Consider the following 60,948-nt stretch of genomic DNA (forward strand, 5'->3'; position numbering starts at 1 on the left):
AAATATACCACCTGGCCCTGGCCCTATTCAGGCTTTGCTTTTAGGCCACCCAAAATTAAGATTCCTCCTAGCCACCTCCACCACCAGTTCCTTCCTACAGAATGTCTTAACCATAATGTTGGCTGGTATTGTTTCCATCTCCAGCTCCTACCAAGTTTCCAAGATCCTGGTCACACACTGATCCAGGGCAGGCATGGTTCGTTCATTCAGAATGAATCTCAGTGCTCTTGCAGGAGATTCTGGGAGGTAGACTTAGTCTTGGCCACAAGGTCTGTTACTAAGTGGCTTAAAGACAAGACGCACATTTTTTGCTACTCCTTCATTTGATCACTGAGCTCTAGTTCCCTTCCCAGTAGAACTGGCCTGGCCTGTGATTGCTTTAGCAATGGACAATGCAGGAGGAGATGCCAAGTTCCAGATTGGCCATTAGGAGGACTGGTGGCTCCACATTGGTCTCTAGGCACACTGAGACACTGTGTAAGCTACCCTGTTGCAGAGGTCCCTACAGGGAAGTCCTGAGACTACATGGAGATGAAAGGGCCTTGCTGAGGCCACCCTGACAGATGTCTCAGCCATGACAGTGAAACCCTCCTGGACCCTCCAGACTAGAGCAGCCTCGAGCTAGGTGCCACCAGGTAACATCAACCGGTGCCATGTGAAGCAGAGGAATTGCCTAGGTCAGAATTCCTGACCCACAAAACTGTGAGCTATAATAATAAAGCAATTGTTGTTTTAAGCCACTTAGCTTGGGGTAGCTTATTACATAGAAAACTGGAACGGTACAGTGGGAGGCTGTGAGGTCTGGAATTGTTGCAGCCACATGGACAGAATCTTAATCCTTCTGAAAAGTGATCAGGACAGAGTTCTCCTAAGTTTGACTTCCAACAGGAGCTTTCAGGTGTCTAAATTAAGTTCTGTAACTTTTTTTTGACTTTTATTCTATGTACAGAAGAAACCTGTTGTTATCATTTCAGTTGAAGTTCAAAAATGTATTCTGTGTTTATTAAGAGTTAGCTACTATCTCTCGAAAGTGCAAGATCCTGAGTTTGATCCCCGGTACAGAAAAAAAAAAAAAAAAAAAAAGAGTTAGCTACTAAATTAGGGATTAAGGAAAAATAGATGAGTAATTTGCCTAAAGTCTAGAGGAGGAAGGACTGGGGATTTAGCTCAGTGGTGCCGCCGCCTGCCTCGAAAGCGCAAGGTCCTGAGTTCTAGCCCCGGTACCGAAAAAAAAAAAGTCTAGAGGAGGAAGCATGTATGTGATAATTGTATATAAAGTGGTTTGTGTGATGATGGAGTTACATACACAGTGCTCCGGACACAGGGAGCTGAGGAAGACTCTACAGAGAGACCGTGTCTCTCTACAGAGAACTGGGTCCTGCTTAATGGTAAGAACAAGTTGATGAAAGGTGGGAAGGACACTCTGAGCAGAGGGCACAGTGAGGCATAAGCAGAGACAAGAAAAAGAGTATTGTATTGGGAACAGCATGGAGCTTGGTGTTCAGAGATAGTGCAATGAGCGGTGGGAGGCAAGTCTAGAAAGGGAAGGGCTGGTGAGAGAGGCGCATGTAGGCTGTAGTCAGGCTGAGCCAGGGAGCTGAGTCATTGCTCTGAATGTGATGGGGATTAGGGAGGGTGTTTCAGCATGGAAGCCCTTAGAGGGACCATGTGGATTCCAGCATAGACTGAAACGTTCAAGCGGGCAAATCTGAGGTTCAAGGTGGGGACTCAAAGCTGGAGAAACACCTAGGAGTTATCAGAACATAGGTGGATGATTATTGCACAAAGATGTATTAGAAGGGTTACTGTAGGCCAGACATGTCCTCATGGCAATGCATCTCTGTCTTCCCAGAAACCAGAAAGTACATATTCAACTCTGTCTGAATTTGTGCTGACACAAAATGCTGTGGTGATGATATTTTGCAATTTTCTGGTTCATGAGTGACTCATCAAGTTCTTTGAGCCAATGGTTCAGAAAATACACAAGACAAGGACCTAGAAGTATCCTTGGTATATACTAGATGTTCAATAAATATTTATTGTTTTTTAATCTGGAAAGTAATCTTAGAAACTAGAATTCATTCTGGTGAAAGCATTATAATCTACATGGCTAATAGTAAATATGTCATCCAGAAACTTCACTTAGAAGTCTTTGAAGTCAGCAGCAGCACAACACTCAGCCCTCCCGGGTACTGGCCAGATGCTGTTCCTTCTGTGCTTACTGAACGGACTAAGAAGGAGAGGATTAGAACCAAAGGGTTGGAGGATTTTATCTTAAGCACTTGCCTTATGGGAAAGCCTTGAGGAAATCCAGAGGCCCCCTGACACTATCATATAATGGCTTTTGCACTGACAGAAAGCAAGTGGAATTAACAGGCTGTCGCTGTTTTTGTAAGCAAGACTATCAACCAACTTCCTATGTCGTATTCTCTCATATGATATACAAAACAGAAAGAAAATTATCATAAAGCCATGTGAAGCCCCTTTCATTTTTAGAAGCCAGGATTACTTCCTTATGTTCCTTCTGGAAAGCAAATAGAAATCTATCTCTCGCAGTCAGGAGGAAAGGGTTATTGGTTGCCATGCTATAATTTTCCCCTTTCCTTTCCTTTTTTTCCCCCTCCCCTCCCCTCCCCCCCCATTCTTCTCCTCTTCTCTTCTTCCTCTCCCTCCCCCAATCTCTCTCAATCTCTCTTTCTTTCTGCTTTTTTCCTCTCTCTGTTAGTTTGAAGACCCTCCTAGCTGCCTAACTTCTATTTTAGATTTACAGCCAGCTGACTTCCTCATTCTATCCCTCTTTCCATTCCCCAGCCCAGTTCCAGGCTTGAAAGCTGCTGCCCTGCCTCTCAGGCAGCTGAAGTCCTTCCAAGACAGTAAATCTTTCTGCCTCGGTCAGTCCTCTCTGAGTCTTAATATCTACTATCTACCTAACTTCTTCCCCCCTGCCCCCACCCCCCGGTACTGAGGATTCAACCCAGGGTTTTCACAACAAGCTACATCTCTAGCCGTTTTTTTTATTTCACATTTTGAGACAGGGTCTCAGTAATTTGCCAAGTTAATCTCTCAGGCTGGGATTGAACATGTCACACCACAATTTTTGCTGAAAAAAGTGTAAGTTCTGAGGCAATTGAAGATTCCTGACTTGGTCAGAAGGCAGGAACTAAGTGGATAATATTCAGGAAGTGTGAGTACAGAGTTTTATAGGTCTCTCTCTGAGTCTTGCAGTTCATATCTCATAGTAATAAAAACAGAAGCAGGACCCAGTCTTGCCCAAGAGAGGAGATGTTCCCAAAATGCAGAACCCATCAGCCTCTCTCCTGTTTTCTCAGCTCTCAGAACCCTAGGTAGACTCTGAGTGTTACTGTGCCTGGCCCTTTCTCCTTTGCTATGGTACTTTCTGGGTTTCTCAGCCCTCTTTGTGGCTAGAAGTGACCATGTGACACAGCTCTGGGCAATGAGACAGAAGGAAAAGTCTGCCAGAGTGCTTCTGGGGCAATCTTGCTTTCTCAATAGAGAGATGGATGTTGCAGAAGAAGTTGGTTTTGCTGCCCCTTTCCTTCCTATTTGGGTTACTGGAAGTAGGATGCATTGTTTGATGCTGTGGTGTCCATCTTGTGCTAAAAGAAAGAGATACCAGGAACAAAAGCCAAAAGGGGTCGGTTAATGAAAAGTTAAAAATAACCCAGATTGTCTGTGAGCCATTGCACCAAGTATGGGATTATCTATCTGCAGACTGGGCACCTGAGATGGCTCAAGAGCTGAATTTCTTCATCTCCTAGGAGTTGGTTATTCTGTTACTTGCATCTGAACTCATCCAAATGGATATACCTAATTTTGGCAAATCCTGAAACAACGTGTCCCCTATTTTTCACCCATTCCTAGTTAGATGGTCACTGTTTTGCTTAATTTTCTTTACTCACAAACACTGAGAGGCAGTCAAACAGGGGGGTTAAAAGTGAAGGCTGTGGCACCAGATAAACCTGGGTTTGTGACCCAGCCCCAGTACTGTAAGATTGTATGGCCTTGAAAAACTTACTTATGAAGGGCTTACTCTTCAACTATAAAGTAAGGTAATATGAAATGGGGATAATAAAGATGTCTATTTCATGGGTCTATTGTGATTATAAGAAGAAATAACATGGGCAAGGGACTTAGCATAGACTTGGCACTTAGAGTTTTATTATTACTGTTACTTCTGGGATGGATGCACATGTTTGGTCACAGACGTCTCACTGTCAATTGCCAATCGATGCTCATGATTTTTTTTCTACTTGACTTTTCTCCCAACTCTTGACAAGTTATTCTTCTGTTTTCCACTTTCTCCTCCATGGTAGAATCCATGAAGTCAACCACACCCAGCCCTGAGCTAAGTGCTAAGGGGGAGCAAATGAAGTGTGATTCATAGCTCTTTGCTAGAAGGCTACTGCTTAGGCTGGAAGGTAATTTCACCATAAGCCACAGTGAGTAACAGAGTAGGGCAAGAACCATCTTAAAACAATGTGTGCCACATTTCCATCTGGATCTCACCTGCAAGTTTAGAGCCATCTGGATAAGGAGGCTACATGAGGAAGTGGCTGGTTGATTGGAGGAGGGTATTACAGACCTGGTCAGTTGGGAGGCTGTTGCCTGAACAACTTTGGGAGGGGATGTCATTGTCAAGGGCACAGGGCTAGAACCTCAAGGAGATGGTGGTGGCAAACCAACAAGCAAACCAACCTACCACCTGGAGCTGTGTGCCAGGGCCGCCCATGGAGAGGGGTCAATAGTCTTAAAGAGCTGACTGAATTGGTAAATCACCTCCCAGTGAGCAGGAAGAATAGGTGTTTCTGGTCCTTCTGCTGTACCAAGCATCTGACCAATATGGGAGATAAAAACAAGATTTCTCTCAGATAAAAGTCAATAGGCCTAACCTGCCCCCTAGACCTTTAAATCTCTCTGCCCTTGTACATGACAAAGGCTTACTAGACAATACCAACTGGGGTCATCTGAATGGGGAGTGCAGCTACAGCGATAGTAAGTAAAATGAAGATGGGGTTTGGACTGCTTTGGAGCTGTCCATGAGTTGGGGGAGAGGGAGGTGCCTGAGGCTGTACATTTTCTCCAGACTCAGCCTCAGATATGCCAACACCTGCACTTGAAAGGGGCATGATATCGGGCAGTCCCAAACATGGAGTGTAAGGAAGGAGGCGTCCTTGGCTTTGGCCATTAAACATGCTTTATGGGCCAGTGTTGGCTTCAGGGCACAAAGAGTGAGGTTTTTTGGCCTTGTGTAGCCCTGGCCTCAAGCCCTGCTGTTGGAAGTCCCTTTCTTTGGTTAGGCGCCTACTGTTTGTGTCTCGAAGTCTGGCTAAACTGAATGCCAGGGGCCAGGGTTAATATAAATACACAGAAGTTATTGCTCTTGCCCCACACGAGAGCTTGTATCTGATTGTCCTCACATCCCAAATGCAAGAGAATTATGTGTGTGGTAGGAGTGTGTGCATTACTCTTTGTGTCTTTACCATGATAAAAACTAAAGTGTCAATTTTACCTGTTGGTACAATTTAATCCCTTTGGCTTGGCTAAAATGCTGAGTTACTCTTTGCTTCTTGGCAACTCTCCCTTCTTATTGATATTAGTTGATGCTCTTATTATTAAGAAAGTTTCTTCTGCTTAACCTCTGTTAAAAGAATCTGGAATCCGTATGTCCCCCAAAGAGGACCAGGGGCTAACATTTTTGTTTGTTTGCTTATTCCCACTTCTTCACAAAATGAATTGGAGTCTACTTATAATACGAATATATGCTATACCTTGTTTCCCTGCTTTTTGTTTTTGATTTTGCTTTTCTGTTACTCATAAGAATGCTTTAGTTTTATATTTTTCAATCTCATTCATAATTTCTTTTTAAAACAGCTTGATAGAGATATAATTCACATATCATACAATCTACCCATTTGAAGTATACAATCCAGTGATTTTTCATTTATGATTTCTTTGGTAATATTTCTGTTTATTTTCAAAGAATTTGTACTTCATCTCCCTCTGCAGCTGAGTCATACTCTACTCCAGGTGGTAGCAAACTACAGCTGTCAGCCAAATTCGACCAGGGCCAGGGATTTAGCTCAGTGGTTCCGCCACCTGCCTCACAAGTGCAAGGTCCCAAGTTTGATCCCCAGTACCAAAAAAACCACAACAACCCAGGTTTGGCCAGCTACCTGTTTTTGTAAATAACACACAGCCATGCTCATTTATTTATTATTGTCCATGGCCCTTTTTGCCCAACAATGGCAGAGTTGAGTAGTTATGACAGAGACCATACAGACTGCAAAGTCAAACATTTACTATCCAACCTTTTATAGAAAATTTGCCGGCCCTTGTTGCCCACAGTCTAACACAACTTTAAAAGGTGATCTTATCTAAGGGAATCTATCCTGAATGGCACTGTTCGGTGGTGTGTGTGGCAAGAACCGTGTTAGTTCTTTCCTCTACCACTGCCACTCTGGCCTTTGTGTTCCTGATTCCACGAAATGCTCAGTCACACTGGTGTTCATTCAACCCTCCAACCTGCACAGCTGCTCTTGTCCCTACCTGTCCTGGACACAGAGCTCAGCCCTGTTCCTTGATTACCATCCCTCAATATGCTGCACAAGTCTGGAAGTCGTGGTTAAAAGTCCAAGTCAGTGGAAATAAGGGCAACAGCTTCATGTTGAAGATTAGACATCTAACTCTGAAAATTCCTCTGGCAACCCAGTCCTGCTCTCACTAGGAAACCTCACTGGTCATCTTGCTCTTTAGAACTTCAGAGAATTGTTTGACCCCATCACTTTCTTACTACCTACCTCATATCTGAATCTTCTCACTTTGTCATAAAGAGCAATCATGTATTCCATTCCTAGCTTCTGTGGTATACTTGTATATTCTCTAATAGTAGTGCATTCAAGGTATTGTGAAATAACGGGAATGTGAGAAGGAACACTTTGTTATGCACGAGGAACCTGCTTTTCTAGGCTTCAGGTGTCTTCAAGAAGGGACATCAATTTTATGGCTTCTCTCGTTCCCTCATTCACTTGCCCCCAAAGGAGCAAGGATATCTTATGTTATTGATAAACTTGGGTTAAGAACTAAGCAAATTACACCTTCCTCAGTCTCTTTCTCCTTGACATAGCTGCCTGAAACCCATTCTCTGGCCTTGCAGTTTGGTGGACACAACACATGACTCACTTTCAGCCCGTACAGGTATTTTCAAGCCGGATTTTTCAGTTTGACTTATCAAGCAAAGTTATGAACACTGAGCAGATTTTTTTTGAGCTTTGCTCTTTGAATAGTGGAAAGTTTGAGCTTGGAGCTGTTCAGCAACCAAGGTATCACTGTAGATGCTTTGCGCTTTGGCTAAAAATGTTAGACAGCAAATTGTACTTTTAGAAGAGCTTTTAAAGATCAAGCAGAAGTAGTGTATGTGAGGCAACTCATGTCCATGTTTTGTACAATGTTTGTACAAATCTGCATACTATATTACATAAATTATTTATGCTTATTCCTTCAGAGCTCTTTAAAGGATGTAAGTTGTTAGATTTTTTTCTCTCCAGATTTGGTAACTGGTCACAGATCTCATGGTATTCAACTGGCTTTTTCATGGCTTGTCAGTAGAAAATGGAACCACTCAAGGTGGGCATGGTAACAAGGTCAAGTTCTGGTGCAGTGCCAAAATCATCCTCATGGGCTTGTAGAACTTTTGATGTCTATGGGATTGGAATTTTGAATTTGTCAGTGGAATCTATGGCGCTGAGACAAACAAACAAACAAACAAAACCTCCCAAATACATGAGGGCCCCTCTAGAGATGACATCTGCTTTTACTCTTGTGAAAAAGCATAAGGAGCATGAGACTGTAGACTGCTGGCTGAATACCTCCCTCAAGCCACCCAGCAGGATACTTAATATTAATGATGAACTTGGGGAGACCAGTGACAAAATTCAATCTTAACAAACAAGTCTAATCATTAAACTCAGGTAGACAAGTGAAATCGAACTCAAGAATCAGATCTCTCAACTGCCAAGTTTCTCTGCTTTTAAACCGATCCCTGACTCGCTCCGCAGTCGCAGCTGGGCTCTTTGCCGGCCGGCGGGACAGAGACGCCCTCGCCTGGCTTTGCGGCCTTGGCCACTCAGTGCCCGCGCCTCCGTCAGGCTCCGCGGTCCGCCCAGTGCGGGCGGGATGGAGCCGGGGCCCGCGGCGCCTTCCTCCGGTGGACCTGCCCGGCGCTGCGGGGCCCTCGGGGCTGGAGGATGCTGCGGCTGCAGGAAGGGGTGGCGGCGGGGAAGGCGCCGCGGCGACCGGGGACGGGCTGGGCAGACCCCTGGGGCCCACCCCAAGTCAGAGCTGCTTCCAGGTGGACCTGGTCTCCGAGAGCGCGGGCCGGGCGGCGGCTGCTGGCGCGGAGGCGGCGGGTAGGGAGACCCCAGCGGCCGAGAAAGCCGGCTGCGAGAGCGGGCCGGCCAAGGCCAGCGAGGAAGCCAAGGGCCGCTTCCGCGTGAACTGCATGGACCCGGCCGCCTCGTCTGCAGACGACAGCCTGTCGGACGCGGCTGGGGTCGGGGGCGATGGGTCCAACGTGAGCTTCCAGAACGGCGGGGACACGGTGCTGAGCGAGGGTAGCAGCCTGCATTCGGGCGGCGGCGGCAGCGGCACCACCAGCAGTGCTACTATGACACCCACACGAGCACCTACTACCTGCGAACCTTTGGCCACAACACCATGGACACCGTGCCCAGGATGGACCACTACCGGCACACGGCCGCGCAGCTAGGGGAAAAGCTACTCCGGCCCAGCCTGGCGGAACTCCACGACGAGCTGGAAAAGGAACCTTTTGAGGATGGCTTTGCAAATGGGGAAGAAAGTACTCCAACCAGAGATGCTGTGGTCACATACACTGCAGAAAGGAAAGGAGCTGTGAAATTTGGCTGGATCAAGGGTGTTCTAGTACGTTGTATGTTAAATATCTGGGGTGTGATGCTCTTTATTCGATTGTCATGGATTGTGGGTCAAGCTGGAATTGGTCTGTCAGTTGTTGTAATAGCGATGACCACTGTTGTGACAACTATCACAGGATTGTCTACTTCAGCAATAGCTACTACTGGATTTGTAAGAGGAGGAGGAGCATATTATTTAATATCTAGAAGTCTAGGACCAGGGTTTGGTGGTGCAATTGGCCTCATCTTCGTTTTGCCAATGCTGTTGCAATTGCTATGTATGTGGTTGGATTTGCAGAAACTGTGGTGGAGTTGCTTAAGGAACATTCCTTACTTAGGATAGAGGAAATCAATGACATCCGAATTATTGGAGCCATCACAGTGCTCATTCTTTTAGGTATCTCAGTAGCTGGAATGGAGTGGGAAGCAAAAGCTCAGATTGTTCTTTTGGTGATTCTACTTCTTGCCATTGCTGATTTCATCATAGGAACATTTATTCCATTGGAGAGCAAGAAGCCCAAAGGTTTCTTTAGTTATAAATCTGAAATTTTTAACGAGAACTTTGGACCAGATTTTCAGGATGAAGAGACTTTCTTTTCAGTATTTGGCATCTTTTTTTCCTGCTCCAGCTGATATTCTAGCTGGAGCAAATATCTCAGGTGATCTTGCAGATCCTCAGTCCACCATACCCAAAGGAACACTCTTAGCCATTTTAATTACAACGCTGGTTTACAGAGGAATCGCAGTATCTGTAGGTTCTTGTGTTGTTCGAGATGCCACTGGGAACATTAATGACACCGTTGTAACAGAGTTCACAAACTGTACATCTGCAGCCTGCAAATTAAACTTTGACTTTTCATATTGTGAAAGCAGTCCTTGTTCCTATGGCCTAATGAACAACTTTCAGGTAATGAGCATGGTGTCAGGATTTGCACCATTAATTTCTGCAGGTATCTTTTCAGCCACTCTTTCCTCAGCATTAGCATTTCTTGTGAGTGCTCCCAAAATATTTCAGGCTCTTTGTAAGGACAACATCTACCCAGCTTTCCATATGTTTGCTAAAGGTTATGGAAAAAATAATGAAACTCTTCGCGGTTACATCTTAACATTCTTAATTGCACTTGGATGCATCTTAATTGCTGAACTGAATGCTATTGCTCCAATCATCTCTAACTTCTTCCTTGCTTCATATGCATTGATCAATTTTTCAGTATTCCATGCATCACTTGCAAAATCTCCAGGATGGCGTCCTGCATTCAAATACTACAACATGTGGATATCACTTCTGGGTGCAATTCTTTGTTGCATAGTGATGTTTGTCATTAACTGGTGGGCTGCATTGCTAACATGCGTCATTGTCCTTGGGCTGTATATTTATGTTACCTACAAGAAACCAAATGTGAACTGGGGCTCCTCCACACAAGCCCTGACTTACCTGAATGCACTGCAACATTCAATTAGTCTTTCTGGAGTGGAAGACCATGTGAAAAACTTTAGGTCACAGTGTCTTGTTATGACAGGTTCTCCAAACTCACGCCCAGCTTTACTCCATCTTGTTCATGATTTCACGAAAAATGTAGGTTAGATGATCTGTGGCCATGTGCATATGGGCCCTAGAAGACAAGCGATGAAAGAGCTGTCCATGGATCAAGCCAAATATCAGCGCTGGCTTATTAAAAACAAAATGAAGGCTTTTTATGCTTCTGTCTATGCAGATGACTTGAGGGAAGGTGCACAATACTTGATGCAGGCTGCTGGTCTTGGTCGTATGAAACCAAACACACTTGTCCTTGGATTTAAGAAAAATTGGTTGCAAGCAGATATGAGGGATATGGATATGTATACAAACTTATTTCATGATGCCTTTGACATACAGTATGGAGTAGTGGTTATCCGCTTAAAAGAAGGTCTGGATATATCTCATCTTCAAGAACAAGAAGAACTGTTATCATCACAAGAGAAATCTCCTGGAACCAAGGATGTGGTATTAAATGTGGTATATAGTAAAAAATCAGACTTAGATACTTCCAAGCCATCTGGTGAAGAATCTGTTACACATAAAGATGAGGAAGAGGATGGCAAGACTCCAACTCAACCACTGTTGAAAAAAGAATCCAAAGGCCCTATTGTACCTTTAAATGTAGCCAACCAAAAGCTTCTTGAAGCTAGTACACAGTTTAAGAAAAAACAAGGAAAGAATACTATTGATGTCTGGTGGCTTTTTGATGATGGAGGTTTGACATTATTGATACCCTATCTTCTGACTACCAAGAAAAAATGGAAAGAATGTAAGATCAGAGTATTCATTGGCGGAAAAATAAACAGAATAGACCATGATCGGAGAGCGATGGCTACTTTGCTTAGCAAGTTCTGAATAGACTTCTCCGATATAATGATCCTAGGAGATATCAATACCAAACCAAAGAAAGAAAACATTGTAGCTTTTGATGAAATGATTGAGCCATACAGACTTCATGAAGATGATAAAGAACAAGACATTGCAGATAAAATGAAAGAAGATGAGCCATGGCAGATAACAGATAATGAGCTTGAACTTTATAAAACTAAGACATACTGGCAGATAAGGTTAAATGAGTTATTAAAGGAACATTCAAGCTCAGCAAATATTATTGTCATGAGTCTCCCAGTTGCACGAAAGGGTGCTGTGTCTAGTGCTCTCTACATGGCATGGTTAGAAGCTCTGTCTAAGGACCTGCCACCAATCCTTCTGATTCATGGGAACCATCAGAGTGTCCTTACCTTCTATTCTTAAATGTTCTGTACAGTAGACTGCCCTCCAGAATGGTACTTCAGTGCCTAATGAAGTGACTGAAATCTTCAATGACACGTTAACATTACGTGGCAAACTGTGACTTTTCTCACTATTTCATTAATTTGAAAGCACACAGGAAAGTTGTTTCATTGATATTTGTATGGAGACTTCAGTTTTAGTCAATTCCATATCTCAATTTTTATGAATGATTATTCTCTCTTGTTGGATTGAAGTTCATACGAGTAAAGTTTTCCTTTGCTACTTGAATAGCAATAAAAGTGTGTGATTTTTTTTTTGATTGATGAAAGGAGTACAAAAAGCCTTTAGCCTTGAGTGCCTTCTGAAACTAACCAAATTTCATCCATATATCCTCTTTTTATAAATTTGTAGAATGTCAAACTTTGCCTTCAGATATTTTATTTCTAGTCTCTTTCACCTTAAAATGAACCCTGCTTTTCATCTTTGGTTGACCAATTAGTGTTGAGTACTGTATGTTTCCTATGTTTTGTAAAAACACGTTAGATATAAAAGGTGAGAATTAGGGCAGGCTAATGAAAAATGGGAAAAAGGAGGGGAGGGGTAGCCAAAAAGTGAACCCCAAGGATAGGTTTGTATGAGTATATGTAAATATACAACTAGGAAAGGAAAGGTCCAAGATACCTTTTTAAACTTTCATTTGGCTATTCTGGGTTTATTTTTCTGAAACAGTAGAGAAGGTTGAAGATTTACCCAGTATTTCTATTTACTGTGCTGAAAAATCACATGTCATTTTTAAAATTAAAATTCTCAAGATCATTTGTATTTATTTTAAGAGACATTTATCCTAATTTGGAATTTCCCTCAAATTTGAGGGACTTTTAAGAAACGCTAACAGATTTTTCTGAAGGAAGTTTAGACAAAGCAATGTTATTTAATAGACTATTTCAATGAACACTATGTGGAATTTCACTATACTATACCATTCTTTAGAAATCATTAAAGTAATGTTTAATCAAATGGTTAAATGGACCACTGGTTTCTTAGTGAAATGTTTTTAGGCTTCATTCAATTGTCAAGTACACTTAGTCTTAATACACTCAGGTTTGAACAGATTATTCTGAACATTGAAATTTAATCCATTCTTAATACTTTAAAACTTTTGTGTTAAGAAAAACTGCCAGTTTGTGTGTTTGAAATGTCTGTTTTGACATCATAGTCTACTAGTACAATTTTGACAGTGCATATGTACTGTTACTAAAAGCTTTATATACAATTATTAATGTGAAGTTGTTCATTTTTTAAGGAAGGATTTCCTAAAACCATTTCAAGGGATTTGTGTCTACATATCTGTATGTGTGTGTATATGTAAACACAGATACAGATAGGTACATGTAATGAAGTTTGTGTTGCTGGTATTTTGCTTACAGTGATCATGGTTCATTAATGTTTTTTGGTAAACATGTTCAAAATCAGATCAATAGATTATAAGTTTCATGGAGAGCAAAGGCAATCCTTTGAAGGCCATAGTATAACTTCCACAACTATCATCCAGTTACAAAATGAAGAGCATTTTATCTAAAGTCCTTGTCAGTTGGGTTCATTGATAAGTTTCAGTCATGGAGGATTACACAGGTTCTCATGATTCTTGATAAAAAAATCTATAAAAATTATTTTCAGTGTTGCAGTAATTTTGCTGCATGAGTATAAATTGGAGATATGCCCATTTCAAGTCAAAATATTAAGAAAGTGAAGTAATCGATTTTTCTCAATTTTTCCTGCATTATAGCTCACAGCATTGTTTCATTTTGTCATTACAAGTTTTGCAGTGCTTAGGGGGAAAGAATAGAAATGTCATTCACTAAACAATATCATGTGTGAACTTTTTAAATGGTTAATAGGGCATGGACTGAGTGCTGCTATCTTGAAATGTGCACAGGTACACTTCCTTTTTTTTTTATTTAAGGGTTTTTTTTTCCATTCAGGAAGACATCATTGTGATCTGTACTATAGGAACCAAATGTTGTGCATCATACAAGTGTGTATAAAGTACATAAAATATATCTAAATATGCATAGTGCAGGGAGGGTAATACTGTCTGTGAATACTGTAAGAAACTTTTCACTTTTTTTTTTTTTAAAAAAGCTTATTTTCACTTTAGACACCAGGTCAAAAATTTTCAAGGTTGTTGTAGTGCTCTCAAAATTTGAACAATTCTTAAAGATGCTAGCTAATGTTGAAGCTATTCATTCAACTTTATTTATGCTGAATGTTGATTATTTTAATGCCAAGTTTTTAATTATAATCATTGGTGATAACTTGAAAATAAATGATTACAATGGCATTTGAGTTCATTATTCCTATAGGTGAGAATTCAGTGGGTTTAGCGAGAATGTTAGCGTTAAGCTGATCAACAGTTAATTAAATCAAATATTTATTTGTTACATTTGTATTTTAGGTTCCTATTTTTATATTGCTTTCTGACATTACTTTTTTTTAAGTCTATGGAAATAATTTAAAGATTTGAGCGCTGATGGATGATTATCTACTAAGTTTGAAAATGTAATATTTTGATAATACTGTACTATAACTGTCACACAGATGCTTTTTTAATGTTTTAACCTTGAGTATTGCAGTTGCTGTTTTGTACAGAGGTTACTGCAATAAAGCAAGTGCATTCATTAAAACTAAACTGATCCCTGTGGATAAAATGAATGGTGAATCCATAGAGAAGAAAGGAATTTGAACACTGATTTCACTGTAAGGAGAAAATTCTTTTAGAACTAAATGGAGGCATCTGTTGTGTTTAAATTAAGAGTCTGTAAGTACCAGCCAGGGACTAGGTTGACAGCCATTTCTGTAATAAAATAATAAATCATGGGGATGGTTAGGGAAGCAAGAAACACCACATTCTTGCTTTGTTCAACCAATTAAGCAATAAGACATCTGGGTCCTTTTGTTAATTACCATCAAATACAACTTACACAATTGAATTCAGCCTTTATTTAATTATATTAATTTATCCCAGCAACTTCAAATACCCACAATGCCAATGATAAAGTTCATTTAAAAAATACAGGTCTTATTTAATTTTTATTCTTCAACCACCAAAACTCTTTACAAGTTTGTCATCTGAGAAAGTTTAGCTCCATCTCAGGCCTGGGATGTTAAGAAAATGTTTTAAATATAGATAGATCTGAAGTGAGAAGATGGTGGCTGAAATCTCTTCTCTAGATAAGATGATTAATCTAATACTGTGCAATAGGAGTGTTTGTGATGGTGAAATGTTCTATATTGGCTCTACCACACAGTAACTATTACCTACATATAACTATTGAGCTCTTGAGATGGAGCCAGCACCATTGAGGACCTGCTTTAAATTTTCTCTAATTTTATTGGATTTCCATTAAATGTGTCACAGTTGGTTAGTACTGCCATATTAGACAGTACAGGTCTATAGTATATTCCAAGGACAGAGAAATGCAGTGGGCCATTGACATGGTGGGTGGAGAATGAATAAATACATCATTATGATAGTTATTATTTGGAAACCCACACTTTCTACCCAGTTTTTTTAAAAAAGATACTGTTTTCTGAAACAGCACAAAGGAGATCAACATCTTTAAGGGGAGGTTTGTAAGCTTACCATGGAGAGAACTAACTCCATCTTGGAGAGAAATGGCCATGACTGGTATCTTCTCAATAGCAGAACCAATCTCACTTAGCAACTCTGATGGCCAACTAGGCGGACCAGATCTCAAAAAGGAGAGCCATTCAGCTATTGCTAGCCTTGCGTCTGCTCTAGTTAAGGTATATTCTTCCTGAACTTGTGAGCACTGAACCTGGAGGTACATTTAGACAGTTAGTATGGACCCACAGATGGCCCTCTCTGATCTCACAGACATTGAGACCCAACCTAGTTTTCTTTCATTAAAATGACTCAGACTCTGTCATCTTCCTTGCAAAGGTTGTTATTTCTGTCTTTTTTTTTTTTTCTTGGAACCTGGGATTGAACTTGGGTCCTTGCACTTGCACAGCAGGTGGCGAAACCACTGAGCTAAATCCCCAGCCCAAAGGTTGTTCTTTCTTTTGATTCAGTCCAAACCCTGTAACAGAGCATCGTGAAAGTCTATCAACTATAAATGCCATTGTTAATGAGATTGCTCAGTCTGGTGGATCCTTCTAATACCAGTGACTAAAGAGAAATCTATCCGCCAAGGAATCTGATTATGGTTAACCAAGCTAGAGAGGGGTGAGGTCAGGTGAATGGAGGTAGAAAGTTTTATGAAATTCTCATTAAGTGAAAATGTCTTATCCCAAGTCTACTGACTCTTCAGCTGGCTAGGTTGAGCTGGAGATTTGGGCTAATGCTCCCTTCATCTTGTCTCCAACCATGCTCTGCTGCTCTTCCCTTCCTTCTGAGCTGTGGTTCATCTAGTGAACATGAAATTTGTCCTAATAAACATAACCCAAACTTTTTGGGTTGTCAGACCATTCCATTCTCTTCACGGTTGGCCTACAGACAATCCAAGTTAAGGCTCCTTGAAGACAACGATATCCATCCAGTGATTGAAGCATCCTGGAAGTGTTGCCAGATCCAGGCCTCCTTCCCTAGTCAGAGATAAAAGCAATCGTGAATTGCTCAGTGAAAAAAATTAAAGATCTTCTCGTTATAGATGATCATCTCTGATGATGAAGATGCAAGACAATGAATCAATTTTTTTCTTTTTTAAAACAGCCAGCAGTCAGTGAAATAAGTTGTGAGAAGCAGAGACATCCTACATTCTTTCAGAGAGCTTTCTTCCCTCCTACACCAGGAGCAGAAATGCAGAAGGGTCTGCTTCAAGAAATACAAATGCTCTTTAACTCCCTTGGGCCAGAACTGTGGTGACCAAAATTCTCTTTTTCTTCTGACATTGGCATTCATCGTTCATCCACAGGGTGGACTTCGTCAAATCGCCACAGCTGGCTGGCTTTTCCATCACACTTACTCAAGAACAGATCTTTATTGTTCTGCTGAACCACAGCTTCCATGCATTTCCCAGAAAGAATGTGGACAATCATTCCATTCTGAAAAAAGATGAGGGGGAAAATAAATAATGAAAGAAAAAAAAAGAAAGAAAAGTCAGACCATTTCCAAACGTCAGCAAAGATGGATGTTTTCAAGATTTGTGCTGATTGTTAAGACCATTAAAGAGGTGGTGTGAAATGGCTTGGAAAGGAGTAGTAGTATTTTGGATTAATATAAATATAATTTAAGTAACCCTAAAATTTGGATGTCACTCAAAGCCTTGAGGATCATTAATGCAGTTATTTTTATTGCAGTTGTATAACTGCCATTTCTTAAGAAGTTTTGGTTAGGACAATTCCAGGGCAAAGAGAATATTCAGTCCTTTTGCTTTCTTTGTGACATTCATTGTTATCACTGTACTCATAAATTTCTACTTTCAAAGAGATTTAGTGGGCTCTCTGTTAATCCTGCAATTTAGTGCTGAAGCCACCAGGTTGCAGTGGAGAGTAAGACCGACAAGGATATACAAGAATGGAACCCTAAACCAGCCATGTTCAGGAGACTACAACTGTTGCCTGCTCTAAATCCACCAGATTTAATATTGAACTTAACATTCCCTTTTCAAGAAAAATTTGATTTCTTTATGAAATTAACCTTAGTCAGCAAAGCTGAACATATCTATTTATTTATTTTTGAGATATACTGTAATATAGCTCTTTTAAAATATACAAACTCATGGTTTTTAGTACATTCACAAAGTTGTGTAACTATTGTTGATCTAATTCCAGGCTATTTTCATTATTGCCAAAAGAAATCCACTCCCATTAGCAATCAGTCCCCATTTCTCTCGCTTCCCAGCCACTAAAGATCACTAATCTATTTTCTGTGTCACGGATCTGCTTATTCCGGACACTTCATATAAATAGTTGTAGAATATGTGGCTTTTGATAACCAGCTTCTTTCATTTTGCATAATATTTTCAAGATTTATCCATGTCATCGCATAAATTAGTACCTTAGACCTATCTTCTTTCCTTTCATTATGGCAAAAACACAAGAAAACTTATTGCCTTAACCATTTTTAAGTGTAAAGTGTAATAGTGTTAAATATATTGACAATTATTGTAAAACAGACTTCTGGAACTTTTTCATTGTACAAAACTGAAACTCTATACCCATTAAACAACAATTTTACCTTTTCTTCCTTCAACTGGCCCCTGGTAGCCACCAGCCTGTTTCCTGTTTCTATGAATATGACTACTTTAGATATGCTTATAAGTTTTTGTCTTTTTGTAACTGGCATATTTCCACCTAGTGTAATATCCTCTAGATTCAACCACATTGTAGCATGTGACAAAATTTCCTTTCTTTTAAAGGCTGAATAATATTCCATTATATGGAATTACTTCCAGGATGTAAGTTATCCCTGCCCAAATAATACACATTACACTTAGAATAAATGTGTATCTACATTTTATCTATGCATGCATGGACATTTGGGTTTCTTACAGCTCCAGGCTGTTATAAATAGTGGCACTATGAACCGTACCTCATTCCTTTATCTGTCTGAACGATAATACCTTTTTTTTTCAGCCAGTGTTTTGCTATATAGTTCACTATGTAGCCCACCCAGGCTGGCCTTGAACTCTTAGTGATCCTCTTGGCCCAGTCTCCTGAGTGCTGGGATCACAGGTGTGCGCCACCACACCCAGCGCGATAATACCTTTTTGGTCTTATTTATTAATACCTCAGATTTTCTAGGTGCATCTTACCAATCTTTTTTAAAATATTTTATTTTTATTAGTAGATGTTTGCAGTATATAATGGTCACATTTCTCATGGGGAGTTGGTCCATGTACATAACACATCTTAATTCCTTTTTATCGCTTTCCCTTCCCTTTATCTCTTGGTCCCCTTCCCTTTTCTTTTACCTATTTTAAACTACTATTTCTAAAATGTATCTTAACCACAGGGCTTTCTTAGAATGATCTTTTATGATCACCCAAAAAGCACCTCGATTTTTGAAGACTTCTTGGCACATGTGTGGGTCCCCGAGTCCTGGGTTTGCATGTCACTGAAGCCCTAAGAACTTTATTGTGAGCTCAGCTTGTTTTCTATTATGTGATTCTCTTTTTTTATGGTCTGCTTTAAGAGTACCAGAGTTTTACTTAGTTATTTTATCCTCTTTACTCCCAAGCAAAAGTTGAAGGAAGAATTTTTAAAAATCTGTGTATTTGTTTAGATAGTAATGCCTGAACTCAATCCAGAAAGGATTTGAAGTGGAGAAAAGCTACACATGGACACTCATTGTGAATCCTGTCCCATCCCTTCCCTACTCCTGTGTGTGGGACTTGCCCACTCTCCCTAAGTACTTACGACTCTCCTAATTCCTCTCTGTTGATGCATAACTGCTGGAAAGGATCTAGAATTTTTCTCCCCCAGGAATACAGAAGTCAAAATTTTGCTAAAATACTGAAATGCTCACAGTGAATTTGCATTAAAAAGAACATATCTATATATCTATATCTACACATCTACATCTAAATGTTTTTTAAATTTTGGTGGACACAGGGACTTTGCATTGTCCCTAAAACCACACCACCAGGGTAATGGACCATTTCTGTGACATGCTCCACTATCCTGTGTGTAACCCAAGCTAATTAACTTTAAAAATGGGTCAATCCCTCTCTGTAATAATCAAAATCAGAGCTATACAGAGATGGGGCAAATTAGTACACGTCATGATGCTCATGGCTTAACTTCCCTGCTGAGTTGTCTCTACATCCTCCTGAGGCCTTAATGCTGTGCCACTAAGTTTGACAATAGGGGCACAGGCAGATAAAAATATCTGATCTCTTGGAAGAACCTGGATGCGGAGCCAGCAGAAGTTCTTCCTGACCAGTAGCACTGCTGAGTCTTCCTGAGTGATCACTTACCTCCTGGAAATCCCAGTGCTGCTGATGGGTGGCAGCGCCTTCCTCGGTGCAGTTCTGAAGAACCACCTGCTCTTGCCTGACGTCCAAGCACAGGTGCTGTGGGCTGCCGAAGTGGATCTCCTTCCTGCCGGTGTGCTCCAGGTGCTGGGGCAGAGGTAGTGGTGGTTAGCACAGCTAGAAAGAGGCCTTCTCCAGAGCTGGAGGTGAGGCAAAAGGAATTCACAGTAGAACTGAGGTCTAGGGGCCATCTGTAGGTTCTAGGGTAGTCAGTGAGACTGTACCTGATGGTCAAGACCACAAACATGCTGCAAGATGAGTCCTGGTTCTGAAGTCCCACATTCCAGCTGCCCTGTGTTCACATTCATACATTCTGGCAAGTCCCTCCATTGTGTTACTTACTGGATCATAGGTGAAGGTGTATAGGTTGCTGTGTGTTTTGCAAGCATACTGTTGGAAGGGCAGAGGAACCTTTCTGAGGCCCAAGTTGATCTTTTCTGGAAAGATCTTAAAGATCCCAAACTTATTTTCCTGCTGCCACTGGTTATCTACTGACTCTCGCTCCTAGTTATTATTGTCTTCACGGTTTTGCAGTATTGGGTTTGCAGAGGGGTTTTAACTGTGAGAAGCCCGTGCAGACTAATTGGAAGCCATGTCCTGCAGAACCCTTTGGTGTTCGTTCCTGTCAGATGGAGCCTGAACTGATTTTTATTTTAATGTTGTGGCTTAGAGGCAAGATTGATTTCATGGATATACAACCTGTCCACTCACATGGGGCTTCCTGCTAAGAAGGGTTTAATGCTTTTGCTTCAATAAAACTGATTTAATGCTCTGCTGTCACTGTCTTGAAATTATTAATAATTGTCCAATTAGAGATGCCACATTTTTGTTTTGCACTATGGTCTGCAAATTAAGCAGCCTGCCCTACTCAAAGATTCCCAAACTACACAATTAGTATACATTTTGACCCCAACACATATTGAAGGCAAGCTTGTGGACAGTTTTCAGGGGACAGTAATTTTTTTCGTACTTAACCCCTGTGTAGACAGGGCTCTTTGCCATTTCCCTGTGGCAGTACATAGATATTTCTAGTTAAAAATTTCAAGGACAGGTTACTCTTTGAAGGGCAAACCTGGATTTATAAGGGAGTCTCATTTCTGGCTTCTCACATCCTTGGGCTGAAGGTGAGCTCTCACTGCCTATCCCTGCATGGATTCCAGAGGCCAATGGCGACAATCCCCTCCACCTGGCAGGCCAGGCCAGCTCACGCCCTGGGCTCTGTTTTTGCCTCTTGGCTTTTGATCCCTGGAGATTTTACTTTCTTTTGTGGAAACTCAATTACTTAAGCATGAAAAAGGTTATTTCATATTCTTTTCCCAGCATATCGTATCTAGGTGTTTTGAGGGAAAGGCTTTCAGTTTCTCGAGTTCACATTATGGCTGGATCACTGATCTCCCCTTCCCCAAAAGAAAGAAGGTAATATTGTGTTTTCATGATGGAGGCCATACCATCCCCACTTACAGATGAGGAAACTGAGGTTCAGAACAGTTAAGAACCCTGCTGAGATCTCACAGCTAGCAAGTGGGGGAACTTGTATTGAAACGTAGCCACTGGTGACAGTACCTCATGCTCAATTTTCACACCTAATCTTAGCTTCATCACTTAGTACTCCCTTGAGCCCCTTGAGTCTGAATGCCTATAGGAATATTCAGGGAGATTGGTAAAGGGCAGAGTCAGAAGAGCCCGTCCTTCCCTGCACTGCAAAGCCCAGCCTTGACCTGGCCCCCTCTGAAGGGCCTGACCCACACCTTCCATGAAATGGTCCCTCCCTTAGCCCAGGCTCTCCAGACCTCACCTGCCCCCTCCAATAAACACCTCCAGAAATGTTTTCATTAGGAGCTTTTGGGATGGAAAGTTTAACTCAGAGGTCCCTACCACAGCCTGAAGGCATAGAGATTTGGGGACAGTTTGCACTTGGTAGGTTTTCTACTGAGTTGTCAAAAAAAGTGGACCCACTAATGCTCAGCTAGCATCAAAGGAGGCTTTCTACTACCTCAGGCAGTTATAACCATGATGAAAATTTTGAAGAGTGCAAGAAATACCCCAAGATAATAGGGAGATCTTTCTAATGAACAAAGGGATACTACTTGGATGCTAGAATGACCCTGCTGCATCTAGATCCTTCCCCATGACTCAGCTACCTGCCTCTTCCTCCTCTCAGACCCTTGGACCCTGCCTCAGCTCTAGAGACATCGATCAGATCAGCAATGCCTGAATTAGTGATTCTGTGCCTCAGTTACTTCATCTGCCAAATGGAAGTGTTGGCAAAAGGGCTTTCCCATTTCTCTCTAAATGCTTCATTCTTTTATCCTGGTCCTTGTCTGTGCTTTAACAGGGGGTGAGGTGTGCAGAGCTGTGACAAATAATCATGCTGGGGAACTATGGACAGTTAGGAGACATGGAATCACAGACAGGAAATATAGCAAAGAGAAGTGGAGTAGAGCCCGGAAAAATGGCACCCATTCGAAAAGCTTCCTTGGGCTGTTATCCATGCTGAGAAATATGATCACCCACCTGTTGCTTCCTACTGTCATTGCAAGGAGCCAGAGTCATGGGACAACCCAGGATGTCCCTGTCTGCTTGGCAGTCTGCACAGAAGCCAAGCCCAGAGTTGTGGAGCTGAAAGTGGACAAGCACACAGAAGTGAATCCCAGTGTTCACGACCTCCATTGTAAAAACATCCTGAGTCAGGAACCATTGATCTCTCCTGCCTGGAATGTAGCCCAAGGTGCACTGTTCAGGTCATAATGGATGGGGTCAACCTGAAGCCACTGATTTTTAAGGGACAAGCCTCCTGAAGGAGACAGGCCACATTTGTCCTGTTGAGGAACTCTGGGATAGGGCAACCTAACCACCTTCTTCAGGCTGGCATGGAGTTAGGGCATGAGCTGAAGGCCTCCAAGGCCCTTCTGAGCTCATGATTGGTTGGCCAGGGTAATGGAAGAACATCTGAATGTACAGTTCTTGTTTTAGGTGGCTTCCCTCTCCCATCCTTCCTTCCAGTCTTCCCTGGGTCATGCCTTGCCTTTCCAGAGAACCTGGGTCTGTGTTCAGATGGGTATAGCTTGGGATAGATGTTGGCCAGAAACCAGTGGAAGGTCCGACAACCAAGTCTCCTTTGCAGCTGCAAGCGTTCCATGCAGTCTGGCTTTTCAACCTGGGGGAGGAGAAGGATATCAGCAGTGAAATAATGAAAGCTTGTTTCACTGCAAAATCCACGTAGTAGGGGAACGGCAGGGATGGCTAGGAGGAACCAAGGATTGGGACAGAGTGAGGAGCCCAAGATCACAGTTCTCAGGGCCTACAGACATGGGGGAGGCTCATGAGTTGGGAGAAGAGGTTTTGAAAGGACAGAGTAGGACAGGTCTTCCTAAAGAGAACTGCGGCACTAGCACTGCTGTGATATCACCTCCTCCCAAAGCCTCCTAGAGCTTCATCTCCAGTGACTGTGATGTGCATGCTTTCAAGACTTCGATGAAAGCTGGAAAAAGTGATGGAGCTTTGCACCTAGGTTTGTGTAATGCAGAACTTTATTTTTAAATTTTTTACTTTTTTGCAGTTCTGGGACTGAACCCAAGGCCTTCATACCGAGCTATATCCACCCTTCATTATTTTTGTATTTTTGAGACAGGGTCTTGCTAAATTGCTCAGGCTCAAACTTAGGATCTTGTTGCCTTAGCCTCCCAGAGGGCTTGATTTATAAGAGTGCATCATCACCCGCTGCATGGTGCCGAACCTAGATGGCCCCATGGAGACAAGAACTGGCCAGAAGCAACTGAGATAAAGTGACTTGCGAAATTGTGGGGTAGGGACCAAGAGAGCCAAGTTTCTTTTTCTTTTGCTCTGGGTGCCCAATTTCCTCCATGAATTAATCATTTGTTTGCTACAATATCCCCTCATCTTGAAATTCTTCTTTATAATACAACTGTATTCTTATGGACATCGAGGCAATTCCCTAACACTAGTAAAAATTAATGCTTTGCCTATATTGGCAAGATACAAAAAAACACTGCTCAAAAGTTTAGTTTGAAGTCCTGGATATTTTTCGGAAAGAGAGAGGTTCTAAGGAAGCTTTGGAATAACCAAAGGCCCTCCTCCCCAATTATTTTTTCCTGACAGGAAGAGAAGAAGAGAGATGTCCATGTCAGAGTCCATCTTGATGGCCTCTTACCTGGCAATAAGACATTGGCTCACTGGGCTATGCCTTTACCCTGTCTGAGTCCTCAGACGGAAATGTTGGGAAGAGGAAGGTCTGAGTGTGGTGTTATGCTGACTCCCTGGCCATGTTCCTCAGAGTGTGTTTTCCTGGGCTCTTGCCTAGGCCCTGCCCCAGAGATGGTGACTCAGATGGTTGGGCTGATGACCCTGCAATCTGCATTTTAACCATTTCTAGTCTTCCCCGTGGATACTTTGAGAACAACCTCTTTAAGTCCAGAATTTCTTGTTTATTTAGCATATTTACCCGCCGTTAAGCCAAAGAGATCAAGTATTGCTTTTTCCTCTGAGGAAATTGCCATGAAGTTTTTGTTTTGTTTTGTTATTTGAGGATTTCTTGGCATTGTTAGTGTTTATTTGCAAACTTGCCAGTATCTCCTGGTGCTAGACTTTGTTGCCAAAGCAGGAACATTCCCTTGTGTGAACTCTATCACCTTCGTCTTCTTTTTTTTTTTTTCACCTCCACTTTTCTTAATGATGAGACAAATAACAAATCTATCCTACTCTCTGTGACCAGTAAGAACACTGAACTTTGCCCTATCTGGGAAACTATGCCTGGGAGAGATGTGAAGTCCCCCAGCAGTGGGTTCCCAGGATTTGTGTATCTTAAAATCTATGTGAGGGCTTGGAAAGGTTAGAAATCTTTAGAACAAAACCAATTTTTGATAGTTAAATGTAAGGTAAATGCTCTCTAACACCTTCAGGAAGGCAAAGATGTCCCTGAAATGTTGAAATCAAACTAGGTGATAAGACATTTCCAAAATATGAATCGTGTGTGTTTGTGTGTGTGTGTGTGTGTGTGTGTGTGTGTGAGAGAGAGAGAGAGAGAGAGAGAGAGAGAGAGGAGATAAATATCTTCCTAGTGACTAGTAAATGTGCCATCCTCTTAAGTCCTCTTAAACCTAGTATCTAGTTGGTACTTTATATTCTCCAAAGCACCCTTTCACATTTTATTTAATTGTACCTAAACTACTTTCCCAGAATTTCTAGCTTCTAATGCTAAGAACCAACGCTTAGGTCCAGTTTAATCATTTTTTTTTATCATCCACTTGTTTCATCAATGGATATTTATGGAGCCCTTCCTACATACCTGAGATTGAATCAAACATTGGAGATTTTAACAGTAAGCAGAATAATTACTCTCCCTGCCTTTGCTGAGCTTGTAAATCTCTAAAACATTTATTGAGAACCATCTATATGCCAAAAACACATCGCTGCCTCCCCACAAAGTCAGAACCACAGAGAAGAGAAGTTTTACCTGCTATTCCCAGAAAGGAGAGGTGTGAAACTTGAGGATTCGTGTTTCCAGGTGTTAGGGAGCTGGGAGGCAGAATATAAACTAGCTGAGCTAGTTCTACTCCTGGGTCTATTTCTGGATCTCTCCCTACTTTTCTTTGGCCCCATCTTATAGGGCCTCAGTTTTTTATTTTGTAGAATGAAAGGCTTGGGTGAACACAAACAAGTACCTTTTAAATCTCCTAATCATCAACCAGATAAGCAAATAGAGTTTTCTCAAAAGCAGGCTGGTCAGGCTCTTAATCGGGTAGCATTATGGGAGTTCCCAATTTCTGAAATTGCCTGGAACCAAGTGCATATTCACTGGCACTTTTAATTGCACCAACTTAGTGAGGAGAAGGTTGAAAGTCTGCAAATAATTTACATGCTGTTGAACCATGCTGGCTAGAGCCACATACTGTGTTCTAGTGAGCCTGACTGCCAGGTTAGCTCAGTTCATCAGAAGCTATGCTATATTTGACACTTCTTTAAAAGTTCTTTAGAAATGAAGTCTGAATCAACATTAAGCAGGTGTCCTCTAAAAGCAACGAGCAGATACTGAACTGACATTCCAAGAGAGAAAAAAAAAATGCTTTGGTCAAAAGAAAGGAAAGAAATGAAAAGCCAGGGCAGCTCTGTGGACATTTGTAGAAGTTGGTAGAATGTTACAGCTCCCTGTTGCCAAACGGGGACTGACGTTAGGAGCTGACCTTGCTAAGTGGGAGCAAACTCTTGTTGTATCTTTAGTGAACAGACTCTTCCCTTAACTACTCCTGGGATGTTAGAGTTGAACCTGTGCAGCCATAGTTCAAGTATTACCTCCTCCAAGAAAGTGTCCCTCCACGGTCCTGTCTAGGATACATCACTCTCATCTTTGTGGCCATTGTTCCCCCTCAGGGAGCTCCTGCCTCACAGACACCTGCTGACATTCGCCATGGTTCAGCATCCCCTGTAGGACCCACACAAGGCCTGACCAGAACAGATGCTTAGGTGACCTTTGCTGACTTTTAGTAGCCAGACAGGGTCTAACTAGTGCCCTGCACTCTTCTAAGTGTTTTTGATATATTAATTTATTAAATCATCCTAACAACATTGGGAATGCTCAGTAAGTGAGGAAGTAGAAGTACTGAGTGATTAAGTAACTTCAGGATCATATATCTAAAAAGCCAATATCAAACCCAGATAATTTTGTCCTCTGGGAATGAAGAATGGTCTCTTGCCTGTCTAGCCCTTAGGCATGAACCGAGACTTTGTGTATAATGAACATTTTTCTCCAGTTAAAGAAACAACCTTGAAGTTCAAGGAACCCAAACACTTCAGGTTGTGGAGATTGTTCTGCTGAAGGGAAGGAAGTGGATCTAGGTGGGAGGGAGCAAACTCTGAGGACCAAGGAGGAAAGTGAGTCCCCTGTCAGACTTCCCTGCACCCGGGAAAAGGCCTGGTATGGCATGTTACTCCTTTGATAGGCCCAGCCCTCATCCATGACATGCGACCTCACATCCAGCTCATACCCAGTAGCACTGGCTGGCAAGAGGCTTATAGGAGCTGCTCCAGGACTGCCATGCATCCTGGGAATCTTACCTTTGGAGCCTCCACTTCCAACACAGCTAACATTGCACTTATGTGTCTTTCTGTAAGAACTGATGATGCATTTTGTGGATATTTAATTACAGATTTAGAAGTTTAATTTTTCTGTGGCTATTTTAGCCTCTCTATTTAGTTTATATTTATGTTTGTTTCCTGTCTTAGGTAATCCCATAGCCTTGAGCACTTTGATCAAGAAGAAAGGGCCCTTGGGGACCCGTCCCACTGTTTATCTGTGTTCTGTCTCTCCTCTGGACCCATGGTAAAGGTTGCATCCCATGGATTCCATTCTATATTCACTAGGAGTTCTAGGCCAAGCTCAGCTGTGATGTTTTGATGCTCAGCAGCCACTTGAGAGGGGACAACTCAAGGATGCCCAAGCTGGAAGCTTCTACTTTTCTTCCAGGCAGGAGGGATGTCCTCCCTGACCCAGTTTCCAGCTGGTGACCCTACAATGGTTACAGAAACCCCCACCTAGCTCTCTCCTTACCTTGCTCAAGGTGAAGGCCTCTGGGCTATGTCTGTAGAAAATTTCTTTGAATGGCCCCAGCCAGGTCTCAGCAATGCGGACCTTGTTCCGAAGAGTGGCCTCCTGGTCAAGGGGAAAGTGCGCATCCTGATTTCGGTAGACATGCCCCACCCGAGAGCAGGGAAGGATTTCAATGGAGCCACCACAGAGCCAGGCCTGCCATGAAGAGAGAAGGTAAACAATTCTACCTCTACTTCCTAGAACAATTGGAAGAAAAGGAGTCTGTCCATGAGGGCTGGCACAGGAAATCATAAACACAAAATGGTCATGGTCATCAGAAGCTTTAGAGTGGAGCTTTCAGATCTGGGAGTTTGGGCAGGGGAATGGCAAGGTGGGAAGAATAGGGTATTTATACCAGGATGGATCTGAGGGGCAATGAGCCCGTCCATGGATCTACCTAAATGTGCCACGTTTGAAATGCATGTGCAGATCCACCACTTACAGAGATGAACCACCCATTGGAGATTAGTATCCCTACTCCCCAGAGAGTGCTTCCCTGGGGACAGAGGTGCCTGTGGTGGTCAGGGACTTTCTAAAAGCCTGTGAAGCCTCATGCTATGTACTCAGAGCTGCATGTGGTGAAGATGAAAGTGAGCCTTCCTTAGGAGCCCTCATGACATCAAGAAGGTCCTCCCTGTTCCCTAATATTTCTTTCCATTCAACAAATGCCTGACCTTCATTGGGCAGGAAGTTTTTTGGTCCAAGTTTGGGACAGAGGCTAAAATGGAAATAGCTCTAAGAAAAGCAGCCCATGAACTGAAAGACAAAAAGGCTAGGCTTTTCAAACCCTTGCCAAGGTGCCCAGGGCACCTCAAAGAACTCAAAGGATATTTTTGAGTTTTTTGAGCGAAACAGTGACATCTGTTGGACATTGTGCAAACCACAAGCCTGATGTAATTCGTACTTCAACATTAGCTAGATCTCTGCACTTTTGAGGATGGATGTCTTTGCTGGGTTAAGCTTTTGGAGAATGCTGTGATGAAAAGAAAGTATTATGCTAAAATCAATGTGGAACAGAAGATGGGATTGGTGGGTGTCCAATCTAATACCAAGGTTTAGAAGTACAGCAATGGCCTGCATGTGGTAAGTTGTTAGGATAAATACTTATTAGGTAGTTTGGGCTAAATTATTGAATACACAGGATAGCTTTATATTTGGCCTATGGATGTTAAAAAAACTACTGAGATGCCAACTAAGGGTGCTAGGAACAGAGAATGCTTGAGAAGCTGTGGAATTTCTGCTCTGAGGTGTAAATATGCCCTTTTCTGATGGTAGGTTCATCCTTCTTTCCCTTTCTTCCTTCCGTCCCTTCCTTTCCCCTCCCTTCCTTTCTTTGAGACAGGGTCTTAGTCTGTAGTTGAGGCTGGCCTTGAACTCACTATGTAGCCCAGGCTGGCCTTGAACTTACAATCCTCCCTCAGCCTCCCAAGTGCTGAGACTATAGGCATGCACTACTGCACCCTGCCTAAAAGCACATTTTGAAAATAAAGTTCATGAGGTACAATGAGAGTAAAATCAAGGTAGAACACAAGAGAGTTGGAAAGGGGGGAGTAATGGAATGTGTGACCCACCTCTCTGCAATGACTATGATTTACCCCCAGCCTCAGCCCCTACCCATGGTATTTCTGACCATGGTATTTATTGGTTGCTTCCAAGCTGTGTCCACACACTCTGTCCCAGAGATCCCACTTGGGTCCTTCCTTGGCTCAGGACATACCTTAAAGGATAGTTCGAGGTTTTCTCCACCCTTCAGTGACATGAGAGGGTCATACGCTCCAGTGTTTTGGAAGTAACGTCTGTCCATGGCCACCACCTCTCCGGGTACCACTGGGCTCCTGGACAGAGAAGACAGGCAAGAGACTGAAGTTCAGAATGCGGAGCATAGCAGGTGCAGTGGCGAGCTGGAGGTTTCCTAGGTGGGAGCTCCAGTGGTTGAGAGGGTGGGCTCTGGGCTCAGATAGATCTCAACATCTTTAATTGCAAGACTGGAGCAAAGCAACGATGTCAGAAATGCAAGTGTTTCATGAAAAGAGAACTAAGGTTACCTGGGCCTTTTTTCCCTCTGCTCAGGCATTGCTCCTGTAGAGAGGGCATAGGTCTATACCCAGCACTCCCAGACGCTCCAGCTCCAGGCTTTCTGGAGAGATGTTTGGAAGAAGGGCCTTGGCTAAAATTAGACACTCTAAGGAGGTAGTGCCAGGCCAGGCAAAAGGACACCGTCAAGATGTTTCCTCCTCTCTCTTCCCTCACCCTCTTCTGCTTTCTACATGACTGATCATCCTCCCCTCCCCAATTCTAAGATTAATCCACCAGGGACTCTGGAAGTAGAAAGGTCTCCACCTACCCTGGTGGAAATACACGTGACTTATAAGCAAAACAAACTATACACGTGACTTATAAGCAAAACAAACTAGAAACTCTGAATAAGAAAATTAGGGTTAGCAATTAAATAGTGTTACATTAACAAGGCCTTTAGGTTGTTAAAAATATCAAGTTATACTAGAATACTGAAAATCCATATGACAATATTAACTGACAAAATCTCTACCTGTGCCACTCACCGTTTGTAAGATCTTGGGTGAGACATGTACCTCTGATTCTCTGAGCTCTGTTTCCTCATCTCATTTGGAATAAAATGTTCCATAATTGGTTTGTGGGGATTAAAAATAATTCATAAAAAGTGCACAGCATTCTGCATGTCACATTTTAAATGCTCACTACATTTTGGGGGCTGGAGGTTTACTATTCCTTCTCTAAAACTCATGGGGCCAATATGTTTTTTAATTCTGAAGTTTCCTAATTTTAAAAAGGTGCACATGTCATCCGCTACATATCAGCCCTGGAAGGGTCTGGGCAGCACTCTAGTCAAACTAGATTCAGTGAAATATGAATTTTCACAGTAAGTGAGATAAATGAAGCCTGTGTGGATGCCTGTGTCCGTTCAGGGTAGCATCTTCTGCTAAGGGGTTATGAAAAAACTGCTTGCTTTTCAGAGCTCTTTAGATTTTGTGACTATGGATAACAGACTATGGACTTGTATTTAAAATACAATATAGCATAGCAGCAAAGGACCTGGTAGATTCAGTTTTAACTCTGGACCTACCTCTCATTAGCTTTATGATGTTGGGGAATGTATTTCATCTGCATGTGCCCCAGATACTGTGGAGACAGAGGCAACCAATCCTACTGGGTCCTTTCAGAATCCATGACCCATAGAATCTGAGAACTTAATCAAATGACTGTTTAATTTTTCTTCACTAAGTGTGAGGTGTTTGTTATTTGACAGAAGGTATCTAGAACAGTTACTTAAATAGCTGTCCAAAAACCAAGTATGTGAGAAGTGACCAGTAAAATTGGATATATTTTGAGACTTATAGTGCCCTAGCATTCACCCAGCTAAATTCTTTATTTCTGCTGAGCAAACTTGTGGCCAAAGAATTGCCAGTGTTACCTGGTGAGAGAGGTGGGTCAGGGTCTGGCTCAGCTTCTTCCTCTTTCCTGCAATGGGGCATCCACTGAAACTAGAAAAACTTCACTGATTTCACTGACCTAACAAAGATAATAACGCCTAGCCCTGAGAGCCTGGAGTCCTCTAAATGCTATTCATATATTAATGCTTTAAGTTTTCACAACAGTCCTATGAAGTAAATACTGTAATTACTGTCAATTCACTGATGAGGAAAGTGAGACACAGACTCAGGAAACATGTGGAGAAAGTGTGGTGCCAAAGGCAAGCCAGGCTGGCTCACCAGGCTCACCTGATGGGGCTGATGGGGGACTGGAGGGCCTTCCTTTCATGCTCTGGCAAAGGTTCCCAGAAGAAATCCAGATTCCAGTCCAATACCCCACGCTGCAGCTCCTTGGAGGGATAATATTGGAAAGTCTTCCAGTCAATCACATCTATGACCGGAGATACCACACGGCTTCTGGGAAGAATTGAGAAATCAAAGGATACAAGCCATTCAATTGCTGGTGTATGAAAATAAAATTTATACGTGTGATGTCCAACATGGCAGTCACCAGCTACTCATGCCTATTGGGCACCTAAAATGTGGTTTGCTTGAATTAGGATGTAAGTATAAAATACACACTGAACTTAGAAGACTTTGAATGTAGGCTGTAAAAAAATACTCGATTAGTTTTTATATTGGTTACATGTTCAAATGATATTCTGGATATATTGGGTTTACTAAAATATATTATTAAAACTAATTTCATCTGCCTCTTTATTTTGTTTTTTTTCCTTCTTTTTATTTTGTAATGTGACTATTAACTTTTAAATTACACATGTGGCTCGTGGTATATTTCTGTTGTGTCTCACTATCCTAGAAATTATATTTTTCCATAAGGAATTGGGCCCCCTTTCACTAAAGAGTATACCTGCTCCATTCTTTCTTTAAAAATCTCTTGGGGCTGGGGATTTAGCTCAGTGGTTACACTGCCTGCCTTGCAAGTGCAAGGTCCCGAGTTCGATCTTCGGTACCAAAAAAAAAATCTCTTGACAGCATGAGAGGCAAAGAAGTGGGGTTCTATGGCCCAGGGATTTAGCTCAGTGGTTTCACCCTGCCTCACAAGCACAAGGTCCTGAGTTTGATCCCAGGTACCAAAAAAAAAAAAAAAAAAAAAAAAAAAGAAGTGGGGTTCTAGGCTCAGCTCTGGCACCAATGAGCTGTGTGACCTCAAGATAGCAATTATACCTTTCTGGGCCCCAGTTTCCTCATTTGTAAAGTGGGAGGTTAAACTACTTCCCACAAAGGTCTTTCTCAACTATAATACTCTAGGACCATGGCTACTAATCTCTATTTGTTTATTTGTTCTATCTATCTATCTATCTATCTATCTATCTATCTATATCTATCTATCTATCATCTATCTTTTTGAGACAGGTCTCAATATGGAGCCCAGGCTGGCCTTGAACTTGTGATCCTCTTGCTTTATTTTAATTTCTTTTGACGTCTTTGATCTCTTTGAGAATCAGGTGAAACCATAGACCTTGATATGGATATTGAGGAAAATGCTCATATGCCCATATACAAAAATATTGTGCACAATGTCATATGCCCTATGGATTCCTACTGTAAGGTCTGGCTCCTGTTCCTTTCCTGCATCATAAAACTTGATTGGTTTGAGAAGTCAGGATTACCAAGCCCAAGAGGTGTAGCCAATGTTAATGCATTTCTATATGAGCGCGAGGTGTCTATAAAAGGAAAAACAACAAAGTTCTGAATCTAGGTTTATTTGCTCATTTCCTGCTGCTGTTGGAGATTATATTTTATCCTGATTTTTTTGAACAGCCTGGCAATATGTTCTCAGAGAGAGTGAGTGGGAAATTGGCACGGTTTGAAACTTTAGCCATCAATGAAGCAAGTTATCGCTCAAGTGTTCCAGAAGCTGCTCTCCACTGCTCAGTGTCTCAATCACATTTTTTTTTTTTTTTTTGGTACTGGGGATAGAACTCAGGTCCTTGCACTTGCGCAGCAGGTGACAAAACCACTGAGCTAAATCCCTGGCCCTCAATCACATTTTTATTCTACCCCCTTACAGCAGCAACTCTGGAAATCTGTGCTATGGACTGGATCCAGCCTGAACTGAGGGCTTGCTGAGGGTACCACTCTTAGAGAAGTGAGATTCCTGAAAGGAGCTATACACACGTTGGTCTCCATCTCTGTTCTCTGCATCTTGAAGAGAGCCAGGGCTGAAGCAAGCCCACATCAAGTAGAGAGGGCCAGGGTGGTCCCAAGAATCAAAGACCTGCTTTATCCTGTGGCCTTAAGTGACTAATGCTAGTTTAGGGAGTCCTGAAATCTATATTTAGGGAGAAGATCCTGATGTCCTTTTCTTGCCCTTTTTACTTTGTTCTACTGGAAGGCAAGGGGAACTCAATCCTTCTGGGTCTCTTTTATTTTGCAGTACCCACATTGACCTAAGAAAATTGAAGCAAGAATGAAGGAGAAAGGAGGCACCCAAATCCCTCCTAAATCTCCACTTAGTGGGGAACAAATCGGGGAGATGAAATCATTTGCCTATTTACAAAGCATGCTGTGGAATTTCAGAATAGGGAGGCATGGGAACTACGTGGCTGAATTTTGAAGAATTGCATCCAATTTGTGCTGTCTTCATCAATTATAAGAGGACAAGAAAGAAAATCACCTTCAAGCACTCACACAATTGGTTTTCCATGGATTTTTGTGCTTGACAAAGCCATGTATATATTTTTATCAGTAAATGAAAACTCTAAAATCCATCATATTTCTTTTCTTTTTTTTTTTTGCTTTGTATTTCTGGAATCTCAGAGTCATAGATAAAGTTCCTTACAGCTGTATTACTCCTGATTCCCAAGAACATCTTTTCCTTTGTGGAATTTCCTTTTTTCTCTATTTTGAGTGGGAATACACTGATTAGTCTTGAGCCTCCTTGAGTACATTTTGGGTAGAAATGAAGACTAGTGTCAGTGAATGAAGGGAGAGATGTTTTCTGTTTTGGTTTTATTCCCATGGGCCATAGTGGCTGCTTAATCAGGGCTAAATGAGTGAGTAACTGCAGTCTAGTGACTCAAGAAGCGTAGTTAATCACAATTTTAAAACTCACAGTATTATATTTAGCTTTGTTTTTGTACCTACAAATGTGTCTGATGTTCTTGGAATTCACTTAAAGCCAAAGCAAAGCTACCATGTTTGATTTGGAAGGGGCCAGCAGTGTCTGCTCACTCCATGCTTCTCTCACTTGTGAGCAGAGTCTGAACTCCCAGTCAGGGCAAGGCTGAACCTCTGGTAAGCCTTCCAAGTTCCGGAACTCAAGTGTTAGGTTTCAAAAGACATACAGAGGCAGTCCAGCTGTCAACAAAGACTAGTTAACTGAAGTATACCAGGTTAACCAATACACCGCTGTCCAGATATTCAAAGGCTAACTGTGGTTTCAACTTCCCTAACCGAACCTTTCACCACAATGAAGAAAAACCCTACTTTTTCTTGTCTCTATTTTTCCTAGGCCTGGATGTTCCTCAAGGTCTGTTGTACAAACACCATTTTTGAAAGCTTGTGATACTCCTGGATGTTTGTGGAAAGGTTCTTATGCCTGAATTATCTCTTCCTGAGTTTTTGTGACCCTAGAACTGGTATTGACTTTTCCAGGGAGAACTGAGAGAACTCATCCTCTGAGGAGTATGAAGGAGGAGGGGTGCTGCCGAGTTTCCTTAGGGCACCAGACCCAGAAGAAGCTGCTCCGGCTGAGGGAGCGAACTCCTTAACACACGCGCACACATGCACGCTCCTGTACTCACACTCACACATATGCACACATGACTGACATACACACACAGACATAGACTCTGCTACTCGCTCAGAAACATGCACATGCAGGGGATTCTCAGACTGTGTTTCATTATCTAACTCCTAAAAGGGCAGAGAGGAAGGAAAAGCTGTTTCTTGCTTCTCCTTGCTTCTCCCCACAGAGCAGGATCAGCCCTGGCTGAGCACTGGGTGACCTTAGGTTTCAGTGTCTCTCAGATAGGGGCCAGTCCAGTCTGCAGTTGGAAGACACTTTGTCCAGCCTCTTGAGAGCATGTTGTCATTCAGCCCCTACTAAAACAGGTCTCTTTCTTCTGGAAGCCTTCATTTTTCTAGAGGTATGACTGCTACTGCTTGGCTTGGGAACTAGAACTAGCAGTCAGTACAAGACACCGGGAGCTGGGTGTGACACAGATACTCATGATTTTCACTATGGTTACATTTGATTCTGGCCATGGCATCTCCCAGGACTTCCCCAAAACCAACTGCTCGTGGAAGAACTTTGTCTAGGGTTGCTATGTATAGTATGGGATTGTGCTCTGTTCCACCTTAAAGATCATTCTAAATTTGTATATTCATAATTTCTGGCATTTAGGATTAAGATGTCTTATTCCAATAAAGTAAATACATTATAATATATTTTCTGAGGAATAGGAGTAAAGAGTTATAAGGACCATAAAAATCCAATGTTGCCACATGGCCAGGGGTGGACCTGTCCTGTCCCACAGGAAGGGTCAGGGCACAAGGCCAGTAACCAGGCTCTGAATTCTCTCACCAGAGTGTGGAGGAAGACATGGCTCTTTGAAATAGCTGATTAGTGGCTTATTACAGTAAATTCGCCACTCCCACTCCACTTTTTTAAGGAAAGTTTTTCAGACTTTTCCTCTTTTTCAGGCACTGGGTCCTTACCTGGTGATAGTACCGCTCTTAACAGGAGCCTCTAAGGAAGCTGGGTTTCCTTTTCTCTCTCAGAGAGCCGCAGTACGAGCCGCCATGCCAATAGCTCACAGAGCTTCGCTTTCCCTGGGGTAAGCTGACTCAGGAGGTCCAGAAGAGCCACCTGGGCCAGGTCCCGGGGGAAGCAGGGCAAACCACAGAGAGGACATCACTCTCTCATGCTGCAGCACCCAGGGCGTTGCCGTATGGAAAGGATGGAGATGAGGAAGACCTCAGATTCCAGACAGGTACCTTTTCTTTCAGTTCCTCCCTGCCAAGGCTTATGAGCTAGTCACAGGGGGCCAAAGGAAACAAAGGGGGACAGGAAGCCATGCAAGAAGTATGGGGGATGAAAAGATGGTCCTAAAACACAGAGGAGAGAGAACACTAAGGGGAAGCCAAGCCAGGAAGACATCAGGATCAAAGGCCCAGTGTGACTGTGTGTGTCTGAGAGAGACAGACAGAAATAGACAGAGAGAGGGTGAAGAGGGGGGAAGGGGAAGGAAAAGGGAGGGAAGGACAGGGAGAGAGAATGGGGAGAAAGGCTTGGAAATGGGATGGACAGGAAGGCACGAGAAATTAGAAGTTCTTCCTAATCACTGAAGGCTTCTCAGGGAGCTGCATTTAGTTACAGCCAAGGATCCTGACTCTCCTTTAGCCTGGAGTGCGGAGTCTCCAGATCTGTGAAATTGCACCAGTGTGAGAAGCAGACATGAGGGACTCTCATCAATGCTTCAGTAAATAACCCATCACTGGGATGGAAGGTGAGGATGAGTGAATATTTTTTTCTGACCAACTTCCTCGATTTAAAAAAAAATTTTTTTTTTACACAGTGAAAAGAGCTAGAGTGGACCTAGAGTGAGAAAACCTGACTCAACTACCCATTGTTCTCTGTGTATCCTTGCAAGTCACTTCAGCTATGAGCTTCAGTTTCTTCCTTGTGATTAATAGGAGAAAAATACCACCCTGAGCCACCTCACAGAGCAAGGGCAGTGGGCACTGAAGAATGCATTTGAAAGAAGTCTTCTAGGGCTACCCATATATAAGACCTAGTAACATTAATTGCCAGTTGCTAAATGTGAAGGAGGTGGTGGGCAGCTGCCAGTGGGCCAGTGACCCTGAGGGGGTCTCTTAACCATCCCTGGAACCCAGGGGTAATGGGGACATCATGAAGTAGGTCAAAATGACCTCCAAAGTCCCTATGAGAGCCATCCGTGATTTGATTCTGGGATGGGAATTAAATGGTGAGTGAGTGAGACAATTTTAGAGTCTGCCTACAGTGATACATAGTCACTTCAAGTGAAAAAGAGTCAAAGATGGCAGTCTTGTAGAGTTTGCATATTCTGTTGTCCTAGCTCTGGTGCTGAATTTATGCATACAGCCATTTCTTAATAAGATGTAAGCCAAAAGTAGGGGGTAATTTATCATAGAACTGATCAAAATGGATCTGTCTTGGTTTTACTTAGAATTAAATTTCTGACTATTCTTGAAAATGGAATCATTGGAAGATTATCAATTTTCTATACGTTGTTTGAAATCTCCCCCATTCAGCAGTCTGTTAACTCCCATATCTCCTAGATCCCTTCCAATGACGTTCATAAATTTTTCTTATTGTATGATCACTTCCAATATGAGACAATAAACTTTTACCATGGGTAGAAGTGCCAGGTTAGATGTCACATGGCTGTGTTCTAGCATCAACCCCACCAGGCTGGACACAATCAATTATTTACTGAGGTCCCACTGGTAACAGGCCTACTTGAGTCCCAAGGGGTATACCTGAGGTGGGCCAAGGTGGACCAGCCACCAGGTCTTGGCTTTCTGAAGTGGGATATTCAGATCAAAGGTAATAGTTGACAGTACATGTTCAGGGAAAATTTGGGGTTGAGCAAGGAAATAGGAAAGAACAGGGCAACAGGGAAAGGAGAGAAATGGTCAAAGAAAAATTTAAAGTACATGATGTACAGTACAGTCCTCTCCAGCCTGGCTGTAGGTGGAAAATCAGAAACTCCCCATACATACCAGAGAAGCAAAGAATGCTGGCTCTTGATGAAACTTTAGTGCTCACTCTGATGCTACCTTTTTATGGATCAATAAATCTATGGCAAGGATCGTTTAACCCCTTCACCCCCAGTTTATATGTTACAATCTTGATTAAAATTACTGACAAAAGTCAAGGGCAATGATGACATGGTACAGTGTTGGACTTCCATGCAATTTAATAGGATTTCAAGTATTTGTAACTTCATAGATACTATTCTCCAGGCCTCCATTTCTACATCTACGGTTGAAAAGATGGATGGACAGGAAGACCTATAACCTCGCTTCCAACTATAATTCCCTGGGTTTCTTACAAGGCATTTGAAAACCTCAAGGTAACAAATCAAACTTTAAGGGTGGAGACCCTGGCACTTTTTCAAACTGCAGAGACTGTTCTGCTGTGTGAGTGGCTGAACCTAGAAACTATTTCACCCAGCCCCATCCCTTGCTCTGCAGGCCCTGGGAGAGGAGAGTTACCTGTCACCAGCTATTCTGCTGAGCAGGGGCTCCAGCCAGCCGGGGTGACACTCGCAGTGGGCATCCATGAAGACCAGCACATCTCCTGTGGCCCTGGTGGCGCCCAGCATCCGGGCCCTGATGGCACCCAGCCTCTTAGTGCTCCTGAGCAACTTCACACCCTCCAGCTGGGCCACATATTCACTGAGAGCAGACTTGAGTTGTCCTGGAATTGACAGGGTTCTGGTCAATGGAGTCACAGATGCCATAGCCAATGGGATTATGATGACTGTCACTAGGGTTGCTGTTTCTCTTGGATCCCATGGTGAGCACAAGGGTCCCAAAACTCAAATGCATTATTACAGTGGGGTTGTTGCTAAGAGATAAGATGCTTCCTTCATTGGGATAGGTCATGATGCTCCCCACTTGAACCCAGAAGGGATTGTGCAGAACTAGGAGAGGACAGAACTTGCTAATGTTCTCTCAGTGACAGAGAATACACCCCCAAAAAATATAGTAAGCTCCCAAATCCCTGCCTCAAACTCTGCTTCCAGGGGACCCAAGATAAGACAGTGGTCAAGGAAGTTAAAGGCAGAAAGGACATTAAATTTGGCAGCTGGCAAGTCAGTGAGGTGTTTGCTGAACAGGTCACATTGCAGTGGAAGGGTGAGTCTGTGAGGCAAAGAGTTGTAGGGAGGAAGTGGGAGGTGTTAAAAACTGAGACCAAGAGTGTGTACAGTGTTTTAGGAAGGCTGAGGGCAAAGGAGATGAAGGTTCTGAAGGAGAAGGTGATGAAAAGGATGAAAGATGCTTATTAAGTCTTGTGCTCAAAATAAAAAAGTCTAACTGTGTGTGTGCGTGTGCATGCGCATGGCGGTGGCACTCACATGCCAACAGGAACAAGCCAGTGGGATGGGAGGAGTAATGTATCCACAGAGAAGCAGAGGCTCCCATAGATCCTTGGAAATGGGGAGCTCCAGCCCACTAAGGTCTCCCCAAAGGTGAGGATGGTACCTCATGTATCTCGGCTGCTCCAACCCCTAGTGCAGGGCCTGGCTGAAGCCAGCACTCAGTACGTGTGTGTTGAGCAGAACTGAGCAAACTGCGAGAATTTGCCCCATTGCCCATCCCAGAGGTGGTCTTGACTGTGAACACATGTGGCTGGGTTGCTTTGAGAGCTGGATCTCTAGACAGGTGCGGGCAGGGGCAGAGGGCTGTCAGCCTCACCCAGGATCCCCCACCAGACTCCTGGCACTCCTTCCTCAAGAGCATCCTTCTGAGCATCACGGGCTTTCTGCATGGGAAACAATGTCCAGAGCAGTGGATGCAAGAATCTAAAGTTCCTCGGCTACACAGATCCCCGCTCTCTTGGCCATCATGTCTCTCAGGGGTAAAGTGTGCTGCTTTACTACCTTATAATTACTTTTCTGCCAGGTTGTTAGTCCCACTGTACTCCCTAGACAGGAACCCCTATTAGTTAAGCAATTAAAATTTCTGAATCTGCACATCTGAGAACCAGGCCTTTATGAGTTCACTGAATTGAACACTGCTAATCACTTTCTCCAAGGGAGAATTCTCCCTTCCACTTCTCTCACAGAACTTTGATTCTGTTCAGAGCAGCTCAAAGTATACATCTCCCAAGACTCTTTCTGCTGGTAGATGCTTTGGTAGAAAGATAATAAATGAGAGGATTCTGGGAAACTCTTATTTTAACTGATATTTTCCCCCTAAAAAAAACAAACTTTCAGGCCTCTGCCTATCTGCTCTCACTCTTTTCCTTCAGCATTGTGTGTGCAATGCCCAGAGGTGGAGCAGCCCTATTGTGATTACGAGGCCAAACTACGCTGTAAGCATGGCTAAATAGAAAACAGAGGAGCCGCGTCTCTGATGCTGTGTGGAGCTGCCATACCAGTCCAGTATTGCCATCCACAGGCTTCCCGGAGAGATCAGGAAGAATTTCTAAACTATAATTGTGGTTTGACTTTCTCAGTTTTTGAAGCACGTAAGACCACATGACTTGGAATAGAGTGCTTGGGAGCTGGTATGATCCTAGACCCATTCCTTCCAGAAAACAGCAATGGTATTGAATTCCATTTGCCAGAGACTATCATGGGCTGGGAAGCCCATGCATTTTCTCATTTAACAATTGAATGTGGAAGTTATTACTAAGATGAATAACTGGAAGCTCATCAAGATGACTCTGCCACACTGTCATGACCACAGCTGCCAGCAGCTTGGGGTGGCCCTACGCACCTTGTGGCAGCTTGTGCAAAGTGAGGCTGGTGAGCTCTGCTCTCAGGGTGGCCATGAGGAGTAAATGAGAACAGTGTATGTGTTGGCCTTTGTCTGAGCTCTGGGTCTGAGAGAAGTCACCTAGGGACAAACAGAGCCAGTGCCACCCCTAGCTGTGGGAAAGGCCTTGTCTTGTACCCGAGGGTCAGTGGGAAATGTAGGGTCAGTGGCTGGAGATCCAGCCTAATGGTGAAGGGCATGAGGAGAGCTGGACAGGAGGCAGCAGCTTAGATGCTGGACCTGGGATCCAGATACCCTCCAGCAGGACCAGGGGGGAGCTGAGGATTCAGAGGCAGCTGCTCTACTCCCCACACTCCTGAGGGACACTGGTGCGGAGGGACCGTAGGTGTGCATCAGCCCCAGCCCGGAGTTTGCTGTATCTCTGGGCATTTATTCCAGCCAGCCCAGCCAAGCCCTGAGACTGTTATCAGTCCTCCTAATACACAGCCATGTGTGTCTCAGGAGCCCCCATGTACTTCCAGAGCCTCTGGCTGGTCTGACTTTTTGCCTTGGCCAGGCTGACAAAACTCCTGACGTGAGAGCCTTGGAAAGAACAAATGAAAGTCTCTGTTCATTCTGTTCCATCCTCTGTTGTTCCCATTAGAAATGTGCTTCATAGAGCTCACAGATGCTCAGCTTCCTTCTGAGTATTTGCAGCTTCTCACAATGCCAGAGGAGCCCTCTATACGTCACTTAGTTGAGCCAGAAATGTATGACTTGGTCTCCAAGCCAAACATCAGGGCAGAGGTTCTCAAAGTGTGGGCCATGGCCCCCTAGCATCAGCACTAGCTGTGTTTGTCAGTAATGCGAAATCTTGGGCCCCAGCTCAGACCCCCAAAACTCTGAGCTGGCCCAGGAATCGGTGTTTTAACAAGGCCCCCATGTGATTCTGAGGCAGCTCAAGTTTGAGAACCATTGACCTGGAAGTCAGGCAGCAGACTTCTCTGTCTCCACTTTCTTCTTGGGGTGTTCCCTGCAGTGAGTTCCTGTCAGAGAGGGGCAGATTCTGCGCTCTTGGTTCTGGGCCAGCTCTGGTCTCTTCTCTTCTCTGGGCCCCGGTTTCCTCATCTGGACAGTATGTGAGTTGTTCTAAACAATGAATTGTAAAATGCTTGCCATGCATCTAAGAGGCAATGAACACTTAGAAAATGCTTACCCTCTTGTGCTGGGCAGAGGTTTGGGGGAGAGGCTCCTTGGACTGTGGGAAGCTGGTGCCTGAGAGAGCCCGAATGGGACCAGACTGACGTGACCCTGCACAGAACCCTCCTGGGACCTCCCTCTTGCTTTCTTCCTGTTCTCTGTCTTGCGCCCCCCCCACCCCCCCGAACTGCCTCACTGGTTTTCCGTGGATGCTTTTTGTTAATAAGTTAGTTACTTGCACCTGGTCTTCATTGGAGGTCTGCATATGGGGAGCTTTTCCTCAAATAGGTTCCAAACCCCCATTTTAGCATGGGCCTGACACCCCCAGGGGCCTAGGCCCACCCCAGGGAGCCTGGAGGACACCCACAGCTACCTTGCTGGCTGAGGTCGTCCACGAGGACGATTTCCTTCAGGAAGGCCCTGGGAGCCGTGTTAAGGATGCTATGAACCGTCCTCAGGAGCGTGGACCAGGCTTCGTCATGGAAACAGAGAATGACACTGGCGGTGGGCAGGCTGGCCTCGGGCTGCTGCTGAAGACACCTGCAGGGAAGAGAGCCGGGGAACTGTGAGGGAAGGGCTACAAGAAGCACTCAGCATCCCCTAATTCACCCCAGCGGCGGAAGTCAACCCACCCCTCCATATCCAGAAGCTGTCCTTGATTTCTTAAAATCTGCAAGTAAAGAGACCCCACACACCCCACAGGAGCACCATCCACTAGCTCCCACCCCTCATATGTCCAGGGCTCTTTTGCCACATGCAATCCGCACCCCTCTCCTTGCAGTTGAGGGGCACCATACATCGGCATCACTCTCAGCAGATGACTGTTCTCATCCGTAAGAAGAAAATGAACCAGCATCATGAAGCTACTGCGAGGCTTGAATAGAATCATGCACATTGTTAAAAATCTCTAAACATTGATCTTCATCTGTTCAAAGGCAGGATAGCAATTTATTTGTTTGTGTATTCCTACCACCTAACACAGCACCTGGCACACAATTAATGTTGGCCTGTCATTATTATTATTAAAGAAGAGACAAAGGTTAAACATTGGTAGTGGCAACATGTTAGACCCATTTGCACATGTTACTGCATGTTCACCCTGTAAGGAATCTGTGGGGTGGGCTAGCTACCCTCCATTTCCGGATGAAGAAACTAAGGCTCAGAAAGGAGGCCAACTCACTGAAGAGAGGTAGAGCTGGATATTCTATCTTCAGTGCTTTCCTGCGCTTTTGGCTTAGCTGGCTGGGACTGGATACATGGGGGTGGGGGTGCATGGTGCTACCCACCAGGGGCTCTCTGAACCCTCTCTCTCCTTCCTCTTTGGGGGATGCCTGGCACTGGCTTTGCTTCAGGTTTGTGGAGAGTCTGAGCCAGTCTGTGGCTGCTGAGTGAAGTGTCACAACAACCTCTTAGGCAGAGGGGTTCACAGAAGGTGCCTTCCTGAAATGTGTTTCCAAAACACTTCTTTCTGGGTTATAGCTGCTCTAGGACATAGAGATAGGGTTACCTCCAGACTTCAAACTTGCAGTACTTAAAGGCATTTATGAAGGCAGAACTGCAGGCAGAGTGGCTGCCGGACCGAGGCTGGCCCCGCCTGAGGGACAGCATCCACCCTGGGGCTCACTGGCTGGGCACCCCCTGCCTGGTACCAGGCTCTCCGGGGCTGAGGACTCTCAAGGCACCAGAGACCTAGGTGACTCTCGGGAAGAGTCCTGTGTAGGAGGGACCATTGGTGCCAGGAAAGTGCTTTAAAATAATGGGAAACCGTTCCTAGATGCATAAAAAGCACATGTAGCCATCTCATAAACTAGCTAATTATTTTATTAGTTTATATATTTACATACTGTTTCTTTCCATAAAGGACTTGAAGTCGCTCATAAGAATTATATAAACAATAATAAAACAATAAAACTAAGGAGGAAAATTCAGGACCCAGGAAATATAAGTAAGCGTACAAAATCAACATTTGGAGAAAGAACATAAACATAGACGCCAATACAGCCAAGGTATTTCTAGAATGAATTTCAGATTTTATTTTGAGATTCTCCATAGCTAAAGTAAAATGGAAGGTTTATTCTACAACAGAATTATCACTATCAGAGAAGTTACATATCAGGTTACTTTTAAAAATGTTTTGTCTTTCAACTTATAAGTTTTTATTTTGAAATAATAAAAGACTCAGAAGAGTGGTAAGAATCATAAAAACTTCCCTGGTTCCCTCCCACAGCATCGCCCAATGATATCTTATATAACCATCAACAATGAACAGAACGCTGTGGAATCTGACACTGTTCAATACCATTGATTCAAATACAGACCTTAGTTGGATTTCACTAGTTTTTACATCTAACACTAATTTTTTTTAAGACATTGTTATGGATTTTAGGGGGGGGAAATTCCCTAAGTGGATGACAGCTCCTTAGAACCATCCCTTACAAATAAAATTATGAACTTTTAAAGTCTGAATTCTAGGCTGTTGAAATAATGTCCAAAGTGGAAGCAGCATCCCTGTAAAGCTTAGGAAGATAAGTGAGAGCCCCTGCAGCACGAGACAATCTTTGCTGATTCTCTTTTTCTTTTTTTACCAACATCTTGTCAGACTTTTATTTCTTTTCTTTTCACTTTATTAAATTCTTTTATTGGTACATTTCAGGTACACAACACAATTACATTTCTCATTGGGAATTGTACCTTTACATGATGCATCTTGGTTCTTATTTTTTCCCCATTCCTAGCCCTCCCTTCACCCCCTCCACCCTTCCCTATTTACAAAGACTTTATTTCCATTTTTTCCATTTCTCAGCATTTTTCCTTTCCCTTCTTTCCTTTCCCCTGCCCCTCCCACTACCCCTACCCCTTTGGACCTTTTCTTCCTATTTTACATTATCGATTATTCATTCTAATCATTGGTACATTTTAGGTATACAATATAATGACATTCATCATTGGAAATTTGCACCTTTACATAGTCTCCCTTGGTTCTTATTTTTCACCCTTGCCCAGCCCTCCCTTCAACCCCTCCATTCCTCTCTATTTATAAAGATTTTGTTCCTATTTTTCCATTTCCTCATATTAATCCCATTCCCTTCTATCCTTTCCTCTAGCCCTCCCACTTCCTTCCCCTTTGCCCCTTTTCTTCCTATTTCACATTACCTATTATACATTTATTCGAGAGATGCAAATGAAAACAACGCTGAGATTCCACTTCACTCCAGAAGGAATGGCTGCTGTCATGAAATCAACCAATAACAAATGCTGGCGGGGCTGTGTGGAAAGAGGAACCCTGCTCCACTGCTGGTGGGAGTGCAGACTGGTGCAAGCACTGTGCAAATCAGTATGGAGATACCTCAAAGAACTAGGCCTGGAAGTCCCATTTGACCCTGCTATTCCACTGCTGGGGATCTTCCCCAAAGAGTTAAAAGAATCATACCACAGTGATATATGTGCACCCATGTTCATAGCAGCACAGTTTGTGATAGCTAAAGCTTGGAAACAGCCCAAATGCCCATCAACTGGAGACTGGATAAAGAAAATGTGGTTTTTTTGTAAAATGGAGTACTACTCAGCCATAAAAAATGAGAAATTAGAGACATTTATAGCTAAATGGATGCACATTGAGGCGATACTCTTAAGTGAAATAAATAGGACACACATGTATAAATACCGAATAGTTTCTCTAGTGTGAGAAACTGAAAGTGTAAATAAGGACTAAATGTATTTGCTGATTCTCTTACTGGCCCCATCTCTGACTCTCCCTGTTCTCTCCCCATCCCCTGCTTGAGCTTTCCTCTTCTCCAGCCCACCAGACTTTCAGAATCTCTCCTCTGTCCTCAGAGATGCACAGGACTGCTCACAAGCAGGTTCAGCTAGTCCTTCATGCTTTCTCCATTTCCTTTGTGGCCGTGGGTAATGGCAAATCCAGGGGTCCTAAGACTGAGACTGGTAGCTTGTGTCAGTGAATTCAGTGGTTATGGAAAAACCCACACTGTTACTTAGGCATCTGTTTTCTAAGATGGGAAAGGAGTTTGGGGATAGAGAAGCCCAGACTTGGAATTCCTGTGAGGGTATTTAATAGAGTATCACCCTCCCCTATTTTCAGGTATGGCCCCTTTATCAATTTCAGTCCATAGAATGTGAGACTTGGAAATAAGACAAATATGTGTGTGTGTGTCCTTACAGTCAAGTGGTCAAAAGGACTTGGACTTTGGAATCTGACATATTTGAATCTTTACTGTGTTGCTTCCCAAGTTTTGTTCCCTTTGGTAATATCAGTTTCCTCATTTGAAAAATAAGGACAATAACATGTGTCTTTTGGGCCTATTGTAAGAATCGAGGAATAATAGTAAGCACCCAATAGGCCGTGAGCATTTTCTTGCCATCTTGGAAAAAGACAAGATGTAATTAACACGAATATGGTATCCATGATCATCCTGCTAAACTGTCACTATCTTTAGACAACTACTCTGCAGCACAGGATGCCTGCGGACCTACTTCACATTTGGGTTTCCTCCTGTGTGCAGTGGGAAGGCCAGTGGTGGCGCCTTCAGAGCTTTTGTGAGGAATAAGTCTGACAAAGTGCTCAGCATAGTACCCGACGTGTAAAACAAATTCTTATTCAAACTCTAGCTCTGTAAAACCAGGCTTCTTGCACATTCCCCAGAGAGAGGAGAGCATCCTGCTTTGCTGAATAGTTGGTGGCCAGGACACCTGACTTCTCTTCGGCCTCCTGAAATATTCTCTGCAGAGGCAGAGTCTGGCCTGGCAGTTCAGGTTGTGCATGCTGCAACTCCGCCACTTACCAGGCGTGCAAATGATCTGGGCAACTCATTTATCTTGGTTTCCTTGGGATGGGAACAACACCCACACTCTAGGGCCACTTGGGAAGATTAGATGGCCTTTATAAAGCATTAGGAAAAGCACTGTGTTTGCTGCCATCATTAATAGACAAAAACACCGTTACTAGAAGAGGCAGCTCTAAGGTTCTTCCAGACTGGAAATTTGATGTTCTTGGTTGTTTGGGGTCCCTTTCTATTAGATGGAAAATCAGGAGGGCAGGTATTTCAAAGAGCATTTCATAAATTCCTCTGGAGCCTTAATTTTCTGGATCTTATGAAGAGATGTAACTGTGTTTTCACAGAGAAAGCGAGAAGTAGGTGGCAGGTGATTGGCAAAGAGCTGGGAAAAACCCAACAGGCTGCGAAGGGCTTTTCAGGGCCCTTTTTGTGAGCTCTTGAAGCTCGTAGGAAGCAGAGGGGGACAGGGCCCACGCTGTGGAGGTGGCTCTCCTGCAGCAGCTCAAAGAGGACCAAACCCCTCTCTCAGGGAGGAAGCTCACGCAGCCTTCAGGACACACAGATTGCTGTGGGCCACCTCTCCAGGCAAACGCAGAAGCATCGGGAGAGCAGAGCTGGAAATAGCTGTGGATTAATCTGATGTCATCAGCGGAGGACCAGGGCAGGCTCTGAGTGAGCTGGGCGTGCAGCTGTCAGCCTTTCAGTTGTGCTCTGCAGTGCACAACTGAACACTATAAACAAGGCTGGCAAGGCCTTGTGTCTCAGGGCCTGCTAGACGCTCTTAAGAGGGCCAGCAGCCAGGGTTTGATTACTTATTTTTGGGAGGCAGAGCCTCGGGGAGGAGGGCCCATGTGGTGCGGGCTGTTCGGCTCCCAGACCCTGCAAAAGAGAGGGCTACTGAATGTACATGCAGGCTCATGGTCATCACTGCGGGGATGGGCCTCATCAGCCGTGGGCATGGTGGGGCTGCGCAGGGATGGCTACTGGTATAAGCCCTGTCTGTGCCCATGGGGTTGGGTGGCCACAGAGTAGAGAAGGGGGCTGTGACATCATGGTTACCACGACAGCAGCCAAATCACAGCTCCCAACCTGGGTTCGTTTAGGGTGTTTTAGGAAGAAAGTATATGTCAAATGGGGAGGAGACCAAGCTTGGCCCATGTGGTTCTCTGAGAACCATCCTCCCTTTCAACCATTTCCAGAGCCACAGGCTCAGTTTTGTCTTTGGTAATTAATTCCGATTTCTTGCAATGCCTTTGACTCCTGGTAGTCATTCCTAAGCATGCAATTTACTTGGCCTTACCTGTGAAATAGGACCATTGGAAGGATCAAATGGGTTAATGTGTGTGAAGTACTTAGCTCAGTGCCCTGTTCCTAGTAAACGATCAACAAATGGTTAGTAATTGCAAGCCTCTCTGGGCCGGATACCTCTCCAGGCCTCACTTACACAATGAGAACAGCATGTAGAGTTACTTGAGGGGCCTATGTGAAGATTCCATAGGCAGAGAATCAGGTTGTGTGCTTTGCCCGCAGCAGGCTTCCAACAGCTGAAAGCTATTGTTCTTGCTCAGACAGCGAGTGCTGGCTGACTTCTGCTGTTGTCTAAACATGCCTCGGGACTGTCCTTCAACACAGCAGAGGAACTGGTTGAGTGCTCTGGGAATGATGATAGAATTTTCCCATGCTCTATCTCATTTAATCCTCATCCCCACCACTGGGCTGTTGCACTGCCCAACCCTAGTAGGTTCAATACTCAGAAAATACCCATGCCACAGTGCCTTTTGCCATCATACAACACGGCTATAATGTCTACTGCAGAGGATCACTGGCAAAGAAAGCCAAGGGACTAGTGCCCATGCAGATTCCCAATTAGACTTGCTCTCTCTACAATCCTGGCCTGACAGTGAAAAATTCTTTATCATTCAGGCAGCCTTGGGGAGCAAAGGCCTGTAAGCTCCTGTTCATATGTGTGGCTTTGGTGGTTTCCATTTTATTTTGTTCATTTAAGCCAACCCCTCCTTGGTACTTGATTTCTTTTTCCCAGTGTGGAGGGAGCACAAACTCAAATGTCTGCAGGGCTGGCAGGGAGCCAAGGAGACAGCCACTTGGGTCCTGTAGGGGCTGCAGTGAGCCAGAAACCACATGGCCCACTTGAAAGGAGCAGCTGATGTCACCAGGCAGGAATTCAGCCCAGTTTTGCCAGGTCTTCTTGGTTTTCAGAAAAGCTGAATTGTTTATGTGAAATCCTATGATTTTTAAATGTTGGTCCCCAATCCAATGTGTTGTTTTTTTTTAAATAGTGCGATCAAAGAAATGGGTGTGACAGGTTGTGACTTATGGCCACTGTTTTGTGACATGTGATAGCCTCTCCTGACCACCCCTAGAGTGAGATGCATCTTTCATCACAGGCAGTGTGTTGCCCTCAGCACTTCCTTCTCTCTTTGAGACTTGGTGTGTTAACGCCCAGCACCCTCTACTCTAAGTGCTGAGATGTGTGTTCGACTCCATCTCCCTGAGTCCCCAGCAGGCCTCAGCAGCTGAAGCAACTGCTTAAAAACACACCATGCATTGCCTGCCTACCATTCTCTGCCCCACCTTACCAGCTTTGCCACTGCTTCCTAGGGGCCCTGCAAAACAAATCCTTGCTTCAGGGTCTGCTTTGAAGGTAACCCAAACCAAGAGAGTCCCTGATATCATGAAGCTTATATCTCATTAAGCGGATTACCAAATCCCTATTCAACAACTGTACTGAGCATCTGAAAGAGACAGGCAGGAGAGGGATGTGAAATCAAAGCCAAGACCTAAAAGACATAGTGAAGACATCTGGCCGGGCATGCCCTGCCTGGCGGGGGTCTCAGCCTTGCTAAGGTCCAGGTGTTGCAGGGCACTTGGCATGTTCCACGTGTGGGAAACTAGACGCAAGGTTTGAGGCCTGGTTGACCTCACCTGTGGACATGAAGGAGGGAGCAGCAAGCTGATCCTCCTTTGGCAACGTGCGGGTGTGCTGACACAAGGCAAGTTCCAGAGAAGTCAACAACTGCTGAGATCTAGTTTAGAGAAATACTTACCTGGGTACACTTTGCAAATAATGAGAAGCAGAGGAATTTCCTGTTAATCTAATTGCTTGCTCCCTTGCCAGTGTTGACTAAAAGTGAGGTGAGCTGGATACTCAGGGCTCTTTGTCCACTAGACACAAGAGCCCCCTGGTCCCCTTTTCAAAATCATCTCTGTGTCTTGTCTTTAATCTCCATTCACCTTCTCTGGTTAGGCATTCCTGGCAGGCTGCTTTCCTGCACCAGGAACTGAAGGAAAGACATTCTAAATATATTTTTCTCTACCTTGACTAAAAATTATAGTAACAGCAATTTTCTATCTTACGGTAAATCTTTTCTAAGCCACTTCAAATTCTTTACAGGAATAAGATAGATAGGTCAGCGAATAAATAAGTAAGAAGTAGGTGATCCAGGTAAGAGGCCCTAGGGCAAAGGAGTCACTTCACCTCTCAGCACCTCAGATTCTGTGGGTTGAGTGGGCTGTCAGTAATTCCTGCTAATATCTGTACCACAGCATTGCTGGGTGAATCAGTGAGACAATAGATAACAAAGGCTTTTGGATTTTGTAAGCAACCCCCCCCACACACGACCATTTAACCCATGCAGAGGTTCCAGAAAGAAATGCGTGTACCTATTCTTAAATACTGGGACCACTTTTGTTGTGCTCCAACTAGATGTATGATGAATAGATTACTATCTCACTTTGTATGTGTCACACAAGTGTCCAAAGTCCACCCCCAACCTCATTGGTTCATCTGAGCGGCAACAGAGAGGGAGGGCTTTGGAATCAAATCAATCCAGGTTTGAATTCTGGCCTTGTTGTTTGCATTCCTGCTTAGCCAACATAGGAGGCTAGTACTTTTTCTGGCCCAGGGATGTGGCATGTTAACTTTGTCTTTTCACATTCCAGATCAGCGGAGTCTGAGGTCTTGGTCTGTATACAGATGCACACTCTGTCTCCGCGCTGCTCCGGGATCCCCTGTGTACTTGGGAAACCCACTTGGATAATGCTTTGGAAAAGATGAGTCACAGCACTGCACTGGATGGCCAGGCTGTAGCCCTAGTGCTCCCTCCACTTCCCCTCACTTGGCCAGAGTACAAAGGTATCCTTTGGCTTTTCCAAAGCTGCTTTAGGGTTACTGATTCCCAGCCCCCACCGAATAAGCAAAGCCTCCCCACTCTGATGGGCTTCTGTGTCTCAGCCCTGATCCTACAAGTGTAACACCCTGCTTGCTTGTTTATATCCCCCAGTACACTCCATTCACCTCTTACTTGTAATAATTGCTACATGAATATTTGTTCAATAAATGAAGGAAGATACCATTCCTGTTCTCAAGGGTGTATAGGCTGGTTGTCAATATTAACCAAAAAAAAGTAACAGCACAGAACCGGTTTCCCTCATTATGAGAAAATCAGGGTGCTGAGTCCAGTTTATCTGTAGTTGCTGGGACTCATTTTGGGAGTTCCAACTTCCAGGCCAGGCATGGGAAGGTAAGGGCTGGGACACAGAGCTGGAGATGAGCCCTTAGAGGGGTGGAAACAGTAGCTCATGGGTGAGACAGAAGTATAGAAAGAGCCAGAGTTTATAGCTAAGGTTGTTGCTGCCAGTCTGCTACTCGCCCCCAGTGGACACAGGCCATGAAAGGGCCGTGCAGTTCCCTGTGGGAGTTCTCTGATATCCCACAGTTCCCTATGAAGGGCTCCAGGGCATCCTGGGCTCGCTCTGATCCTAGCTTCTAGCTCTGGGCCATAGACAGGCACCAAATGAGATTCACCAGTTTGTACACTGACCAGAAGCTTATGCAGTGTCTTGGATCAACACTCCACTGGGAAAGCCCAGCCTTCCCCGAAGAGGGACCAGATGAACCTTTCAGTTCTTCTGTCTTAAGACATACAGAGGGGTCCACAGCTGAGAGCAGGTCATAGTCCAGGTAGTGAGCTAAGGATGGGGCAGCAGAAGCCAAGAGGTAGCTGGCTGCCTCCCTGCTCATACCTAAATCACCAGGTCTTGTTAAATGAAAACAAGCATCCAGCAGGTTAGGGTGGGACCTGCAGGTGTGCATTTTGGGGTCCCAGGTGAAGCTGGCCCCCAACCACAGCTTGAGTAGAGGGAAGTAGTTAGTAATAGCAAGACAGTACTAGGTAAGTTTACAAGGACAGACCACTGGAGCAGGTACCGGGACACCTGTGCCAATGGCTGTCGGGAAGGCCCTTGAAATAGCTGCATGGGGATTCTCTCCCCTGTCTGCCTCCTCCAGGCTTGCCTTACTATTCCCCTCCCTCCCTTCTTCCCTCCTTCCCTTTGTAAGCTTGCATAAGCTAATAAGCCTCAGTAATTTAAACATCTCTTATCTTTCACCTAAAAGGCCCTTAATCAGTGGTTCTCAGCCCAGCTGCACATTAGACTCACGTAGAGAGCAAGTCCCGTTGAGTCCTGTTTAATTGGTCTCAGTTGGAGCCAGGCCATGGTAATTTGTAGAACTCTAGTTGATTCTAATGTGCCACCATGCTGTGAGCCACTGGCTTCATCAGGGATTCTTGAACTTTAACGTGGATATAAATCACATGGGGATATAAATCAGACGTTAAAATACAGATTTTTCATCTAGTAGGTATCCATGAGCCTCAAGATTCTGAGGGCCAAACTTTGATACTGGGGTGAACAATATCAATTTTCCCAGGAACTAAAAAAAGACAAGGTGCAGGTTGACCAGCTCTAATCTGACCCCCAAGGCCAGGTTTGCCTGGAAGTGCAGAGACCCTCCCGTGCTGACTAGCGTGCGTCCATCTGACCCGAGGAATTGTCTATCCCCAGCCCTGTCTATACCACAGCCTCGCTGAGGCAGAATGAATCCAAAGGAGGGAGCTATGTCCCCGATGGCCTTGAGGGCTGAAACCTTGGTGCCTGTGGATTCCTTTTATGACTTGGCCAGACCCCAGAAGCATCACTCACACTGATTGTGTTACAGTAGTGTCCTTTAAAAGATTTTTCTCTGTAGGTCTGGGGATTTGACTTAGGGCCTTGTAGGTAGTACTCTTATCACTGAGCTGCAGTTCCCAGACTTTTTCTTTTTCTTTTTTTTAAAGACAGGGTTTCACTAAGTTGCTCAGGTGGCTCCAGCCTCCCTTGTAGCTGGCTGTACAGGCAGGAGCCATTGCATTCAGATATTTTCTCTTTTTTAAATCAGTGTGGGTAGATGGGGCAGGGCTGAGCTGGGGTCTGGCCATGGGTGCCAACCTCAGCCTATTTTTGTTCTTGCTCCTCCCTCACTGCATAGCCAATTGACTGCCCGCCCTCCTCAGTTTATTGATACCCTGTCAACTGCCTCCTCTTTCTGTCCTGGGCCGTCGAAGACAAAGCAGATGGAGGAGTCATCTAGGGGTGACACACTTCCTGGCAGCACAGGCTTCGGAGGAAACTTCAAGGGCCCTGTGGATTGCAACACAGCTTTCTGCTTGACAGCAAAGCTGCTGCCCAACTGTCAGATGGGAGAAGTACGGGGACTGTGAAGTGTCATCCACTACCTGGTGCTTTGGGGAAAGGTCTTGTTTTTGTGGTCCTGGGGACTGAACCCAGGGTTGAGCTACACCCCTAACACTTAGACTTTTTTTCTTTTTTTAATTGTAAGACAGGGTCTCACTGAATTGCCCTGCCTCTTCAGCCACCCAGCACACCAGGATGACAAGTGTGCACCACCCGCCCACTTTAAAGCTCTCCATGCCCAGGCCTTACCCCAGAGCAACCGAATAAGGGGGTTGAGGTCTGGGCGTGAGGAGTTTTAAGACATTTCAGATAATTCCAATGTGCTGCCAAGTTTGTGATGAGTTAGCAGCCACTAGGGACAGGAAAACACCTCTTGAGTCAGAGGAAAGACAGCCACGTGCTTCTGCAGCTCTCTTTCCTCCCTCTGTCCACCTCACTCCCAGGCACGTCACTGCAACTTCTGCGTGAACTTTAATACTGGGGGAGAAAGTACCATGTTTTCTCTCATTTTCTCTACAACCCTATGCAAGAGTGTTATTATCGTCTCATTTTCAATTGAGGAAACAGACTCAGAGAGGTTGAGTGCCGTGTACGAGGTCACCCAGGGAGAGATGGTGCTTGGATTGAACTGCGGGTCCACTGATCTGTGAGCATATAAATTAGCCACGGTCATGAACACAGAAACCAGGGAAACAGTGCTGGACCCGGACTTAATGTGAGTTATAAGCTGATGGGAGCGGGGACCAAACAGTGGGCTAACATACCTGGGCTCACCAGAGAGATCATGTTCTTTTCTGCTCCGCTCCTGTTTTCTGATTCCTGTACCACTTCTCTGGAGGAAGCTTCCTGAACTTGACTGCCTCTCCACTCACGTTTTATACTAGTCGTTCCCCAAGCTCTCCAGCGTCAGCTTTTAGTTTTTATATTTTATTTTACTTTAACTTATTTTATGGTTTTCTGAGACAGGGTCTCACTTTGTAGTTCAGGCCAACTTTGAACTGACTGTGTAGCCCAGGCTGGACTCGAACCTGAGGTAATCCTCTTGCTTCAGCCTCCTGAGTGCTGGGGTGTGCGCTACTACACATGGCTTACAATTAGCTTTAAAAAATGCAGATTACTGGGCTCCAACTCAGAACCATGGGAGTGAGGCAGGAGACTGGGGCATGGCATAGTTGGCTGGGGAAGTAAGCATGACCTTCTCGTTACAAAATCCCAGAACACAAGAGCAAAAGAGTTCTCAGAACCCCAAATGTGGACTTCTTGTGAGGACTCAAGCAGTTTTGGATAGGACAGGCTAGACCTGATGTCAGCTTGAGGACAGTCCCCACTCAGTGCTCAGCTACTGTGCTCTCTCTCGTACTAGCCTGTTTTCATCCTGTACAGTGTACTTTCCTGCTTTTACTTGGCCCAAACTCAGAGCCTGTTTCTTTTCTCACCTTTAATAAATGTAAAACTTTGCAACCTTTTGTGCTTGTCTTGACAATTTTTTTTTCTGGTACTGGAAATCGAACTCAGGACCTTGCACTTGCCAGGTGGGGTGTCACTGAGCTACATTCCTGGCCCTGTCTTGACAAATTCTTTGTTCAGGACAGAAAGAACCTAGAAACCATCTCTGGAAGGAGACTCCAGCACCCCAAACCCAGTAATAGGAAGGTCTCCAGGGAGGGGATCTGAAGGTCCGTGTTTTTAATGCAATATGGGGAATGAGATGTGTACTCACTGGGACCCGGTGGTGTACCCCTTGGTGCTCAAATGTTGCATCCGTGGGCCAACACTGGAGGTCCCAGCTGGGAACCCAGCACCTTGGGCTGCACACCTGACCTGCATAATCAGACTTTGCATGGTGACAAGCTGATCAAATGACTCCCACCCACGTTACAGTTTGAGGGGCCCTGTTCTGGCCCATCTATTTAGGAGAGATCATGCCTTAGAACAGCAGCAGCCCAAGCCCCAAGAACTTATAGAAATGCAAGTTCTTGAGCCCAGCCTGGACCTGTTGAAACAGAAGCTATCAGGGTGGCAGCCAGCAATGTGTATTTTAACAAGCCCTCAAGTCCAAAGTAGGGAACCCTCTGCCCTGGACATCAGGATACAAGGCACTGGCTCACCCGGAGCCTTTTTGATCCTAGGAATCCACTGCCCTACACTGGATGCCAGGATGATCAAAGGAGAGCTGGGCCTGAAAGAACTTTGAAAACTGTCAATGCCATACCAGGCTAATGTACAAGACTAGTTCTTCCCCATTCCTTTTGTTGACAGCAGCTTTGCAGGGCTGAGTTAACCCTATGCTTCAGTTCATGGCTCTGTCCAAGGCCCTTCTCTTTATTCTGTCTGTATATTCTAATCCATTTGTGTCTCCTCCCCATAGCAAACCATCCCAGGGACACTGAGCTGTCCTGTAAAGAACAGATTGATCAGAGCGTTTGGCTTCCATCTCCCCTGCAGATACAGAGCCATAGGCCTCTTCCTGTGTCTTACTTCTTCCCCCCAGAAAAGTTTAGAGTCTCCCTTCATTGCTGAGCATATTCCAGTTGTTTCTATCTCAGGCTGCATATTTCTTAGGTGCACGCCACTCCTCCAGCCCCTGTGACGAGAGCCTCGCTGGCTTCAGTGCCTCTATAGCACAGAGGACACTCAGGTAAGCAGCCTCCTGTGTGTCTCTCCATGGCCTGTGTCTCCCCATTTTAAGATCGAAAAACTTGAAATGCTTCTGGCTCCTGTGACCTGCCCAACTCTGGGTCTGTGAAGCAGACTGAGGAATTCTTGCATGGTGATCGAAAGTGTGATTTTGGTGTCAGACACCAGTCCCTTTGCCTTTCTGTGCCTTGGTTTTCTTAACTATAAAAACAAATCTACTTTATGGGTTTGTTTTGAAGATTACACAAACGAAAACCACTTAGGAGAGTCTCTAGTACTTAGTAAGTACTCAATAAACGCTCACTGTAATTTGGCTTCTCTTTCCTGAGACTATCTTTTGACTACTTTTGCAGTGATTATTTTCTTTATTGTTCTTGCATTATTGGTACCTTTCTTCACATTTCCCCTGCTCAAAGTGGCCTCCAGCATGATGCTAGAGATAGCAGGGGAAGCCTGGGGCCTGGGCAAGGGAGAACGGACCAAAGGCAGGACTGGCCGCGGGGTTGGTGAAGGGATGGGGGCCAGAGGGGCTCGTCTGGGTTGGAGTCAAGGAAGACTTGCAAGAAGCTCAGGGACAGGCGATAGGATGGAGTGCACTGCACAGGGGGCAGTGGCTCGGGTGCTCTAGTGTCCATCCAGCCCCGGGAGGAAAACAGGGCCTGCACACAGTAGGTGTGCAAATGAGGCTATTTCTTTCACGTCTTCTATTTTGTCTGGCTTTAAAGAAATGAGAGGAAGAGAGGATTGTCAGCTTAGAGGGCAAGTTGGGGTCGTCTGGCATTACTCCTTGTGTACGCAGGACCTGGGGGGGTGTGCGTGCAGAGGGGGACCCTCCTGAGGCTGCGCAGGCTGCATGCACCAGCAGAGGGCGCCACACACCTCTGCACAGAACTCGAGGCTGTGAGAAGCCAGTCAAGTTGAGGGTGGGGAGTCCAACTGCACATTCTGCCTGGGGTTGAGGGCTTTCCTGACTCCAGGGACTTTGAGTGCTGAAACAGGGAAAGTCCTAGGCAAACTGAGATGAGTTGATTGTCCTGGCAGGAAGAAGCAATCACTGAAGTGGTACACACACACATATACACACCTAGCACATATGCACATCACACATTCATGTACACCCCACCACATGCACAATACCTGCAACACACCTCCACATATTCATGTGTTCCACTTGCCTTACACATTTATAACGTGTGCAATACACACAATATTGTACTGTTATAACAAATACACATGCAAAAATGTACCACACAAACATACAAAACACGCACTACATCCCAATGCATACATGGGGACATAGGCACAGTGCAAGTGCACATCACAACAACTGCACAACATACACAATTCACGTAGTACATATCATATATAGAGAGCACACCCATGCACACAGCATGCAGCATGTGCACACCTGTGCACAAAACACATTCATCCACTTTGTACTACACACACAACACACTCATGCCCTTCATGCATAACACACTTGCACATGTACACATGTACCACTCACACAGTGTAACAAACATGCACATATAAATTCATCATGATGCGCAGCCCAGTCACAACACAATGCACATGCACACATGCACCACATAAACATGTACAAGACAAACACCACATCACAAGAGCTAGGTACACATACACACCATGCACGTACATGTTACCAAAATACACAACTTATGTGTTGTACACGAACACTAGCATACATGTACACATGACCACACACCATATGGATCATGCTTGTGCATATCATGCCACACATACAGCATGCATATGCATCAAGCTAAAAGCCACCATGCAATGCACTGTACATATATACTACACATATGCACAATGTTCCTTTAACACACACACATTACAATACACAGCACATACACAACACATGGGTGCACAGACACATATACACAATGGACCCACAAATCTGCACATGCATAGGGCCCCTGCTCTATGGAGACACAAATAGTCACACATGCATGCCCCTTTGGTAGCCAAAACTCTCTTATTTGAGGCGATGTTTGTCTCTTATCTGCACAATGAGGACAGTCAATCTCGCTTTAGGTGAGTGGAAAAATGTATCAAAAGAATTGGAAGGGTATGCTTCACTTAGCAGTCATTTCTTTCTTTCTTTTTTTTTTTTTTTTGGTACCAGGGATCGAACTCGGATCCTTGCACTTGCAAGGCAAGGGACAGAACCACTGAGCTAAATCCCCGGCCCCTAACAGTCATTTCTTTACTGTGTGCTGGGCACTGAGATGTGTGATACAAATTCTGTCCCAAGCTTCTCTGGGCCCACAGCATGGCAGGGGAAGCAGGCATCGGACAAGTGAACACATCAATGGCTATTTAGCTTCAGTTGCACTAAGTGCTGAGTTCAACCTCCAGGGTGTGGAAGAGAGTATAGCACGGAAGGGGTCAGAGTGTCCTGGAAAGAGCTTTGTGAGCCAAGGGCTGCAGTGAGGAGCAGGGTTGGAGTGGGGGTGAGGGGCATGAGACACCAAGGAGGGCAGAAGAAGGGAGTCCGTACCTTGTCTGACCCTGCATTTGCGCACCCTGAGTGTGGGTGACTGAGCAGCCAGGCTGAGAGGGACCAGATCACAAACCCGAGGTTTACGTGGCCCTGCACACAGCTGCTGCTCTGCACATAGCTTCTCTCTTCCAGGGCAGAAGATGTGTTTGCTTTCCAGGAAATGCACCGGGCTGTGGGTAGAGCTGTGTGCTATAGGGAAGGCTCCGCTCACCGAGTCTACCTGCAGACTTGCCGGATGCTGGTAAGCCGTCCCTCACCTGACACAGAGCAAGGGAGCACAGGCTTGTCAAGGACGGGCCTGCCGTCTCCCTGGACACAGGCCTGCATGGCATACATATTTGCCAGCTTCCCTTCTGGGGCTAGGGCCACCCTGCCAGGCTAAGCTGCAGTCAGCACAGTATTGTACCTCTTGGGCCCTGAAGACTCTTCCCTTAGTCTCACTGACTGGGGGTTTAGGCAGACGGGAACGTGATGCCTGAATTCAGATTCCTGCTTAACACTTACTGGCTGCGTGCCTGTGGCCAAGCCATTGGCCTCTCTGTGCCTTATTTTCACACCTCTGACATAGGCATGATGCTAATACTAGCACCTATCCCGCAGAGCAATAAGGACTTCGCAGGATTCTGAATTAGTATGTGAGAAGCTCTTAGATTAAAACCAGGCATATGGCAAGAGCCATATAAATGTTAATGGTAATTACTACTTTGGTCCAAAATAAAAGCAAATACTAACAATAAAGTTAATATAAAAATGTTCAGAGTCCGAGCGTGAGAACAGGAAGGCTCCTTCGAGACGGCCGCTCCAACCTCCTTTGTGTTACACAGATTAAGCTGCAGGACCTGATAGTTCAGAGCAGAGCCAGAGCCCAGGAGATGAAGAGAGTGAGTCAGCAAGCTCGCCTAGCTGTCTGCTCTCTGGGACCGTGGTTCTCACCCAGAGGGCTTGTAAATACAGATCACTTGGACCCCATGTGAGGGTTCCGACTCAGCAGCATTTCTGGGGTCTGAGAATCTGCATTTCTGACCAGTAGCCCAGGGACCACACCTCCAGAAGCTCTCTCCTCAGCACAGGGGATGCAGGGTGCAGAAAGTCTGCAGCGCTGACTTTGCTGCCACCTGATTGCACACCCACACCAGGGAAGGGAGAGTGGGACCTTACTTACAGTGGGTGGCGCACCTCCGGGAGGACCCTCTCCAAGGGGAGGCGGGCACTGAGTGCCTCATTGAGGCCTCCCGAGTCCAGGCTGAGCAGGCTCAGCTCCTCTTCTTCTGACGCCTCCCCGTCCTCCTCCTCAGCCCCCCAGTCCCTCTCGGGGGCTTCCTCATTCTGCCTCCTCAGATGCTTGATGAGCCGGTAGCTGCCACCTCTCTTTCCCTGGCTTTGATTCCTTCTGGCCCTGGGTGAGGCCACAGCCACCAGAAGCTGATCCTCCTGCAGTGAGATAAAGGGTGGCAAGTCCTCCAGAAGGCCGTACTCCTCGACTTCCTCCTCAGCCTCCAGAACCCATTCCTGGGATCCCCCAAACTTCAGCTGGTACCCGGCCTCGACCTCGGCGCTGTGCTTGCTGGCCTGGCCTGTGACAGCCTGGTGCAGAGTGGGAGGGGGAGGATACAACACAGCCACCATGGTCAGGACGCATCCCAGCATCAGGAGCAGCAGGAGGAATTGAGGTCTGCATGGTCCATGCCGGTATCGCTTCCTTAGGAGCATGTTGCTACAACTTGCCAAATGCAACAGGTCATTTCAAGATTGCTTTCTCATTCAGCTCCAGGTTTCTTCCACCTTGCAGCAGAACCTGGGTTGCTTGTTTCACCTGGAAGTTCTTTATTAGTCACTCAACCTGCTCCTTTGCTCGCATCTGACATTTGCCAACAGCATGTGTGAGACCTGTTTCCACTTAAAATCAGAAAGCCACAGGACCCCACTTCCACCCAAGGTTCTCTCTGAGCGGATTTCTTTAATTGCCTTCTGAAGCCCGTTCACAGGGACTCCAAATTAACTTGCTTGCTCCCCTTTTGCCCCAGTTTTTTCCTTGGGATAAATAAGCAGTCCATTCTGCTCAGGTGTTTAGTCCCAAATGTCTCTTCCCCTCTTTGCATGAACGGCCAGGCAGCTATGAGATGCCTGGGGTGAGCTGGTGGGTTCTCAGTCAAGCAGAGCTGACAGCCGTCCCTCTTTGGACGCTTCCAGTTAGGTCAGATCAACAGATGTAAAGGCGGCAGGCAGTGCCTGATTTCCTTTCACACATCGCTCTGCTCAGTGGAGAGAGAGCCCTCTGCCAGACACAACCCGGAGCCAAGCCTGCGCCTTGCTCCTGGTCCTAATGCCCTCACTGTTCTAGCTTAGCACAATCCAACAGCGTCACTGTTAGAACTGGATCAAAACAGAAACATCCCAGGAGTTCAGATTTGTGTCTTGTTCATAGGAAGAATTCTTTCCCCACTCAAAGGAGCAGGAAAAAGTATTCCCCCCTGATTCAGAAAGGCTGCGTGTGACGCAGATGTGAGGAGCTAGCTGTCTGCACCCCAGCCTCCCATGGGCAATCTGGGCAATCTGCCAAGCTAGGTTGGACTCTCCTTCCCTTCCTGGGGGCCGTTGTCCTTGAGCTCTGAAAAGGAGGGGGGTGGAGGATGCCCTTTAAGTGCCACCTGCTTGCACAAGAGTGCCTGAGTGCCTGCTATGCGCCAGCCACCGGAGGGCACCCTGAAAGAGAGTGCCATGCTCCTTGGGGAATTAATTAAAATATACAGTGGGGCAGACGGTGACAAGGGCTCAGGAGAAAAGGGAATGGTGCTGGGGAGCATAGGCTGGGGGTTGATGGCCTGGATGGTGAGGGAAGGTTTCTCGGGGGAGCTAGCATTTGGGTAAGGAATTGGCGACCCAGCTGACTGGGGAGGAGCATTTTGGGCAAAGAGAGTAACAAGTGTGAAACTTCTGAGGGGACAGTGTGCCTGGCGTGGGGAGCAGCAGAGGCCAGTGTGGCTGGAGCACGGCAGGCAGGATGAGT

At 44.6% G+C, this 60,948-nt stretch overlaps 1 protein-coding gene and 1 pseudogene across 3 annotated transcripts; one reads left to right on the top strand and one right to left on the bottom strand.

Moving 5' to 3' along the window:
- Positions 1 to 8,178: 8,178 nt before the first annotated feature.
- On the top strand, positions 8,179 to 11,866 carry LOC101707079 (solute carrier family 12 member 2 pseudogene; annotated as a pseudogene).
- A 2,811-nt stretch (positions 11,867 to 14,677) lies between these two features.
- Positions 14,678 to 60,199, bottom strand: Galnt15 (polypeptide N-acetylgalactosaminyltransferase 15). 3 transcript variants are annotated; one of them, XM_004864250.3, is made up of 10 exons: positions 59,104 to 60,199; positions 41,827 to 41,993; positions 38,043 to 38,247; positions 31,062 to 31,229; positions 29,021 to 29,138; positions 27,265 to 27,459; positions 22,726 to 22,857; positions 22,215 to 22,319; positions 19,644 to 19,787; positions 14,678 to 16,767 (listed from the first exon to the last, which is right to left on the bottom strand). In XM_004864250.3, exons 1-10 carry the CDS (start codon positions 59,649 to 59,651, stop codon positions 16,621 to 16,623), a joined length of 1,929 nt encoding a protein of 642 aa, XP_004864307.1. In that variant the 5' UTR covers positions 59,652 to 60,199; the 3' UTR covers positions 14,678 to 16,620. The 3 variants fall into 3 exon arrangements, with proteins under 3 accessions (XP_004864307.1, XP_087038376.1, XP_021099625.1); XM_087182250.1 differs by having other exon boundaries at positions 31,062 to 31,226; positions 59,104 to 59,828; XM_021243966.2 differs by lacking the exon at positions 22,726 to 22,857 and having other exon boundaries at positions 59,104 to 60,025.
- Positions 60,200 to 60,948: the final 749 nt, after the last annotated feature.

Source organism: Heterocephalus glaber, unplaced genomic scaffold, assembly GCF_053883595.1.
Source record: "Heterocephalus glaber isolate CG9 unplaced genomic scaffold, H.glaber_assembly_v1.0 deba00001472, whole genome shotgun sequence".
In the NCBI taxonomy this organism is placed as follows: Eukaryota; Metazoa; Chordata; class Mammalia; order Rodentia; family Bathyergidae; genus Heterocephalus; species Heterocephalus glaber.

What these genes read in the sequence shown, in the direction of transcription:
- Galnt15 (XM_004864250.3), bottom strand. Translation starts at nt 59,651, where the DNA reads ATGCTCCTAAGGAAGCGATACCGGCATGGACCATGCAGACCTCAATTC. An exon ending in TCCCCCATCAGCCCCATCAG is followed by an intron (nt 29,139 to 31,061) that starts GTGAGCCTGGTG and finishes TTCTCTGTCCAG; the next exon opens with GAGCCCAGTGGTACCCGGAG. An exon ending in ATGACAGTAGGAAGCAACAG is followed by an intron (nt 19,788 to 22,214) that starts GTGGGTGATCAT and finishes CCTCTGCCCCAG; the next exon opens with CACCTGGAGCACACCGGCAG.